The sequence below is a fragment of the Vombatus ursinus genome, unplaced genomic scaffold, assembly GCF_900497805.2.
Source record: "Vombatus ursinus unplaced genomic scaffold, bare-nosed wombat genome assembly UNPS02014781.1, whole genome shotgun sequence".
Taxonomy (NCBI): domain Eukaryota; kingdom Metazoa; phylum Chordata; class Mammalia; order Diprotodontia; family Vombatidae; genus Vombatus; species Vombatus ursinus.
Window position 1 is genome coordinate 31,705,979 of NW_020954559.1, and position 72,089 is coordinate 31,778,067.

General features: G+C 36.4%; 2 protein-coding genes across 5 annotated transcripts; one reads left to right on the top strand and one right to left on the bottom strand.

Moving 5' to 3' along the window:
• Nucleotides 1–5,135: 5,135 nt before the first annotated feature.
• LOC114046119 (DNA ligase 4) lies at nucleotides 5,136–20,734 on the bottom strand. Of its 4 annotated transcripts, none has more exons than XM_027866374.1 (4): nucleotides 20,557–20,734; nucleotides 18,466–18,501; nucleotides 15,952–16,063; nucleotides 5,136–8,980 (listed from the first exon to the last, which is right to left on the bottom strand). In XM_027866374.1, exon 4 carries the CDS (start codon nucleotides 8,950–8,952, stop codon nucleotides 6,217–6,219), a length of 2,736 nt encoding a protein of 911 aa, XP_027722175.1. In that variant the 5' UTR covers nucleotides 8,953–8,980; nucleotides 15,952–16,063; nucleotides 18,466–18,501; nucleotides 20,557–20,734; the 3' UTR covers nucleotides 5,136–6,216. The 4 variants fall into 4 exon arrangements, with proteins under 4 accessions (XP_027722175.1, XP_027722176.1, XP_027722177.1 ...); XM_027866375.1 differs by having other exon boundaries at nucleotides 20,646–20,675; XM_027866376.1 differs by lacking the exons at nucleotides 18,466–18,501; nucleotides 20,557–20,734 and adding an exon at nucleotides 17,569–17,652.
• Nucleotides 20,735–20,975: 241 nt separating this feature from the next.
• Nucleotides 20,976–43,087, top strand: LOC114046341 (protein ABHD13). Its single transcript, XM_027866647.1, has 2 exons — nucleotides 20,976–21,114; nucleotides 40,951–43,087. The coding sequence occupies exon 2, from the start codon at nucleotides 40,986–40,988 to the stop codon at nucleotides 41,997–41,999; it is 1,014 nt and encodes a 337-aa protein (XP_027722448.1). The 5' UTR covers nucleotides 20,976–21,114; nucleotides 40,951–40,985; the 3' UTR covers nucleotides 42,000–43,087.
• The last annotated feature ends 29,002 nt before the right edge of the window (nucleotides 43,088–72,089 follow it).

The window sequence follows — 72,089 nt, forward strand, 5'->3', positions numbered from 1 at the left end:
AGGTCATATAATTGAGCCTACCTTAATTTGTAATTTTTCTTTTTAAAGTCACATGAATCAGGCTGAAAAGTCATTCTGAAATCTACATTTGTGTACATCTTTACAAGGTCCTTAAAGGTGGCATACGATGAAATTCAGTTGACTTGACATGACTTGGATTTCAAGTCAAAAGAAAATGCCAAGTTAGGTACTTTCCAGTACCTTATATTTTTCTAGATTTTTGCAAATCATATTATTATTTTGGTTTAATCTGATGCACTTCCATTTAGCCACTGATTTACTGGCCAAAGAGAAAATGAACCTGCATAGACAGAAGAAATAAAATTCCATTTGGCCAATTAATTTTATTTCTTTCTAATGCCTTGAATCTATGTATGAACATTCATCCTATTTCCATCCTTGGAATAGGTACTTTTCAAAACTCAAGGAAAACTTAAAAACAAATGCTTTAGTATTTTGATGAAACAATTCATATATTGTTATATCTCAGTTATTGAGAAATGATTCATGTGGCCGATGCCTTTTTTATATAAATTCTCTAGTTTATCAAAATGCATATCCATATTTCTCAAATAAATGATTTGACTACTGAGCTAGTATCCCCAGAACAAAAGCATTCCAGGATAATTCATAATCAATAGTTATGTTGTCTTAATAGCCTCAAAAAACTTTGTAAATGCTAATTAACCCATATGCCAGTCATATATGCAAGCAGGTAATGAGCTCCTATCTTTTATAGAGGAAACTGACAAGCATTAAGGCTGATAGTTTATGCCTAGGCCAAATTGGTTGTTTAGGAGTAAGGCAAGACTCTTTCCTATTGTATACCAGATGGTACCTGGCAAAAGGAGAAAGAAATATTCTCAAATATCCTACCACTGGTCTTTTGGTGGAGGTTTCTTTTTCCAGTACATTGCTTTCTTTCTCATCTTATCTAATATTATGTCTCTGTACTACCTTTATGCTTTCCAAATAACATGCAGGTAGCTAGTCCATCAGTCTTAGCAAAGGAAGCAAGTGTTCATTCTCCATTGTGCTACCCCTTAGTCACTAAAACAGTAATGTGTATGGCATCATCTTGCTCCTCTATGGATATGGAAAGGAGGAGGGTTTTAAAGACCTAAGGACAGGTGTGTAGGGAAGTGTGTCTTATTTTGTGCAATAGACAACATTCTAGGAAATCTAGTCTTTTAATTCAAATTATATTTTAAATGAATTCTAGGAAAGAGCTCACTAAAATCTATAAAGTGAAAAATCTTAAATTTGTGAATAACAACACAATTTATGTTTTTTTGTTAGCTCAGATTTTCATACAGTAGGTCATTTTAAATAGCAGAATGGTAGGAGCAATACCCTAATTCCCCATGCAATTTGACTAAGGTATTGAGGTATTGAGATGAGACTCAATTCTTGGTTGTCTCAGGGGACTGGAGGTTCAGACTCTTGACATCACTTCTTGGTCACCTGAGTTACATAGGAGCCACAAGGAGTTTCAATGACACTTTGATGCTTACTTGGTGCATTACTATGCACAGCTCATGCAAGGAAGCTTTAGCTCAGATGAATCAACCTGAGGTATCCTCAAAATCTATCCTTGTTGAATATCCTTCTCCTACTATGGCTAGGTAAACCTTTTCACTAACTCTTGAATGATCTACAAGTGTCTGATTTTTGTTTTAGTACTGAACTTAAAAAAAAAAACAAACTATCAGAAGACTGACCTGAGTCCAGCTCAGCACAAATAACAATCCTTGATGCATATGACATTGTAACTCCAAGTCTTTGCCCCAGACTATTCCCAATTCCTGAGATGCAGTTCCGCCTGATCTCTGCCTCTCAGAGTCCTTAGTTTCTTTTAAATCTCAGTTCATGTTATCTCCTACGTGAAATCTACTTAGGAAATTAAAATTATGCTGGATCATTTAATAATTGATTCTTTTCTATAAATGACCGTATTCCCCATTTTGTCAAGCTCCTTTTGTCATTTAAGGTCAAATAGCATGGCTTTGGTCTAATAGCCAAGACTACAAGAGGCAGACAAGTCCCATATAGCAATTAACATTCCTTAATTCTCAGAGAGGAGTGATCAGCCACACCCAAATGCCAACCCACTTTCCACAGCTGTAGCCAGTTGTAATATTCCCCAACTACCCATGTCTCTTCCTTTCCTGCTTGTCAATAAAGATGGTCTTCCCTTTCTCATTGTGGCCACTATTGATAAACTTATCTTGCTCCAAGAACTATCTTAGTTTCCCTTTATTGCATTTTACTTGCCACACTATCCTCATTCCCCTCTCCCCACTCCACAATTTTCTGTGTATTTACTTTGTATGTAATCATATACTCTATATAATTTGTTTTTACTTATTTGAGTGCACATTGTTTATGTTACCATATATTCATGACACCCCCACTCCTCCCAAATAGAAGGGACTAGGAAAAATGCATAGAGTGCTGAACTTGGGAATCAGGAAAGACCTGAGTTTGAATCTTGACTCTGACACTTAGTAGCCATGGGACCCTTTGCAAGCCACTTAACCTCAGTTTCCTCATCTATAAAATGGGGTTAATAATAGCCCCTACTTCATGGAGTTGTTGTGAGGGTCAAATGAGATAATACATGTAAAAGTGCTTTGCAAACCTTAAAGCTCCATATAAATGTTAGCTACTAGCTACTGCCATGTAAGCTGAACTGGGTCTGTTTTGTTTTTGTCTCTGAATGCCTAGCTCCTAGCTTAATAAATGCTTGAATGAATGGCCCTTCCAATTGTTTGAAGACAGTAATTACGTTTTTCCTCAATCTTCTCTAGAATAAACATACTCAGATGTTTGAGTTGATCCTTATATGACATGATTTAATTTCATTACTGTTCTGGTTACCCTCCTCTGGACACAGGTCAGATCATTAAATCCCTTCATACTACAATGTGGCATTTATAATTAAACACTTATTCAAGTATATTCTGACCAATAATCTGTACTCTGGACTTGTATCACCTCTCTTGTTCTGTTTATTTTAATAATACAACTCAAGAGTATATTTGATTTCTTTTTATATTTGAATTTTTGACTGCACATGATATATGAGTTTGCAGTTTACTAAAACCTGCAGGATTTTTTTTGTCTAGACATATCTTTCCCATACAGCCCTTATATAATTTTTAACAAATATAAGGACCTTATAGTTTCCTTATTAAGTTTCATCTTAATAGTTTTCTTCCCTTGCTCCCTTATCATCCTAGCTTGTAAAAATCTTTTCAGATCCCAGTTCTGACACCCAATGCATTATCCCTGCTGGCTTCCTATTATTACCTATAAATTTGAAAAACCTTCCATCTATAGCTTCATTCAAATCACTGATTAAAAATAATGAAGCAAACCTCCAATTTAAGGAGGAGAATCAAGCCAAAGATATCTTCATCCTTCTCCCTGCAACAGTGCTGACCCATCTCCAGGACTTTCCCTACCATGCCTTCTTGCTGGGTACCTTTTCCCCATTTTCTCATTTTCGGCTTCCTTTTATATACTGTCTTACCTCCATTAGAATGTAAGCTCCTTTAGGGCAAGAATTTTCTTTCTTTTTACTTTTAGAAAAAGTCCAGTTTAGCTAAGCTTATGTTAAAAAAATACCCTCATTATGGAAAATTTTTAATTTCCTTTTATTATTTAGGAGACAAGACCACCCCTTCTACAAATTTTGGTTAACTAAAAGTAACCTCACCTGACCAAAACCTGCCTCATAGGATGTGAAAATTTACTTAAAGTCTAAAAGTTCCTTAGATAAGAATCGAGAGGAAGAATCTCAATTATCCCCAATTCTTTGGCCATACGTAAATCTTCCTCTTCAATCAGCCTATTTGTGAACCCTCTAAATGTAGTTTAATTTGTAACAGGACTTAACTGACCTACAAAGTCTGTTTGACTTGATTTATGTATGAAATTATGACTAACAATTTGTTCAAGTTTTGTGACATTGTGACATTGAAAAAAGCATTGGGATTATGGATCTACCTTCTTTAACTTTTGTGGCCTAAGAGGAATGTAAGATTTCGCTATGTAAAAGAACTATTTTTCTGCCACTCTGACATAATTTTGTCTATAAGAGGTCTTGTTAGACTCCTAACAGGGGCTCAGATTTTCTCTGAGGCCTGATCTATATCTGAGCTTATAAAACTTGCATATTTATCTCTAATTTCTGCATTGACAGCAGCTACCTACCACATATTTCTCCTATAACACCCCCACAGTGCTACCCATATTTCTCTATTTGCATTTCCATTACCACCTTCCTAGTTCATATCCTATTACTCTTCCTTGGATGACTGATTATAAGAATCCTGGTTGGTCTGGTTGCTTCCAGTCTCTTCTCTCCTCCAATCCATCGTACACACTGTGCTGATTTAATCTGCCCAAATATAAATAGTGCACTTCTTCCCTCAAAACCACTTCATGGTTCCCTAAAGTCTCCTGAATAAAATTCAAATTATTTATCATGGAATTAAAGATGCTTCAGAATTTAGTTTGAAACTACCATTCTATACTTCTTACACTATTTCCCTTCAGTTATTTTATGTTCCAGTCTAGTTATACTACTCAACATGACTTGAGTTGAATCCCTCACTCCCTTACCGACTTCTGTGAGAAGCCTTTGATCACTGCGCCCTATGCCAGAAATACATTTCCCTCCACCTTCATCTGTTGAAATCCTGCCCATCCTCCCAGGTCAAATTCAGGTGACCTCTCACATATGGTGCCTTCCATTTCCCTACTCAAAACTGATCTCTTCTCCAAGTCTTACCTATGCATTTATAGTTTAATTTATATTCATTTGTATTCATTATATTCATCTTTCCCATTAGATTGTAAGCTCCTTGATGACAATGTTAATGTTTTTATTTATCCTTTCATTTTCCTCAGCATCTAGCATAGTGCTGTGCCCCATAGCAGGCATGCCATAAATGTTTGTTGAACTGAATTATTTTGAACACAAGGGACATGGAATTAGTAAGGCTTACTTTAGCTAATATTTTGCTTAAGACAACAGTACATGTGGTTGCCTAAAATATAGTGATTACTCTGAATTAATGCATCATTTAAAATCAAAGTATCAACAAAGTTTTTCTGCAAACGTGCACATATTTTATTTAAATAAATACAACAAAAACACACAGTTTATTCTCATCATTTCTAAAATACTTATGAGACACCTATCATTACCAACTGTACTGATTTTTAAACTGCATTTCTGTCTTGTGATGGGAAAGCGGGCTTTGCAAAACAATATTCAAAATATTAAAAACAGTATTCATTCTCCAAAGACTGAAAATATAATTTAATATAAATAATTCTCCCTTCATGTATTTTAAATATGAATGTTTTTAAAACAGAATGACACATACAATAGCTTATTTCTCTATAAAGTATAAGTTACAAGAGTTTTTCATTTGATTAATTCTAGAAGAGCCAATCTGTGTGTACAATTTTGGATCCAAGATGCAGATAAAACTATCTTCTTAAAAACATATGAAACATAACTTTTGTTTAAAATTAAAGATGCCTAATTTTATTATATAGATCCCAACTTTAATTATCCAAAATAATAAGTCTAGTTCAACTTATCCTACTCTACCTGAAGACCTTATTGCCAATTTATTAATGTACCTTACCATCAACTTAAAATTAACACTTGTAGTATATATTACTCTCTTATTGTAAGGAAGAGTCTATGACCATGAACTTAGAATTAGGAAGATCTGTAGAATTAGATTCCTTCATGTGTGAGATACAGGCTAGTTCCAAAGCAGTGTATTTAAAAGCACCAATAAAAAAAGATATGTCCTTTACTTAGCAGCTATTATTAAAATGGGTCATTTTAATTATTTCAAATGTTTGAAAATGTATTTTACTGCCACTTCATTGAAATTTCTAATTCTCTTGAGCTATGTTCTGTAATCACCTTTGCTTCACAAACAGTAATTATTTTCTCTTGACCATAAAAATCATCAAGTGTTAATTTGCTGAAAAGATATTTAGTCCTTCAGCTTTTAATTATCCAATTTCCTTTCAATTTCTGAAAATTAAAATTGCTTTGCTACACCTAATAATGCTTTGTAAGCACAGGTTTTGAACTCATAAACATTAAAGATGCGCTAGCTACCCACTTCAGTGAGTCCTCTTGGGCAAAACGAAGGGCTTTGCTTATCAGGAAAGCTAGTTTCATATCAAGTAATGCTTTTCTTCCTGCAACTCACCCTTTTTCAAAGAATCAGTTACCCAAAGTTCTTGTAGAATTTTATACTTTTTCTTAAGAGTTCTACGAAAAGCTTTAAATTCCTCAACACGACTGTGATCCTCCCCAATGATTACATGGGACACTCCTTCTTCTAAACATGAAATGACTTTTGCTCCATGAAACCGCAACTCCAGGGCTTTAATGGATAGCCTGCTTCCCTGGATTTGGGTAGTGAGGTCATTAATAACAGCATATACATCCACATATATGACACACTGTCGGAACATACTGAGAGGGCAGCTGTCCCAGGAATAACGATATTCTAAATCTGCAATTACTGAAGACATTCCTTTAGGACTATTTTCCTTCACATTTTTAATTCTTGAGAATACTTCCTTCAGTTGTACCAAATCAGTATCAGCAAAGTAACTGTCACCATAGCAATCATACTCACGGGCAAAATGTTGTTTTGTGGATGGACACATGTGAATCATAAAGCGAGGCTGCCATGGAATGCATTCTTTGGCCTTAAAACACTCTAAGAGCCACTCTGCCTTTACAACATCATGCTTATTTGAAGAGATGATATTTTTCACTCTCACATTCTCAGTACCTGCAACTACACAATATGTGTCTGGGCCAGGGTTCTGTACAATATAACCACCCAATTCTGCTATGCGATTCTCGAGATCCGGTTTTGAATGGCTGTCTGTCCCAGTCATAACACAAAATTCTACATCTTCAAATACATTAGAAATTTTGTTTATGTTAGAAAGATCAGGAGCTTTTAAGTGCTCAATGATTCCAATAGCTTTCTTAACCTTCAAAGCTTTTCGTTTTTTTTCCTGTGGTTCTTCATCATCACCACCTATATAAAGGTGCTTAGAAGCAAGCTTTCCAGATGCTTTCCCTCTAAGGTTTTCTAATTCATCCAGAGTCATACACTCATACCACTCTTTATCTTCTCTTATCTTTTCAATTCGAGGGAATCGTAGAGTACAATCAGTTTTATACATATCACTGCTGACAATTTCTGCTGCTTTAATCTGAACAATGACAGAATTACAAGGCTCAATGTAAACTTCTGGTTTCTCTGTACCACATAAGATGCTATTTGGTGGTGCTCTTTTATGAAATGGTTTCCAGTGTTTGGATAATTTCAAACCAAGATCATACAATTCTTTCATAGTGTATCCAGAACCAACACGACAAAGAGTATGAAACACAGATGGCTTTTCACCAGGAGGGGGTGTTTCTGCTACTGCACACAAAAAATGAGACATCATTCCTCCTCGAGAACCTTTACCCCAATAACCACCAATAATTAAAATGTCCAGTTCGTCCATTAACTCATTTATATACTCTGGCTTAATTTTTAACCATCCTTCACCACGTTTATCTGGCTTGTAAATGGAAAGTGGATTTTTAACCATGATTCCCTCCTCACGTTTATCTATTGCTTCATTTAAGGCATCAATGACTTCTTTTTTAGTGTTAGCTTCTGTTTTCTGTACCACTTCTAGTCTACCTTTTATTGGTGTAAAAACACTATCAATAATTTCATACCTTTTCCTCAGAGTTTCATGCCCCAGTTTTTTATTATTGACCATCAACACGTCAAAAACACAGTAACATGTCTGTAGTTCAGAATCCTCTACCATTCTCTTAATATCAAACTTATTTCCTTTCTGCATGAATGTTTGTGTGTTGGGATTATACGCCATCATCTCACCATCAAGAATACAGTTTTGTATGTTGGTTTTGAAAGCATTATGAATAAATGGTGTTAAAGAACCTTTAAGTGAGGAGTCACCAAACTGTTCAGTGTAATCGTAACCATTTCGAGAAAAGAACTGATACACATCTCCATCTTTATGCATTTGCATACGCTCACCATCTAGTTTTGTCTCTATGTAGAAACTCTGGTGTTTCATGTCCTTTTCGACCCGCTGAATATCTGCCACAGCAGCCAGCATTGGTTTAAAAGCAGAAAATAATGTGATTGAAATATCACTGAGTCCAACTGAAGGATCATGAAGTTCCCTGCAGACTTTTTCTAGATCAGTCGTAACACCATGCAACTCGACAGCATCTCTGTGAAAAAGAGAAAATATAGTTTGTTGGCTAAAACCCAGTTTTAAGTCCTTTATAATCATTCGGATAAGCCACTTCTGTTCAAGAGCTGAACTCTGAGTTATGAGTTGAAGAAGGTTCTTCTTCACCAGATCCTTTCTTCTGGCTGAATTGTTGCTAGCAATCAGGTCTAAAACATCGTTGACTTGCTGTATGGTTAAGCTCCCTTGCTTTGGACACCGGGGCTTCAACACAAAGTATGCAATCATTGAAAAGTCTCCAGCATCTCCACGAGTTCCAGTTGGTGTTCTGTAGTTTAAAAGTTTCTGAGCATCTCTTCCTTCTTTTGGTAAATTAAGCAACTCAATATAAAGCTTAGCAAACATAGTTTCTTTAATTCCATAGGCCATCCTCTCTCGTTCCAGTTGTGGAAGAATAAGTCTCATGGCTGGATAAAAAGAGTCTGTGACTCCTTTTTCATTTTTATGAAGAGCATCATGAAACTTCCGCCATGAATCTAAAAATTCCTTGAGGTATTTGATTTTTTCTGGACGGGATTTACTTTTTTGTATTCGTTCTAAAGTTGAACACAAATCTGCAAAAGGCACCTGTGATGCTACTGTTCGTGAAGCTTGTGAAGTGGCCATTACAAAGTTAACAAATTCCTCGATTTACCTATGGGAACAAAAAATAAACAACTTTAAGAGCATAAAAGCAGGATCCATGTTCATTATAGGCTCAACATACGTGAGTATATCAGATCACTATGAGCTTTCTTATTATCCATAACAGTAAAGCCACTCAAGTCAAATTTGCCTACACCATCAACTGTTTTACTCCATTCTAACATCATAAACAAATGTATACGTAGAGAGCCAGACTTAAACCTTGCCAGCAGGACTGGTAGTGTTACGATATTAGGAGATACCCTGTCTTCCAGAATTACTGTTACCCCATTGTCAGGGCTACAGCTCACTGTGTAGCCATTGGTATAAGTACTGAGATCTCCCTATACTGCCTCAGGTCTCCTCACTAGGGCAGGGCTCCAGCACACGTGTCCTTGCTTACAAACCATTTTCCTCTTTTTGAAATTAACCTTCTGTTTGATTCTTGACTCACCTGTCTCTAGTCTGCTTTGTTTGGCTCCAGCCACCCAGAGGTTAGAGGCTGGTTCCATCTGGTTGACAGTTACAATGTCACTGGTCTTTTACACTATAGTTGATTTTATATATTTTACTTATCTATATGTGTATCTATATGCATATATATATTATTTTTTGTTAAGTTACTTTTCTTCGTAAGATACACAGAATCCATGGCATTCCTTCAAATTGATTTGTGCCTTTAATGTCAGTCATTAGATTCTTCTATGTTCCTATTCCATAAGAAACCTATGACTCTATGTCCAAGATATTTTTCAGGATCTTAAAGACTGATTCCAAGTCTATCAATCAACAAGCATGAAGTGCTTCCTATGTGCCAGACACTTGGGGTACAAAGATAGAAATTAAACTGTCTCTTTTTTCAAGAAGTTTATGTTCTGCAGGGGGAGTCAATACATACACATGAGTATATACAAGATATATACAAAAGAAACACAAGTTGAATTTGTGGAAGGTTGAGAAAAACTAGCAGCTGGGAGAGCTGGAGAAGCTTCAAAGAGGACTCAACATTTGAACTGAGCTTTGAAGGCAATTAGAGATTATAAAAGATAGTGGTAAAGAGTATGCCAGGCATGAAGGACAGGCTGTATAAAAGAAAGATGAAAGGAAATGGAATGTCATGTGTGGAGACTGCAAGAAGGGCAGTTTGGCTGTCTTGCTGAGTATGTGAAGGGGAGTAATGTCTAACAAGGATGGAAAGAGAGCATGAAGTCAAGTTGTGAAGGTCTTTAAAAATCAAACAGAGGAGTCTGTATTTGATTCTAGAGATTATAAAGAATTTATAGTATGGGAGTATAGAATTTAAGTATGGAAGTAACACAGTTAGGTCTGCACTTCAGGAATATCATTTGAAAGCTTTATGGAGAATAGATATAGGGAACAGACTGAAGGCAAGAAGAGCAAATAGAAGGCTACTGCAACAGTACAGTTAAGACATGAAGGCATAAACTAGCATAGCGGCTTTCTTGAATAGAGAGAAAAGATGGATGCAAGAGAAATTAGGGTAAAATTGACAAGACTTGACAACTGATGAGATTGGATATGTGGGGTAAGGAAGAGTGAAGAGTCAAGGATAACAATAAAGTGAACTTGGATGACTGGAAGGAAATTGAGAAGAGGAGTAGGTTTTATTGAGATGTCTTGTGAAGGAAACTGAGGAAGATCTTCCCCAGCTCCCTCGTGAAACCACCTCATGACCTGACATAAAGAATGTAAACTGGAGCTATGCACAGCCAAGGGTACCATGGAAACAGAACATTAGGTGACCAGCAAACTATGTTACCTGGGAAAGCAATTCTTATCTCAAGGAACATTTTTCTTGAGAGAAGTGTGTAACTGTCTAAGGACCTGATTCCCTCCTTGGAGACTTACACAACAAAGAGGTACTTGGGGCTCTGATCAAGCTCCCACCTTTGTTAGAATGTGTGCATATCCAGGACCTGAGCTCAGCAAGGATATATACACAAAACAAAATACTAAGATTGATTTTCCCTGGTTTACATAGATATAAAAGGGGCATCTGAAAGGGGATTTTTTGGAGTACTTTGATGTCAGATAGGGACTCGGAATCTCTGTTGTTGTTCAAGGGCGGACCAAGTTCATGGCCTTGTTGTTGGTTTGGAGCAGAACACTGCTCCTTTGGCCTCCTGATCGGACTTCTTGATCATCTCCAGTTTCTCAGGTCTTGCAGGAATTTGAGCTCGCCTGGTCAGTGAGTGTTTATCCTTTCTTTTCTTATTCCTCCTTTTCTTGATTTTGATTATTATTTATTGCATTGAATGTTATTCTTATCTTTACATGCTTGTGCTGCCTTAATCATTATCAATCATTGTAAAATAAATGTGATTGTTAAGTTTATACTTAGTGCGTATCCTTATATCTTGAGATCCGAACCTAAAGTGAAAGATCTGTGTAGTCTGTAATCTTTTCGGTTACATGCCTATAGACCACTCAATTTGAAATGTTTAGTAAGCAGGCTGTTGATGACATGAGATGTAAGAGAGAGGTCAGGGATGAAAATATGGATTTGGGAGTCATCTTCATAGAATTGAACCCACAGGATCTGATGAATAGGAAGTCAACTTCTTATCTGAATAAGCATTATACTCTTCTGCTTGAGGTCTTACTTGCTTTATACACATAACAGAATAATTGGAGGGCAGATCACCCCAAAGCATCTAACATTTAGGGTGGTATCCCTTGGTATCTAACTACTTGCTGTACTCCTTTTCCTCTGTCTTGACATTTTAACAGCTGTCATCACAGGTCATTTCTCTTTTCTTGATGAGAACCCAATGAAATAACAAAACTGTCTGAGTTTTTGTATAGCTACAAACAGGGAGGCTATCTCCCTTGTAGTTCTGAGATTCTAAAATGTTAAACATTTTTTTCTAAGCAACATTTATAATACCCACCCAAAGCAATTGTTCTTAAGAGCTCTATGCCAATGATTCAGCATAGCATGAAGGTGACCCTGAGTTCTCAAAGGCTATGCCAACAGAGTACAAGTTATGACAGTATCTACTAAACTGCTAGAGATGTTTGCAGTATGATCCCTATAAGAGACAACGTCTACTTTAGGTTAAGCCTAGCTAAGTGCAGAGAGCCTCATCACCACTGGACAGGCCATTTGGTGATAGATTCTTTGGCCATGGAAACCCAAAAAACAAAAAAACAAAGAGCAAAATGGCCTTCAGTTCTGTGTAGCCACCCCTTCTGCTACTACAAAAATGTGGTAGAGCAGTATAAAGGTGACATGGTCCTAAGCACTGCAAAGGTTACTGTTAACAAAACAACTTACATCTCTATGTTTTAAGGTTTGCAAAACTTTTATATTGATTATTTTATTTGAGACTTAAAAACCCTGTGAGGGAAGATACTACAGTTATTATTATCCTCATTCTGTAGATGAGAAAACTGAGATTCTATATTTCATAGAAGTCAAGTGACTTGCCCATAGTCACAAATTCAGTAAGAATCAAGGGCAATATGTGAACCCAGTTATTCGATAATCAAATCCCACATGCTTTTTATTACAGTTTTTAGACTAAAACATTTATTGTTGGTATGCTGAATATCAGATTCTTTTCAAATGTCTAGATTTGACATGCTACTGCATAGGCTGAACTATATCAATATTGACAGTCTCAGTTGTAGCTAGATGTCCCATGGGCATTTCTGATGATGAACTTCATTTCCTGGCAATCTCCTCAATAGCTGCCATCAGCATTATTCCCTCCTCCTCCTAATTCCAGAACTACAATCAAATAAATCAACATCGCCATTGCTCCTAGAAGGGTATATCAATCTATTCCACTATGGTTCTAGTTAACATCCCTGTAACTTTCCAAACCAAAATACCCCTACCTGGTTACCACTTTCCTAAATACATTGTTTCATTCTATTAGAATGTTAACTCCTTAATGGCAGGAATTATCTTGTTTTTTGTATTTGTATCCTTAGTCCTTAACTCAGTGCTGAGTACATTAACAAATACTTTTCCATCCATCCATCCATCCATCCATCCACCCATCCATCCATCCACTGTAATTGAACATGTCCAAAACAGAACTCATTATCTTTTCATCCTCTCTTCTATAACTTCTCTATTTAGGTTGAGAATACCACCATCCTTTCAATCACCTGAGTTTACAATCTTGAAATTACCTTTAACTTTTCCTTCTCCCTTGCTCTTCATATCCAGTCAAATGCCATGTCTTATTGGTTCAACCTCTATAATACGTTTCACATTAATACCATTCTCTCTAACTCCCACAGCCACTACCAGAATTCAAGCACTCAAAATCTCTTGCCTGGATTCTTATGAGACCTAATTGGTCTCCCTAACTCAAGTCTCTCCACTCTCCAATCCCACCTCCATACAGCTACCAAAGGAACATTCCTAAATTACAAGTATAACTATGTCATTTTTCTGTTAAAGAAACTCCTCATTTCTCTACAATAAAAAAAACAACCAACACTGTTTGGCTTTAACCTACATTTCTAGGCTAATTGTATATTACTCTCCATCACACACTATGTTCTATGAAATTGGCCTACATGCTAATCTCTATACATGATATCCCATCTCTATGCCTTTGCATAGGCAATCTTCCATGCCTAAAATATACTCTCACCCCTTATCTCCACCCTGTAGAATCCCTGGTATGCTTCAGAATTCAGTTCAAATGCCATCTCCTACAGGAAACAGCCTAAACTCAGTCATAGTTATGGTTGCTAGACTGTTCTCCATAAGAAATTATTTTGAATCTCTTTTGTATTTACTTTTCTATGTTTAAATTATTCATCCTGATAAAATATAACATTATTCTCAGTGTTCATTACAGGGCCTGGCAGGGATCATACACTTAAAAGGGAGTTCAGAGATCATCAGAGAGAGTTCAACCCTCTCATTTTACATATGAGAAAACTGAGGCACTGTGACTTGATCAAGGTCATACTGGTAGTAAGTAGCAGAGAAGATGTGAACCCAGATCTAATGACTCTTAAATCCTGAGCTCTTTCCAATGAGCTACTTACTGTCTCACTTGGAAAATAGAATAAGAGTGTTTTGGAACAATTCAAAGTTACCAATGCACAAAATTTCTGAATACACATTTATCAGAGACACTAAACCTGAAGAAACGTTAAACACTAAACAACAAGAAACATTACTTTGAAATTTCACATTCCAGTGCTCATGAAAAGTATCTGCAAAAGGACAAACAAAAAAACCAGTTGCAGCTTATATGCCAACATCTATTCAGAGAAGGAGGAAGAGAAATTCTATGAAAAACTAGATAATACCATCCAAATAAAATTAACCTTTGCCTTAATACTCAATGACTCTAAAAAAAAAATCTATTGGAAAATATAACTCAGGCTAAAGAGATAAAGTGATCAAATACACTTTACACAGAATCCTTACACCTATAACAATATTTTATTCAACAGAGAGCTGGGAAGCAACGGACACGTTGAAGATCAAGTAACATCACCAACAACAACAACAAAAAAAAAGGAAATAGATTATCTCTTAACAGACAGGAAACACCTGGTAAACAATGATAGAGTCATTTGTGAATCAACTTGTCTTTATAAAGTCAGACCATTAACTTTTTAGAGTAAAGATGAAAATTAATATCATTTAAGAAGAATAAAAATGAGAAGACATGATATATAATTAAAGTAGCTTCAACCTAAACTATTTAAACAAGACATTGATCCCAACTGCCAAGGGAAAAGACAAAATAACAAACATCAACACAGATTATTACCATCTCTTAAGGAATTTTACCCAATGTAAATAAACTCTTGTAAAAAGAGACTAAAAGAATGCAGAAACTTTTGCCAACAAACACTTGATATCTGTCCTAAGAAGAACAGGATGACAATTAAGGATAATGGCAATTTAGAATAGTTTTAGAATATAAATTTGTTTGTATGATCTTAGGGAAAGAAAGATTTTTAAGAAGCATTGTTCCAGAAAACATCAAGGAGCCATGAAGGGAAAAAATATGTTTATAAAAAGCCTGATGAGGAATTCAATTAAGCCATTATCCCAAAGACATTTAAATATGAAATTTGAAGGCCAAGTGACAGACATAAAAGTAAAAAGATGTGTCCAGATTACTACAATAAACTACTCTTTCAATCAATGTCAAATAGGCCACCACACTTGGCCTCTAACTTCACAACCCCCAATTTGCTGTAAAAATGGCACTAAAGATGGGAAGAACAGTTAGACAAAAGTAAGAAGACACAGAAGTCGTTCATGCTAAAGTCAATGAAAATTTGATTACACTAAGGAATTAATCACCAAGATATCTAAAAGAGGGAACAATGTCAAATACGTGGCAAAAATCAAATATTATTAGCACCCAAAAATGGCCCCTGAGAAGTAGTTATTGACTAATAACATCTGTGCCTAGTTTCTGATCACTTCAAAAATCTTTATTTTAATTACTGAGGACATACTTGACGGTCAGAGTAGCAAACATTAGACTTTTTCAAACAATATGCTGTAAAAGACTTTATTTTAGTTTTGTAGCCACACACTTAAATCAAAGTGCAGAAAATATAAAATTTCATTGAGCTTGTGGTTTGTTGGTTATAAAAAGACATCTCATTTGGTAGAACAAAATGTTGCCTTAAAAACTCTTGTCCAACAAGGTGTTTCCATCTGCTTTTCCATTGCACCGTTGAGGTTTTTCCATTTAATTTGCAACTGAAACTTCCTATATGTGTGGTCTTTTTCATTAGATTGTGAACTAGCTGAGAGAAGAGACTGTCTCTACTTTCTTATTTATGTCCCCTGTGCTTAGCACAGTGCTTGGCACATAGAGATCACTTTATAAATGCTTTTTCATTCATTCATTCACTCCTGTTAAAATCATACAGAATATTTTGAAAGATGCAACAGAGATAACTTTGCTATCCCACTTATTATCAAGTAGAGCATAAAAGACGCAGACATATGCTCACCAAAGGTATTTGCCAGTGTCACTGAAGATGTCTACTGCAAAGTCCAAACAGAAGGATTCCCTGTGGATGGTGATGTCCTTCAGATGTAAATATGGAAACACTGTGGAGCAACCTAAAATCAGATCCAAAATAGTTCAAAAAGAGTTTGGCTTAACTCTGAACTAAGTTAAAATCAAGTGAATGAGGAATGCCTAGAGAATATAATTTAATACTTATTTGGATGAACATAAATCAGCAAAGACATGTTGATAAAGAACTGCACACCCAAATTGGTCTAAAATGTATCATCAAAGAGATACAGTACAGAAAAAAAGTTGGGCTGCTCAAGTATCAAGAACAATAGATAATATAGAAAGTTCTTGTCTTTCACTGGTACCCTTTTGTCAAGAGATCTGGGGGGAAACCACCAGCTAACTGGGTGAACCCCTTGTGAAGGATTTAGGGTAGGGACATGGACAAGGATCATACTGGAAGAGAAGGCATTGATTTCTACTACCTGATGAAAAATCAGGCAGCTGTCATCTTATTATAGAAGTAAAAGCCAACTGAGATGGGGGGAGGGGTGCGTCAGGGACTGGAAGGGAGAATGATTTGACATTCAACGATAAAGAAAGAATTCCAAGGAAAATAAAATTATAAGTAAAGGTCAGACTGTGGCTAACTTGCCCCAAATGTGAAAGAAGTGTTGAAAAGAAGCTACTTTACATTTCATGAATGAGGAATCGGGGTGGGGTGGGGAAGGGCAGAAAAGGGGAAAGTATTGATTCAGTCTGTTTTGGGGGGGGGGATAGAGAAAAGTTACTAAGTTAAAGTTTTTAGTTCATAGGATCAAAGACCTAGAGATGAAAGGGCCTTCAGAGGCCATCAAGTCCAACCTCCTGATTTAAAAAATGAAGAAACTGTTAAGTCCAAAAGGTTAAGCCAAATTTATACAAGTAGTAAATGTCAGGAGTTGGATTTGAACCCAGGGCTCTGGCTCCTCACAAGGTCCTTCCTAAAATAACAATAATTCTTATTCCATTGTGCTTTAACGTTTATAAACATTTTTCTCACAAGATGTCAATGAGGTAGGTGGTACAAGAAGCCTTATTTCCATATTCCAGAGGAGAAAATTGAGGCAGTTTGGTATAAAGAGGAAAAGGACCTGAGGTCAAATTCTGCCTTTAATGCTTACTACCTATGTGACCTAAGTCAAGTTACTCAACCGTCCCGGGCCTCAGTTTCTTTATCTGTAAACTAAAGGAAGGGGCTGTTGTATTAGACGGCCTCAGCTCCAGATCTATAATCCCACGATTCCATTACAGTTCAATGACTTTTGCCTAACTTGGGGACACACCCTAGTAAACGTCAGGGCTGGGACATGTACGCAGTTCCTCTAACTTCAAGTCCAGAGCCCATAACCAGGTCCAGGTCTGCTTCTCTTCCCCCAGAGGAGGCTTCAGCAGGTTCGGGATTCTGTACCTGGGCTGGGGGATGCTGGGAGGCGGTTAGGAGGTTGCTGATGGGGAAAGGAATGCAGAGGGAAAGGTCAGCTATGCGATGCTAGAGCCGAGGGGGAGAAAGAAGAGAAGAGAAAGGAGCCCAAACTCACCGCCCTGCTCCCCAGCCCCGCCTCACTTCACTCCCAGGGTCCGCAGGCCCCTCGGCTGGGTCCCGGCTCCGCTTGAGAGAGCTCGGCTCGCTGCGGCTCGCTGCTGCAGGTTCGGCAGAAACCTGAAACCTGCACAGGCGCAGTCGGGAGAGAGCGCCGGCTGGACACCCCCCCCCGGGAGCTACTGCGCATGCCTCGGGCATTCCACCCGGCGCACTGGGTTCGCTCTGTGAGGTTTAGAATGGTTAAGCTTGTTAGAAAAGGGAAGGACCCTTTCCTTTGGTCAGAAGAGGAAACTGAGGTTCAGAGAGATTAAATGATATGCCCAAGGTCCCAGGTCTGGTAAATTAGGCAGAACACGGACTTGAACCAGGCAGGGAAGGCTGGGGAGGCAGGACTCTACTTTGGTGCTTTTTAGTGGTCACCGAAATGGGAAAGCTCTCCCTTCCTCTTGGCCCTCTACCCTACTCACACCCCTGAACACACCACTGCCTTGCAACAGGGGTTATTTACAAAGAGACTGACCAACTAGAAGGGAGAATTCTTGGCAGACAAAAATAGAAAATAATAGTAGCTAATAATGTTTTTTGAAGGTTTTTGAAGGGCTTCACATGTTATTTGATGTTCACAACAACCTGTTAGGTAGGTGCTATTATAATCCCCTCCCTTATACAGGAATAAACTGAGGCACACAGGTTAAGTGACTTGCCCTGGGTCACAAGTTTGAATTCTGAGGCTGAATTCAAACTCAGGTCCACCTGACTCATCTGCTGTGCTACCTAGTGCCCTCTTAATAACACAAGCGACTTGTCACAAATGTCCCAACCCACTGTAACCAAAGGAAATCAGGCTGACATGATCGATAAGATACAGGCTGGGAGAAGAAAAAAGAATTGGGTTTGAACCCCCTTTGTGGTACTTACCAAAGTTTTGACATCTTTGAGCTTCAGTTTCCACATCTATAAATCAGAATAAATAAATAGTCATTAGGCACTAAATATGTGCCCAGCACTAAGATAATATCTATAGTACTCATCTCACAGGGTTGTATTGAGGCCTAAATGAAATAGTATAATGATAAGTTGTTTGCTTTTGCAGAATATAAATAAAATGTCATCTATTGTTTCAATTTAGAAACTTGTTTCTATCTTTACATCCTATCTAGTAACAACTTTTAATCAAATGGAAGAGAATATCAGTGTCTCTTAGTAATAGAGGCCTACTCTATGTGTCCTGGATTGCTTCTCTCAATTGTGTCCCACACTGTTTTATCCGTTGTATCCACAGGGAAAAATAAATCTATATTACTCTGAGTTTGGACCTGTTCAGCCATGTTGATAATAGTATTCAGAAAACATCCATTTTGGGCTATTTTCTAGAGTGTGAGCCTGTCCAATAATAAAAATCCTGGTGGCTTCAAAAAAAAAACAAATCAGCAACAGTAAAACAAAATAAAGAATCAGAGAATTCAACTCAATACATATTTATTAAGTTCTTACTAAGGGCAAAGTACTGTCCTAGGCACTGGGAACTTAAATACAAAATGAAAATTAGTCACTTTCCTTAAAAGGGCTTACATTATACTCAGTACATCAATATATATATCCATCTGTATATGTGTATATGTACATAAATATATACTTGAATATATAAACACACATAATATACATAGCAATATTTAAATGGGTACATTTACATATGTCTATATATATTTACACACATAAAATATACACATTTAAATGAATATATGTATTTATTAAATGTATATGTATTTATTAAATGAATATATATGTATTTAAATGGATAAAAAGAGTGCCACAGTTGACATCAATAAAATATGAAGGTAGTGGGAGATCAGAGAAAGCTTCCTGTATGAGATAACACCTGATAATTTAAAATGGAAAAGAAGGGTGTCCAGGGCAGCAAAAGAAAAAGTTCTGAACAATAAGTTGAGATTTAGATTGTAGTCTAAATTTTATCGGTAATACCCACTGTACAAGTCAATCACCCCTTGTGAGGCTCAGCTTCCTCAGCTTTTGTAAAACAAGGGGGTTAGGTTGTCTTTAAGATTCTTCCCACTGCTAAAATTGTATATCTTAAAATTTTTAATTTAGTTTTAAAACATGACATACTTCAGACTGTATGTAAAATTCTTCTGTATTGTACCTGGGGAAAAGAGCTTTCCTCCTTAATTGGACTGGAAAAGATTCATAAAACTGTACAGCTGGAAGAAACCTTTGGCATAATTTACACAATAACCTTATCGTTACTGCTGAGGAACACGATGCCCAGAAAGGTTAAATGTCTTGTCCAAAGCCGTAATTAGTGACAGAATTGGGACAAGAACGAAGGCTGGAGGGGCTGAGAGGTATAGTCAGAGGAACACGGCATCCAGAATCTAATTTCTTCTGTGGTACTTGATAGCAGTTTGTTTGGGTAAGTCACAACGACAAGCTTGTTAGGTTTCCTTTTAAGAAAAATGCTTTAGAAACCATAAAGGGCTATATAAATACGAGACGTTATCTCCTGGCTCCCAATCTAAGGCTATTTCAATTAATTTTCCTCTGCCAAACTAAATTCTCTCCTGGCTCCCAATCTGGAGCTATTTCAATTAATTTTTGTTCTCTTCCAAAGCCATTTAAAAACCTTTACCGCACCCCTCCCCCCAACATTCAGCTATTTCTCTCAATTCTCCGAATTAATGAAAACCTGTTTTGACACATTCTATGGGTAGTTCTTACTCTCACCAACAATTAAAAACAAAATAAAACAACTTTTATTGGGTAGCCAATAGGAGTGCACGATTTAGGCACTGGGGAGACGAAGGAAGAAAATAAAGAACCCTGCAGATGATGATGACGATGACGTCAGAGAAACCTGCTGGGCTGTGGACTCATGTTAGGACATGCACAGTTGCGGAGAGGAAACCTTCCAGAGGCCCCAGAGCCTAAACCCAGTAGGGTGCTCATTGTGCGCGAGCTCACGTGTCCGCGTATGACGTCACTGACGAACACCTGCGCAGTCGAAATCTAGGGTTTATAAACTCCCAGGCTTCTACGCTCTTTCATCCTTTCGCGTGTACCCCTACGTTTCGGATACCTACAAGCTTTCTTTCCTCTGAGGCCACCGTTCAAATCCCGGAACCAGGGACGGAGGCCCGCCCATACCCCCTCCCACTCTAACCCCGCCTCCCCGGACGCTGGCGCCAGTGCGCATGTCTAGGTGCGCTGGCAGGTACTGGATTTGGGGAAGCTACTGCGGGCGGCTGCGGCCGCTGTGGTTCCTGACGCGGCTGGGGGCGGAAGAGAGGGGAAGGCGGAGGAGTTGGGAGCGTGAGGCCGCGGGGCGACATTTGGAGGTGACACACGCAGCGTGGGCCGGAAGTGGAAGTGGCTGGAGCGACGCTGTAGGAGCTCCGGGGGAGGTGGCGGCGGTGGCGGCAGCGGACCGGGGCGAGGAGGCGGAGGCGGAGGAGGAGGATGAAGAACGACGGAAGAAGCGGCGGTCGGGGTTGTTGCACGCTTCCCGGTTTAGTGTTTCTTGCTACTTGCGCAGCCGAGGAACGCATCTGAGTAAGTGAGGTTCCGGGGGCGGGCAGGGGGCTGGGGCCGGCTCCGCTCACTGCAAGGCGGACCCCAGGCGTCCACGGCCCCGGGAGGGAAATGTCCTGCAACAGGTGCCAGGACCCGGAGCGGCGGGGGGCCGGAACGGGAGCCCCGAAGGAAGTGTGGTCCGTGCCTTTAGGCTCGCTGGACGGAAACCTCGTCCCTGGCTTATTTTCCTTTTCTTCCTGGATCGGACCCGGCCGAGAGGCGACCTTAAAGTGCACTAAGCGCCCGCCTCCGCTCCCAGGGCCGGGAGGAGAAGGGCTCAGTTTCTGGAGCGCGTTCGGTTCGAAGCCGTGGGTGGCTGCAATGAGAAGCTTGGTTACCGGTGATGGGTGCCTTCCGGGGCATGAGAGTCTGTCTGTCACCCCAGGAGCTACTTATCCTGCACCTAGTAGCTGAAAAGCCGTTTTTGGAAAATAAGGGCGCTTGTTATCGTGACTCGCATTGATGGTGGTGCTCCTCTTCTCTTGGAACTTGTAACCGAGCAGCCCCTAAAAACTACGTATGATTTGCTGAATTGCCGGCGCACTCCTGTGCCAAAAACTTAAATGCTCCTTGAGTTCAATTGTTCCAACTAGATTGACGTGTCCATAACGTGGAAGTCCAACTGCCTTTTCCCACTCCATTAAAGACAGTGAGGCAGGGGAAAGAAAAAAGAGAGAGAGAAATAGCTACACAGTTGTTTGGAGTGGTATGGTTGATGTTTCCTTAAAAATCTAAGTGAACGAGGTGAAGATAGTAATTTTGAGTGATGTAAAAATAAAATGTATCAAACATTTTAAAAGAAAAACATAACGATTTTCATAAGTAAAAATAATTTTGAGAAAGTCCTGAGGTAACTTTTTAAATTATCCCAATAAACCATACTACAGCTTGGTATATATATCATATAACTTGATATTTGTTTCATATCTCATTCAAGGAGATTTTATTACTGAAGTAGCAGTAAGGACCTTATTTGTCATTCAGTTGCTGTGTGTGAAAAACTGAGCTGGAAGCTGCGGACACAAACAAAAGTTTAAAAAACAAAACAAAAACCTGTCCCTACTCTCTATAAGCTCGTATTCTAGAGCTCATTTTCTAGTAGAGGAGACAACATGCAAACAACTATACATGTCCCAGATATTTAAGTTGTAAATGGAGGGAAGCACTGAGGGAAGACACTAGCAGTAGCAGGAAAGGCTTAAACAAGGTAGGGTTTGAGCAGACTTGGATCTGAGGGAAAAGAAACCAAGCAAGGTAGTTTCATATGCTTCTGGAGGATCATGTTCTGCTGGAGGTAGCCTAAAAGGGAAAGAGCATTGATTCTCAAATTCAGAGAGCTGGTTCAAGTTTCACCTCGACTTTATACTTCTGTAACTTCAGGCAAGTCACTTTCGCCCCCCCAAAATAAAACAAAAACAAAAAAAAAAGCAAACTCAGTTTCCTTACCTGTAAAAATGAATGGGTTAGAGGAATGACCCTTGACCTCCACTTGGCACTAATAATTTTAAGCTTTCATGAATTGGTTTAATTACGAACTAACAATGGAGATTAGGAGTTCTTAACCTTATTTTGGGTGTCATGGACCTCTTTGTCAGTCTGGTAAAGCCTTTGGACCCCTTTTCCAAATAATATTTTTAAATGCATAAAATGAGGTTCAAAGAATTGTGAAGGAAACCAATTATACTTAAAGTACATTCTGTGCCCAGTACAAACTATAAGCAGTCCGTGTGGACTGTTTTGTTCTGTTTGTGCATATGTATTGTTTTTTTTTTTTCTCTTGGATCTTCTTTTATCTCCCTAATAGTTCCTTCTCTTTTTTTTTTTCCTTCTTGCCCTTTTTAATGTTTGTATTTCCTTTAGGATCTGTCCAGAGATATTCCCCCTTCCTCCCCTTTATTTTTTCTGTCTTTATTTTCTTCTTGGTCAAATTCATTCACTTAGATGGATTCAGTTACCTTTACACAAATGACTCTAAAATCTCCATCCCCTATCTCACACCAAAATAACAGATCTGCATTTCCAACTGTTCACTAGATATTTAATAACTAGCATTTATCTAGTATTTGAAGATTTGCAAAGTGCTTTATATATGTTATCTCATTTGTTTTTCATAACAACCCTGGAAGGTAGGTGCTATTGTTGTCCCCATTTTAAAGGTGAGGAATCTGAGACTGACAGAGGTTAAGTTGCCTATGGTCACACAGCTAAGTAAGTGTATGAGGCTGGATTCCTCACAGATTGCCTACCAGGACCTGAGATTCAAATTGTCAGAAACTTTGTTTCCCTTTCTGATTTCCTTACATTTCTGTCAGTGGCACTACTTGGTCAGTCAGAGACCTAGCATTTAGCATAGTACTAGTAGGTTTCTACTATGTTTCAGGCATTATGCTGAGCACTAGGGAAACAAAGACAGACAAAAAATAGCCTTTGCTCCTAAGGAACACACATTCTTATGGGGAAGACAGCATGGAAACAACTATGGACAAACAAGATATATGCATGATATATTGCAAAGGCTTCTTGCAGAAGTTGGGATTTTTAGCTAAGACTTGAAAGAACCCAAGGGAAGCTAGGAGGCAGAGATGAGGAGGGAGGGAGTTCCAGGCATGGAAGACAGCCAATGAAAATGCCAGAGCTGAGAGACGGAATGTCGTGTGCAAAGAACCCAAGGAGACAAATGTCACTGGATTGAAGCGTATATGGAGGGGAGTAAGGTGTAAGAAGATTGAAAAGGTAGAAAGGGGCCAGGTTATGAAGGCCTTTGAGTGCCCAACAAGAGGATTTTATCTTTGATCCTAGAGGTAATAACCATTGGAGGTTATTTGAAATAGAGAAATGACATGGTCACATTTATGCTTTAGGAAGATTAATTTGACAGTTTAGTGGAGGATGGCTTGTAGTGGGAGAGATTCATGGCAGGGAAATCAACTAGCAAATTAGTGAAATAGTGCAGGTCTGAGATGATAAGGACCTGCACTGTGGTGGCCATTATATCAGAGAAATGTTAGAAAGGTAGAAACAATAGGGATTAACTCATTGGAAATGGGAAATAAATGAGAATGAGAAGTTAAGGATGACACCTAGGTTGTGAGCCTGTGTGACTGGGAGGGCAATGGTACCCTTGACAGTAATAAGGAAGGTAGGAAGAAAGGAGGGCTTGGGGGGAAAAGTTGAGTTTAAAATACCTAAAAGGGAGCTAGCTGAAGATGTAAGACTAGAGGTCAGGAGAGAAATTAGGGCAGGACAAGTAGATCAGAGGGTCATTTGAGATAATAATTGAAACCATGGGAGCTTGTGAGATCACCAAGTGAAAAACTGTAGAGGAAGAAAAGAAATAGCTCAGGACAGAGCCTTGGGACTTAGTGGGGGTGATGTGGATGGAGGTCCAGCAAGAGAGAAAGTCATGGAGCTGTCGTACAGGTAAGGGGAGAACCAGGAGAGAGCAGTATAGTGAAAACCTAAAGAGTATAGAATACCAAGAGGAGGATGATTGTGTGTCAGAGATTGCCAAGGTTGAGGAGGCAGTCTGAGAAAAGTCCATTAGATTTAACACAGAAGGTATTATTGATAACCGCATACAGCAATTTCAGTTAAATGATGATGTAAGAAGTTAGACTGCAGAAAGTTTAAGAAGAGAGTGAGAGCTTCCATTGTATACAGTGTTCAACTACATTTGAAATAGTGTTGTCATAAAAAAATTCAGCAAACACTTAAAAAACGTCTGTTACAATCTAGGCTCTGTGCTAGGTACCAAGGGTACAGAGACAAAAATGTGAAAACATTCTTGCCCTTAAAGAGCATATGTTCTTCTGTGGGGATATATATACACAGATAAGTACAGACAAAGAAATTTCAGCAGTGAGAGAGTACCAGCAATTGGGGAAGATTATGAAAGACTAAACTTTGCTTTAAGTAAGCTAGGGAATTCTGTGGAGTGAAAATGAGTTTACAGACACAAGGAGATACAGCCTATCTGAGGGGAACTGACATAGGTAGAAGGTGGAGTTACTCCACCTAGTAGGCTATTTTAGCCGGGATCATAGAGTGCATAGAGTTTGTGAGGAGGAGTAATGTGAAATAAGTCAGGTCAAGTTGGGGGGATCTAGATTGGGGAGGACTTTAAAAAGTGTGAACCTGAAGAGTTGGTATTTTTTCCTTAGAGGCAAGAAAGAACTACTAAAGATTTAAGTTCTAGCTTATGTGTCAACTCCTCCATGAATATTTCCCTGCCCTCCTCCCCCATTGGTTGATAGTGATCCATTCTCTTTTGAATCTCTTAGCACTTGCTTTGCATCTTCCTGAGGCAATTTATGATATATCATTTCATAACATGGTAGCTGCTGAATGTTAGATCATGACCTTCATGAAGGCAGGAAAGTATGCTTGGCTTTGGGGGCTGGGATGGGAGATGAGGCAGAAGATGGTTAAAAGAAAAATCAAGAACACTTTGCCCTTAAGGAGCTTACATTTTAACTTGAAGTTATCTAATCTTCTAATTAGGATTGTTTTTCAGACAGATTAGGATTTTTTTCCCATGACATTATCTTTAGGTTTACGGCTAATTATATTCAAGCATACAGCTAAGACCATTAAAATGGTATAAACTAAATTAAGTATAATCCTTGTGTAGATAATTAGTGATGGTTTATTCACATGTTAGGTTCTACACCTTTAATTTTCACAAGAGAATGTGCCTTATATTTAGGCCGGTCATTTCTGAGAGTTTCTGAATTGATTTAATTATGCTATATATAATGTGATAGTTACATATACATGTATTTGTGCATATATGACTATCGTATATATGCATATATACAAATATGTACAATGTGTGTGTGAATATATAGATATTTGGTAATAAAACATTTATATAGCACCTACTATATGCTACTAATAATAGCTAACAGTTATATGGCACTTACTATGTCACAGGCACTGTGTTAAGAACTTTACAAATATTATCTCATTTGATCTTCACAACAACCCTGTGAGGCAGGTACTGAAATTATCCCCATTTGTGACTTGCCCAAGGTCACATACTTATTACGTATCTGAGGCTGGATTTGAACTCAGGTCTTCCAGATTTCAGACCTAGCACTCTATCCATTGTGCCACCAGCTGCCTCTGTATGTTTATTTGTTGTGGGGTTTTTTTTTTTGACCTAAAGATTTTATTACAATGAGGAAAGAGGTGGTATATATACATTTACACTTACATTGTGCATATGTGTGTATACCTAATAGTGTTATATGCATATTTATACTAATTCACCATTCAGCAGAATTTATAAAGGTAGCTAAGAGTTTATGAGGGGCAGCTAGGTGGCACAGTGGATAAAAAGTGCAAGGCCTCAAATCTGACCTCAGATACTTACTGGCTGTTTGACTCTGGGCAGTCACTTAACCCTATTTACTTCAGTTTTCTCATCTGTAAAATGGGCTAGAGAAAGAAATGATAAACCACTCTAGTATCTTTGCCAAGAAAACCCCAAATGGGATCACGAAGAATCTGACACGACTGAAAATGACAGAACAGCAACAAAAAAGTTTGTGACATACATACAAAAAAAGCATTTGTTTGAACACAGTGTTTTTCTCCTTACCTCTTGTCTGGACCTACCTAGGATATCTTTGGATCATAGATCTAGAGTTAGAATGGATGTGTAGGCCAGTCCTGTCATTTTGTAGGTGACAAAACTGAGACCTAGTGAGGTGAAGAGATTTGTACGAGGTGACACAGCTGGGATTTGAACAGAGATCCTCTGACTCCCAATCCAGGGCACTTTCCTCTATAGCAGGCCACCTCTCTAAGGCAGCCCCAGGCTATTGGGCTGTACAGTGTCTGCCCCCAGATACAGTCTTTCTTTTCTCTTTCTCTGTCTCTTCAGATCTTACGGTGATCAGTCAGTAAATAATTATTAAGAACCTACCATGTGTCAGATACCATGTGCTGGGGACGCAGTGAAAAAGAAGAGAGGACCTTAGAAGCAACTCTGTCACTTTACATGTGAGAAACTGAGGCCCCCATAAGTTAAGTTATTTGTTCAGAGAGTCACACACCTAGTAGGTATCAGAGGCAAAATTTGAACCCAGGTGTTACTGACTCTAAAGTCCACTCTCTCTATTGTGCCGTGTTGTCCTGAAGGAGCTTACATTCTGTGGAGAAATTAAAGGGTGTGAATAAAATATGTGCATATATTGATTTATGCAAAATAAATTTGTTGATGAGAAAAGGTTTGTGTGAAATCCTTTAGGAATCAAGTTGGTGCAGAGGAAAGAGCACTGAATGTGGAAGTAGTGCTTTAAGGACGTACCTGAGTTTCAGTCCTCACTCTATCTGACTCTTGTTGGACTTCTGGCAAGTCTCTTAACCTCCCTTGATCTCAGTGCCCTCATTTGTAAAATAAAAGGATTAAATTAGATGATCTCTGAGGTCCCTTCCAGCCCTAGATCACTTCGATGATCCAGAAGGTGATTGTTGAGCTAAGTCTCAAAGGAAACTAAGGGTTCTAAGAGGAGGAGGTGAGGGGGGTGTTGCATGTTCCAGGAATGGGAGACAGTTCAGTGCATGGAAAGGGAATGGTGAGTGGAGTGTCATATATGACAGTGACTAATAAGGCCTTACTGACTGGACTATAGTTTTTGAAGGGGAGTCATGCAATAAGGCTGAAAAGGTAGGTTGAGGCCAGGTTGTGAATGTATTTCAGTGAAGGCAGAGGAGGTTATTTGCTTCCAGAGAGTGACTGAGTGGGAAAATAACGTGATCAGACCTTTGCTCTAAGAAAATCACTTGGACAGGTGTATGAAGGCTGGATTAAAATGCTGAGAGATTTGAGATATGAGGAACAGTTAGTATGTTTCATTAGTTTATTCTAGTGATGTTGAGAGCCTGAGGGTGGAGAGAAGGGGACAGTTGTGAGATCAGTGTCTGAAAGTTGAAACAAAATTTGGCAACTGATTGTGTATATAAGCCGATGGTAAGGGGGCAAGGATGACTGAGGTGCATGCACTTGGGTGATTGGAAAGGAGAGTGGTGCCATCAACAGTAATAAGAAATCTTGAAAAAGAGGTGTATTTTGAAGTAAAGATGATGTGTTCTGAAAGATGTTCTCTTTTCCCTTACCCAATTCTCTTCTCCATCTCCAGTTAAAACAACAACACACAGTTGAATGCAGTGCTGAGGAGATTTTGATTTAACACTTAACCCTATCTTTTATCCTCAGTCTTGCCTAGTTTTTTTCTTCCCCCTAAACCCCTTCAATATCCAGAAACTCTTTGATTCAGACTCTGAGTTTCCAACCTCTCCGTCCCGTAACTAAATATTCTTTTTCTCAAGAGAGGCAACATGATACTCTAGAGCAGTGATGTCAAACTCAAATAGAAATAGTGGCCCCTAATCTATACATAAGATCCTTTGGGCCACATATTAGTTTCAAAATGTGATATTACCTATGTTTTATTGTAACATTATTTATTTGGGAGCTACATGCACAGGACTCTGTGTTTGACACCTCTGTTGTAGTGCATAGAGACTTAACCTCAGAGCCACAAAACCAAGGTTCAGGCCTCACTTCTGACACATACTGGCTATGTGACCCTAGGCAAGTCATTTAACCTCTCTAGGAATCTCTTTAAGACTAAGTTGCCTTAAATGGATCAACCTGTATTGGTGAAGGAGTTTCCTTGTCCCAGATTTCCCTTATTGTTGCTCAGTAGTCTGATTGTATCCAACTCTGCGTGACCCTGTGGACCATACTTAACTGTTTATAGAATTTTTTTGGCAAAGATACTGAAGTGGTTTGCCATTTCCTTCTCCAGCTTATTTTACAGGTAAGGAAACTGAGCCAAACAGGGCTAAGTAACTTGCTCAGAGTCACACAGCTTGTAAATGTCTGAGGCCAGATTTGAACTTAGGTCTTCCTGATTGTAGGCCCAGCACTCTATCCACTGAGCCACTCAGGTGCCTAAAAATATCATCAATAGCCTTACACAGTAATAATAGTTTGTATACTATTAGCACTTTGCATTGTTGTTCAGTGGTGTCTGAATCTTTGTGACCCCCTGGACCATACAGTTCAGGGGGTTTTCTTGGCAAAGGTACTGGAGTGGTTTGCCATTTCCTTCTCCAGTGGATTAAGGCAAATAGAGTTGAAGTGCCCAGGGTCACACAGCTAGTAAGTTTCTGAGGTCACATTTGAACTCAGGTCCTCCTGACTGTAGGCCCAACTCTCTCTCCTATCCACTGAACCACCTAGATCAGTGAAATCAGATCTAGTACTGATCTCTTTTCTCAAGCACCAGTATATTCTAATATCCATTTAGAAATTCTATTTTTATTACATTTTATTCTTTTTGGTTGTTACTATTTTAATAATACTCTTTTCATTAGAAGCTTAAAGTATTTCATCTACATCACTGGTTAAATAGACTTTTCTAGCTGTATCTAGGAACTTAGCTGTGTTTAATAACATTGTGTCTGGGGGAGACTTGGTTCTGCATTTTATACAACTGATTAAAGCAAACTCTTTACACAACCTATTTATATTTAGTAAGCCATGGAATGATTAAGTAATGTGTAGGACACTTAAGAAAGCACCTTAACTACAACATTACAGCTTTTCGTTCTTATCATTGTTGCTCTAGTTTTGGCCATAAAAATGTGTTTATTATTCAGCAAGTAGTTATTAAGCACACATCTTAAAGGCTCCATTCTAGTTATGGGGTGGGGGAGGGAGTAAAAAAAGACAAAAATTAAAAATAGACCCTGACTTCAAGGAACTTACAAGATTCTACTAGCTTATTTAAATAAGATTTTTCAGATTAGATTATAGTTGACTTCTTTCATGATAACATGTACTGTCCTCTTTGGGTTTAGGATCTGATAGTCAAGTACAAGTGCTTAGACAACTGTTAAATAAATATAAACTAAGATTATTCCCAAATTTTTGTTCATAGCAAGTTGCCATTTAATTTATTGATAGCCAGTGACGGTTCGTTCACCCCATGTGATTATTTAATACATAATTTTTTTCTTGATTGTCTTACGTGAAATTAATAGAAAAATAGACAACGCATGCTATCCCCACTTTTTTGATAACTCATATCTGTGTCTCCATTTCAGATGCCCAGATGGCATGCTTTCTCAAATTTTCAATTCTTGGCTGAAAAAAAAAATATGGATGTTGGGAGCATGTTGAATCTCAACCTTAATTTAAATGAAATGTGATAGGAGAGAGAAGCATCTGGAACTGTGATTGAATAGTAATGCTCCCTCACCACCCACACTGTAGTTTTGGATACCTATACTTAAGGTATTTAAGGTTATAAACATAATGTTGAATTTATTTTCCAAGGGGAAATATGACATATAGTTGCTAAGTATAATATAAACTAAACAAAATGTCACTGAAGTGTGGAATCAAAAAATACATTACTACCTGTTATTGTGGTGTATATTCATTCTGTTTATTAAGAGGTCTGCTGTTATTGATCAGTAACCTTCACCTGAGTTTCCTAAATGTTGTGTTGCGATTGTTTGTTCATTATTGAAGATATTTATTTTTCATATGAATTAATAGTTTTTTAAGCAGTCCATTGGACTTTTATTAGCCATTCCTAAAATTATCAACACACTTGTATTGAGGCATTTGATACGAGTGAATATTAGTAACAAAAAATATATCAGTTCTTTCAATCATGTTTTCTTTTAATTTTTTTTTCATCTTCAGTACCTAATTTCATTTGTATTTCCATTAATTTATAGTAGCATAGACCACATTACTCATTAGTTGTAAAGATATACATTGTTAATAATTGGTTCTGCTATTGTAGATACAATTAAGATTGACATTTTAACTAGCTTGATGTAAATTTTTATAAGTTAAGTTTGAGGTTACATAGGTATAAAATGTTTTAAACTTTTCCTTTCACTCAGTATATGTTGGCGTTACAGAGGTGGATAGCACTTAGACCACTAGGTGGCGTCAGAAGGCCTAGTTGGGTGACTTCAGGTAGGTTATTTCTCTAAGTTCCTGGCTCCAAGCCTTTGCAAAAGTCTCAGTCATTCCTTACCTATACCTCTTTTACACTGTTAGTCACCTTCAGAGCTCATCTCAGATACCACCTTCTATATGAGACCTTTCCTGATTTCTCCCTCCTCCCCACAATTATTTTGTATATACTTATGTGGGTATATATTGTCCACCTTAGTAGAATGTAAGCTCCTTGAGGACAGAGATGGTTTCATTTGGTTCTCTGCATCCCTAGTACCTCACAGTAGGTACTTACTAAGTGCTTGATTTTCCTTATCTGTAAAATGGACATTATTGTTTTTGCTCTATTTCAAAAGGTTGTTATAATGATCAACTGGCATAATGCATGCATATGTATCTGTATGCAAACATATAAATATGTGTATGTTTATATTAAATAGGTCAAATCAGTACAGTAAAAAGACTACTGGATATAGAATCAGAGGACCTGGGTTAAAATCCTGGCTTTGCCACTTACTCCCTGTGAGACCCTGGGAAAATCATTAAATCACTCTGGGCTTCAGTTTCTTCATCTCTAAAATGAGGGAGTTGGACTAGATGACCACTCAGTTCTCTTCAGCTCTAAATCTATGATCTCATGCTTTGTAACTTCATAAAATATTATATAAATGTACAGCAGGTAAAGGAGTTGGACTAGATTGTCTTTAAGATTCTTAATTATGGTTTTTTTTTTAAATTAAGCAATTTTATTATTGTTTGAAGAAATAAAGGAACAGAACACAGTTTGTCTGGCAGATCATGCCCTGACATTTTATTATATGAACTGGTCATCGCCAAATACTGTGCATTTGATACACAGAAGTAGGTGTATCTTAATAGTGGGTACTGTGAAGAGATATAGTGAAGTGTGGAGATTTGACCCCTGACTTGAGTTGATTTTACATTTTTTTTTTTTGTGATTTAAAAAAAAAATTTACACTTAAATTCTCTCTCTCTCTCTCTGTCTGTCTGTCTCTCTCTCTCTGTCTCTGTGTTTGTCTGTCTCTCTCTCTCTCTCTGTCTTGGAACTGCCCTCTCTAACCTGTGAGTGGCCAGAACTAAACAAACAGAGCAGGTAAGAGACAGGACAGTCAGGACACAAAACAGAAGTTTAACTAATTTCAGAGTGAGGAAAATGACATATGTGTATGGACTCCCTCCTCCCTGCCCTCCTAAGGAGTGCTTAACATGCTGGACTACAGTTGGATTTTTATAGACATCCTGGGCTGGACCATGACATAATCATTTTAGGTCTTGAGCTGCTGTTTCCACAGGTCCTGCGCAAACAGAGTTGTCCCAGGACTGGGGGGTCATGACTACTCTGTAGGGTACAGAACCAGAGTTCTGTGATGGGAACAGGGGTACAGTACTTGTCAGTGACAGGGAATGGGGATTGTGAATATATGATGGATGGCCCTGGGAAATAGGGGGAGATAAATCCCTCAGTGAATGCCTGGTACTGGTCCAGACAATACACTTTGCCAGTGGGTGACAGCATCCTTAGCTGGAAGGGATATTGTTATGCCAAGCTCAAGATACAGCCTGCTTGCTGGGCCTTAGTTCTGGGGAAAAGGGTATCTCCAAAATATTTTGACATATCCCCCTTTTTGGCCAAAGGGAGGGGGTCTGAAAGAACTCCTACACTTACGGCCAATAAAGGAATGGCAGGTATATGCCACGGAATATTGCTCAGGGGGTTTAGTTCTTTGAGGGGACCTATCAGGGAAGTGAGTCCCAGGTAATTCATTGAGAAGAGAGGGATCCAAGAATGTCAAAGTGACAAAATGCCATGCTTGAACCAGGGCCTTGGTGGTTGGGCACATTAACAAAAGGAGAGATTTTTTAAAAAAAAATAGAACAGTAGAGTTAGCCCTTGTTCAGAATCTTGGGACAGTTGTTTCATCTGGATGTTGGCTGCTTCTGGATCCATTCACTCAGGAGCAGGTACTTGCTTACTTCAGATCTAGATTTAAACAGTGCAGTAAAGTTTTTCTCACAATTCTCATAATTACATAATTATATTAAGTCAGGTACAAATCAACTTAGAGGGCTCACAATGGACTAGTTCTGAGAAGGGAGATTTACATGTCACCAAGGTAACAAAGAAAACTTAAACATTAATATCAAGTCCCATCTAACAGAGGCACAAGCTAACAGATCACTCTCTTAGTCTGCGGCGGCAGATCCAAAACAAAGCTGGCAGAAACAGTTGCTTAGGGGGACAGACCGTGCAGAAAGAATAGTCCCAGATGTTTCATGTAGTAATTGGTCCCTAGATATCTTTTCTTGGACAGAGGGAAAAACTACCTTAATTTTGTTGGGAAAAAAAAAATTCCCTTAACTCTGTTTGAATCCAGACATGAGTTGTATCTGACAGCCAATCATGTAGTCACTTGCCTAAAGGCAAGGTTTAGGATTAACCAGGTGGGGATTTCTTTTTTTAAAAAGGAAATAGAATTAGGAAGATCCTGCCTAAGCCTTGTCCTAGGTTGTCTCCACAATTTTTCCCAGGCACAAACATCTACCTTACCAGCCATTAGACTGCTGTACATGCCATTTTCTCTTATTGGCATTATGAGAATTCAGATAACTATCCCCGTAATCAAAGCTTGAAACAACAATAAATTTACAGTCCCAGGAATTTTTACCTTAAATAGCAAAACTTCACTAACCTCAACTTAGAACTTGAATATCTTTCTAATGTTTCTGTAACAGTTAACATTTCATTAATCCTTTACTTCATACAGAAAATATTTAATAGTTGACTCATCTTTAATATGTTGAAGCTACATCTTTTAACCAGAGTATATACTTTCATAATAGTAAAAAAAAATTTTCAAATGAAAATCTGCTATTATAATAAATATTATTATTATTGTTAGTAATGGTAGTATTACCTGTTTTATAACTAAATATACTTCATTAAATATTTGACCGTTTTCATATATCCATTTTTTTTCACATTTTTTTAAAAACCCAATTCATATGTAATAGCATTCAAATTAGAAGGGAAGTTTTTGTCCAACAGCATTTCTGTTTTACAATGATCTCTCAAATTTTGCATTATAAAATTAGAAATACAATACAATTTAGAAATACGCTGATAACACTAACGAACTTCAGATGACATCAGTTGCATTTTCAAATTATCATTTAAAAATAATTGATCTTATTGCTTTTGGCATTTTAAAACCACTTTAAAGTTATCAAATATGGAACAATTACCTTCATTGAGAGAAATTATAATAATGTAATGCTTAGCATATGCTCGTTAGTGTGTTAAGCACTTTACAATCATTATATTATTTTGATCTCACAACAACAACCATTATTACCTTTCTCTTTACAAATCAGGAAACTGGGGCAAACAGAGATAAAATAATTTGCCACAAATTACACAGCCAATACATTTCTGCAACAGAAAAGGATGGGCTTACCAAGGGCAGAAGCTGGTTGGTTCCTCCACCTTGTTCTGCTATATAATTGGGTGCTTAAATGCTTGTTGAGTTGATTCGAACTTTGCCCACTTTATTTTGGAATACATTTTTCACATTGGCAAAGCCATTGAGTCAGAGAAAGAAGAAATACCGTTTTATATAATGAGAAAAATTAGCTTGAATCCCTGTTTCTCTGAAGAGATTCTTTTCCACGTGTTTTAAAGTATATATGTGTACACACACACACACACACACACAAACACACTCTCTCTCTCTCTCTCTCACCCTCACCCACTCTCACTCTCACTCTCACCTTTAAAGGAATTGAAGATGAAATCTACTAATTATTGGAATTATCAGAATATTTAGCTAATCATGTCCCATCTTTTGGGGGAGATGTACAGGTTAGATAGAAATTCTAGTTATGCTTGTAATTTTTTTTAGTTTTATATATTATTGTCTCATGATTAACATGAATCTCTATCAGTATTCTTAGGTGAAAAAAAAAAGCAAAAGTTTGGGAATAATCAATTGCCATATTCTCCGCAATCTTCTCTAATCAAGAAAGTGAATTCTTACTACAAACATGGAAATCTTGATGGTGAAATATGGGACTCAGGGGATGACCGTCCCTCATAGGTTCTAGGGTTAGCCTTGTGAGTCCCCAGATGCCAGAGAATTTCAAATAGAATTTTAGGAATTCTTCCCTGATTCTTGTGCTGAAGTGACATAAAATACATGTAATTGGGACTGGCTAGATGTTGGTTCATGATGAAAACATGTCCAATTTTGGGTGTGAAGACATGTCCAGTTTTGGCCATTTCTCTGAGATGAACATGGGAGGTGATGAGGATGTAGATTTACTAGAAGTAGATGGAACAGGTATGAATCGCCAGACAGTGATGATAAAAAGATGCCAGATCTGGTGTAAAGGAAAAAATGTCATCGTCAGGGTTTGGGGAAGAAAGATAATTTCATTGTAAAATTTTCATAATTGAGAGAATTCCTGCATTAGTAGCTCTAAAGGCAGATACTGTATTTCCCTCCTTTAATCCATTTTCATTCAGTCTGTTTTTAAAAGGCTTCACGAAAAATTGATGGGTACTATTATATGGGTCAGTTTTAAGTCAGCTGAGGCAGTAACCTTATCCGTGAACATTTTTCCAGACTTCCAAAGAAGTAATTGAGGTATCGGCAATGGACATAGTTGTTGCAGTTAAAAAAAAGAAAGTTTCCTGAGTCTCTTTACTGCCTCATAACACAGATACTGACATAGTGAGAAAACTTAGCGTCTTTTAAGTAGTTTAAAATCACTTCTTCCTGATTCGACAGGATAGACTAGAGAGAATTGAAAATGTTCAGATTTTAGTACAGAGAATAAACTGCTGAAGCAAGTTTAATTGGCTCACAACTTGAGCTGTACCTCTTGGAGTGTCTTCAGGATTGTTCCACTAATGTTTTATAAAAAAAAAGAAATCCACTTTACATTGTTGCATTTAAATGATCATTTGTTAGTGTTCCAAATGTTATCTTAGCTAAAACTAGAAAAGCCCTAATTTATAAATGGTTATGAAGCTTATACATTTGGTATTGTTTGACCCTTAAGGTTTTACATCTTAGTATACAGGAGGAAGAACAGCTATACATTATTGCTTGTCATCATGTACATTTAGACCAAATTTGTATTTGCCCTGTCAGTATGGAAATGAGTGACAAAAATGTACAGTACACTATTGGATTTTTTTTTTGACTCCACATAAGGTTGAATAAAAAACAAACTTCAGTTTGTTTTGAGAACTGAAAGTTTTTTTATGTCTTCATCCTTTCTAAAAAACAGTTGAAGACTTAAAAGAAAATGACCAGAATTAATAAACTGGGATCACACTGGCCCTATCCTTACCATGTGTGGCTCTCTCCCAAAGCTCTGGGCATTCTTCAGGATATTGTGCTTCTGGAACTCATTTAGAAAGTTCCCTTAGGAGTCTTTTGAATCTTACAAATACCCTTCAACTTTCTGGCTAAATAAATGTCACTCATCCCGAGAGACAGCATGGTAATAAAATGAGCACTGGACAGTTAGAAGACCAAGTTTCAAGTTATGACTCTTCTACTAGTTGTGTGGCCGTGGGTAAATTGCTTCACTTTTTCTAAACTTCCATTTTTTTATCTGTAAAATTGAAATATTACTACATTGACAGTCTATATTGGCCGAGTTTTTATGAGGAAAGGACTATTTGAATGTTTTTTATATATTGGGGTGCTTTTACTTAATCATTGTGTGATTTTACTTAATGGTGAGGGATAAGTAATTGTTTATTACCTTAATTGACTCGAGAATCAAATTTTCAGAAACTGTTTACTCTATTTTCAGTGGCAGAAATTGTTTTACATTACCAGAAGTGTTCTGCATGACCATTACACTGGGAACTAGAGCCCTCAAGTGACCTTAATTCTTAATTTAATTAATCCAGAATTCGGACACACAAGAAGCCTAGAGAATTCTGTGATTAGAATACCTTCCCTAAAGAGCTACCTATCTTAAAACAAAAGATAAAAGCTTAAGAACCACATTAGAAAGACTTTTTAGAGGCTGTCATCAGCACATATAGGTAGCAAAATAAGAGTGGGTAACCGATTCACTAGAAGACCTTAGCTAATACAGTTAAATCTTCGCTGGCATATATTAAATGGTTTTTTTAGAAGGTACATGTAATACTGATTATGAGTGTAGGTTAATTATTGAACTCCAACTTTTGCTTTCGACTTAGCTTTTGATTTATCAGAAGCTATCCTTTACTGTCATTCTTCCTCTTACGCTTCCTATTCGGAGCGATAGCATACAGAAATAAGTAAAATACAAATTAGAATATAGGTGCATAAGAGAAGCACAAATGAAGTGTTTTGAAATCAGTTGAAGAAAAAGATCTTTCAAACTGGTGGAATCAGGGAGGGCTTTCTGGAGAAAGTGGCATTTAAGTAGGAACTTGAAGAATAGGGAGGAGGTCAGGTAACAGTGAAACTTGGGATGTTTAGATCCGAATCAAAGGTAGACAATCAAAGGTGTTCCGGGTACTGTAACTGATTCAGTTTGACTAGAACCAAAATGCTGTATGTTTGTAGTATGAGACAAGATAGGTTGAATGTTGATTACACAGTCTTGAATGTTGAAAATTTAGACTTTTTTTTTTAAAGTGGAAAGGCAGGAGTAAGCCATTGAATGTTTTTTTTAGCAATTGTGTAATGTAATCAGAACTGTGCATTAGGGAAATCAATCTGGCAGTTGATAGAGGGTGCATTGGATACTAGGAGTCTGGTCAGGAGGCTATTGAAAGAGTCTGGATGAGTGATAATGAAGGCCTGAATGTTCACAACAGCAGTGGAAGTGGGGATGAGGGAACATCCTCAAAAAAAGGAGTTCAGAGGTAGAGTACTTGTTCATAAAAGGAAAGGAAGTAGTCACAGATGACTTTGAGATTAAGAGTATTAGGCAGTGAGGAGGGTGGTGAGCCTTTGTCAAAGGGAAATCATGAGGTGGAGTAGATTTCAGAGACATGATGATTTCACTTTGAGACATGTTGAATGGCCTTGAGGTATTAATGGAAGATCAAAATGGAGAAAGTGGGCAATAGTAATTATGATTATAGTGATCTGGAGAAAGGTCACAGGGAAGTTGATGTGGATTTGTGAGTTATGTATTGCCTTGCATTTTTAGCTATCTTTTTTTCTGTATATGTTTTGTCTCCTAAAGGAAATTGTAAATTTCTTCACATCAGAGACTCTGTCTTTATACTTCTTGTGTCACAGAGCACCTAGCGCAGTGTTTTGCCTGTAGTAGGGATTGTTAATAACCTCTCATTTTACTAAGTGTTGGTGGCATATGCCTGTAATCCCAGTTAGTATAAGGAGTCTGCTGTTGGCAGGTCTCTTGAGCTCAGGAGTTTTGATCTGCAGTGGGCAATGCAGATTGAGTGTCTGCATTTAAGTTTGACATTAGTATGGTGAGAGCCACAGAAAGAAAGATAAGGAGAGGAGACCAGATTGCCCTACCAGGTAGGTAATTGAGCAGGTCAAAGCTCACTCCTGTGCCAGTCAATAATAGGATCAGGCCTGTGAGTAGCCCCTGCACTTCCAGCGTGGAGAAGATGCAGAAGACCCAGTTTTTAAAAGTAATAATAATAACTTGTCATTTATTTAGAATTTCTGCACTGAAATTTTTTTAGTATAATGTTATTTTGCAATCTTGTTTAAGTGTAAGCTGGCTTTGTCACAAGTATGCAGTTTTCCTGAACTTGATTTAATATTTTCAAATATCCATTTCTTCTGTTAAATATAGTATGCATTCTTGTTTAACATATTTACTCATTGTAATAAAGTATGCTACAACTTGGTGGCAGTGTTGGTTTCTGGGATGTGGGTAAAGACTAATACATTTTTAATGTGTAACTCAATTTTGGGAAAGAAACTTTACAAAAGTAAACAATTTAAGAATGAGAACTACTTTAAATATTTGATTATCAGCACCATAGTGAAAAACATCTAAAGTATGCTTTAAAATTTTTTTAAAAGTTCTTAAGCCCTCGTATTTATCACTTTTAATATGTTATTTTCATATATACTTTTACTCTTTAGGCCTTAAATTCTATTCTTATATTTTTAGCATATGAGATTAGTATGTAAGACTAAATAGTTATTAACCATCAAAGAGATTCAGTGTTGTGTAGAGAACACAACAGTGGACTTAAAGTCAAGAAGATCTATGTTTCTGACACTTACTATATGACCCTAGACTAGTTAGTTAACTACTCTAACCTTAGTTTCCTCATCTGTAAAATAAAGGTACACTAAATGGCCTTGAAAATCTCTTTCCGGCTTAAATTTATAATCTTATGATATTAAATGAGGAAAATAAAAATACTGGTGGTAAGGTCTAAAAATGAATAATAGTACCACAAGATTGTAAGTTTTTTTGTGCTGTGAAGTAGAATTCTGTGATATGAAGGTAAGTTAAGACTTCAGTGTATTTTAAAAATACCATATTTACATTTCAACATGTTGATGAGCCTTATGGGATGGTCCTGTTCTCTTAATATCTTTCTAACTGTATTGGTTTATTTCATATTTTTAGTAGTTTTTTCCCCTCGACAATTTTATTCTATTTTTTATCTTACCTTAATTTTTGCTTGCTTTTCATTCTTTCTCAAATGATTTCTATATATGTATTTTTGGCATGCTAAATCACTGTTAGGTATAGTAGTGTGAAACCTTAAAAAAACAGTTTATGTGAAAGGTGAGTATAAATCATAAGATGATGAATTCCCTGCCTTTTAAGAAAAACCTATTATTTTATCAGTTTTTTTTTCAGTTTTAACATTTCTTAGCTCATTTGTAAGGAAAAAAATTGCTTCCAATATCAAGAAATACTGGTTTTGAAGCCCTTTTTAAAAAATTTATTGAATTGAGCTGTTAGGGCATTAAGGAAGGAAGAAAATATTTTTTCTTGATTTTTTTTTCTAATTTTTAATGGTAATTTTCTTATATAAAATAAAAATTATTCATATTATTCATATGTGTTCTTAATAGGAAAGCAGTGCTGCTTTTAACTTTGGTTTCCACTATAAAAGTAAAGTTGACTTCATAAATTGGTACATTTCACAAATGTGAGAATAAGGGGTTATAGATATATATTGTGTTTGCTAGAGTGTAGTAAGCTTGCAGAGTCTGAGAATTGATCAAGTAAAGGGGATAATTGAAAGCTACAAGAAGTAGATCATTTTAGGAACCAATTTATTATAACAGTCTCACTTTTTTAATACTGTTCTCTTGGTTTTAGTATTTGTTTCTTTTTCTGTAATGTATACTAGTTCTCTTAAGTGCTCTCTGAGATGAACTTTAAGAAAACTGTGTCCTGAATATGTTTTGGGTAACCATATTTATAAGTGTCTTAATCTGATATTCTAATGACTGCAATGGGTAATATTTCTACAAAGTTCCTCCTTTTCCTGTGGATCTTTTTTTGATTAATGCCTATGCACATACATTAACCTAAAACCTAATATTCTTGTCATATGTTGTAAAAAGGATGATTGGATGTTGTTTGTTTGTTTTATTTTATTTATTTATTTTGGCAATTGGAGTTAAGTGACTTGCCCAGGGTCACACAGCTAGTAACTATCAAAGTGTTTGGTCGGAGGCCGGATTTGAACTCAGGTCCTCCTGACTTGAGGGCTGGTGCTCTATCCACTGCACCACCTACCTGCCCTTTTTTTTTTTTTTTTTTTTTTTTTTTGTAAATGAAATACTTTGTTGAATTTTTGGTTATATATGTATATCTTTTTTTCTTTTTTTTAGGATACATATGGAATAATAGTTCAAGGAGACCTAAAATGGAAAAGTCATGGATGTGGTGGACCTTTGTTGAAAGATGGCTATTCGCCTTAGCTTCATGGTCTTGGGCCCTCTGCCGTATTTCTCTTTTACCTTTAATAGTGACTTTCCATCTGTATGGAGGCATCACCTTACTTGTGTTAATATTTGTATCGATAGCAGGTATTCTATATAAATTCCAGGATGTATTGCTTTATTTTCCAGAACAGCCATCATCATCCCGCCTTTATGTCCCTATGCCCACTGGCATTCCACATGAAAACATTTTCATCAGAACCAAAGATGGAGTGCTTCTCAACCTTATTTTGCTGAGATACACTGGAGATGATTCAACATATATCCCAACTATCATTTATTTTCATGGAAATGCAGGCAATGTTGGTCACAGGTTACCAAATGCTTTGCTTATGCTGGTTAACCTGAAAGTTAACCTTTTACTTGTAGATTATAGAGGTTATGGAAAAAGTGAAGGTGAAGCAAGTGAAGAAGGACTTTACTTAGATTCTGAAGCTGTACTGGACTATGTGATGACCAGACCAGACCTTGATAAAACAAAAATTTTTCTTTTTGGTCGTTCCTTGGGGGGAGCAGTGGCTATTCACTTAGCTTCTGAAAATTCTCATAGGATTTCAGCCATCATGGTAGAGAACACGTTTCTAAGCATACCACATATGGCCACTACTTTATTTTCTTTCTTTCCAATGCGGTATCTTCCTTTGTGGTGCTACAAAAATAAATTCCTGTCCTACAGAAAAATCTCTCAGTGCAGAATGCCTTCTCTTTTCATCTCTGGACTCTCAGACCAGTTAATTCCACCAGTAATGATGAAGCAGCTTTATGAACTTTCCCCGTCTCGGACTAAGAGATTAGCAATTTTTCCTGATGGAACTCATAATGACACATGGCAGTGCCAGGGTTATTTCACTGCACTTGAACAGTTCATCAAAGAAGTTATAAAAAGTCACTCCCCTGAAGAAATGGCAAAGACTTCATCTAATGTAACAATTATATAATATTCTTTTTCTGATTAATGCACTGTATCTTTATTTGTGCGAAGTGATAAAGAATGTTAATTTTTAAATGTGTATTATGTCTGTACTTGCCTAAAGAGTAAAATTAAACTTTGAAAGGTCTTTAATACTTCTCTGTGATGATCCAGATAGTTTTTACATTTGAAAAACTGTTATTGGAGTAGTTTCATACATTTTCATCAAACCTTTCAATATGGATATGTGTCCATATTTTATTATGCCAGTATAACGGAGACTATTCAAAAGTTCCTGGTTACAGCAGTGGTAATATTCTATAATCTATGCTATTCTTATACTTTGGGGTGGGGGGAAGGGAGGAAGATGGGAAGAAAAAGTTGAGATATCAAGTCATTTTTCAGTATTCTTCATTTTAGGAAATATTGGGACAATCATGGTTAGCAAACTATGTTCTGTAACTGCATATTTCACTTCAAGAATTAATACAAAATGCATGACAGTATTTTATTCCCCAAATTATGCAATTCAACATTTTTAATGTAAATAGCACCAGTAGTATACTAGTGTATACTATAATCTGGGTTATATCTATTTTTATGTAAACATTTTATTAGATGTTTGTCAAAAAGATGAACCATAAGGCCTATGTGCAGGGTGCCATTGACTTAGCTTCTGTGAGTGCTGAGGTCTTTTTCCCCCCCTTAGTAATAAATAGCAGCACTTATTCAACTGTAATCATAGTATTTCTGTTGGATACAACCAAAATCCTTGGCATGTAAAAATGGATATTTAGGATTTTACTGCAGCTTTGGTTGATTGTGTTTATCTAAATTTTTAAGCATTTATAGTCCTTTTGGTGGCAGAGAATTTTAGCTTATGTAAATATTAACAGTCTGTAGCTAGACATGCTAATAGCAGCCATAACAAAGATTTGAACTTTTTAAAGAACTGTCTTTGAAAGAACTTCTCATTATGTGATTGTATATGTTACATAGAAGAGTTAAATTTTAACCTTTATTTGAATTTTAAGTCCCAATATCCATGTAAACCCCAAACCAAAGCCAGGATATCAGCTCAGTGGATTTACCAAAAAAAAAAAAAAAAAAAAAAAAGAAAGAAAACATTGTGTTCTTTGGTTTCTTTCCTGCTTCATCTGGTATTAAAGAGAACAGTGTCTACATCAAATGGTAGATTTTATAGGAAGTATTTTATTTCTGTAGAAGTGGAGGGCAGAGAATTTCCTGACTTTGCCATAAAGCATATTTTCACAATAAGTATTTTTTTTATGGTTTCTAGTCTACACTATTTAGTAGGCTTAAATGGAAGTAGTATTTAGATATGTTTGCAGAAATATTTTCCCTTTGATTTTTGGAGTATTCCATAATGCTACCTTACCAAAAATGTAGCAGATGAGCCATAGATATGGTAAGTTGTTTTCAGTAATGTTTGACAGTTATATGTAAATGAGGTTTATTCATATATACCAACTTTTCAATACAATTTTTTTTAAACATGGTTCTCATTAAGTTCATATCTTTTCAATTTGCATTCCTTGACTTAATAAAAACAGCCATACCGTAAAGATTCAGTAAATGAGTAATAATTTTGACCTTATTTAAAACTTGTTCTATGAAGTTTGGACCAGAAATATTTTTCACAAATCACATTTTTGTAATACAATTCACTTCAATATTAAAGATACATAATGTATCTTTTTTTTACATAACTGAGTAATTGAGAAAAGTACTCTTCTTATAAGGAAAGTTCCCTGGTTTTAGAAAGTGTAATCTGTATGAATAAATTTTTCACCATAAAAATTTACATAGTATCTTGTCCATGTGCTCTCATTAAGTTTTATATTTTAATATCATTCAAAAGAATACATACATTTTTTTCATCAAGCTCTAACATTGTTACATAAGTTGATTCTAGGAAATTATCAACAAGTAATGATGTCCACATTTACACACCTACACTTAATCGTAAACACTGTGTAGGAATTTGTGTTGAAAACAAAACTTTTTCATTTATGATAAATGTTTCTCCTCTTCCCCCTTTTGAAAAAATTCATAAAAATTGCTAAAAGACAATTTTTTAAGGGTGCTAGTGTATTATGTCCTCTGTCTTTTGGAGGAAAAGCACTTCTGACTTCTATGATGTACTGAGCAATTTGTGTATGGAATTTGCTGTGTCTTTCTTTACTAGGTATTTGGGAAGGCATCTTCTAATCAGATGGTTGAGGGGGTGGGAAATAGTCTTTAATAGTACATCAAAGGTCTATGAAACTCATGGCAACCTGTTTTCAAACACATTTCAAGTTGTGTGGCCAAAAGTGTTCATCTGGTCATGACAAAATTAATAAATTCAATTATTCTCTTTAAGAGTATCTGTCAGAAACAATAGAAATACATATATACATTTTCTGATTTAATTATTATGCAGTAGTTGCCATAAGAATATTCCGCCATGAAATTTAAATTTAGTAAGCGATTGCTATTTGGGGGAAAATTATCTTAAAATATAGCGAAATCCTGTTTTTATGGATCATGTCAGGATAAGGACATTCCATTAAAGAATTATAAAACAAACCAAATTTGTTATTGTACCGAGACAAAATACCACAACAATGGAAGTTATGTTGCACAATAGGACATGGGAAACACACTCCTTTTAGAAAGGGAAATCTAGATAGGCTTCATCATGTTGGAGGGCAGCAATAAAATGAGTTTGATAAGCAAGAAACTTTACCAGCACATAATAGAAAGTCATGCAGTTAAAGTACTGTTGAAATACATAAAGGTCTTTGAGGCAGTAGTTGATGCTGTCACACCCTGGGCAACAAGTAGTTTTGAAATTATGTTGTATTTACTGTTTCTTTAAAAAAAAAAATCGGGGATGGAACTTGGATTAACCTTAGTTTACAGTGGATATTTTGATCACTTGATGATTATATATTTGTATTTCCAACTTCGGTTTTATGCATCTCTCTGCTATTCACTATTTCTGTTGCTGTGTTCTGGCTTGCTAGAATTGGCATACATTCAGTTCATTTGGCTATTCTATTTAATATTTACTTGTCAATACATTTGGTCAATAGCAGTAGAGGGAATAGATTTATTTTATGGTTGCAAGAATTAAGGCCATAACTAATTTTATGTAAATTTTTATCTTACAAAATCTGTTGAACAAAATTATATTTTGTAGTACTATTTTTAATTCCATTCCATTACAGTTGGAAGTGAATTTGAGATAAGATCATAAGCATGTCTCTCAGAAATCACTTTTTTTTCTAGGTCATGAATGGAGACTACTAATAAGGATTCTACGACTCCCTCGTTATTTTTGGCATCATTTATGAAATTTTGAAAAAAATGCAAATAATGCTTTCAGATTATCCAGTTAAATTGAGCTATCTTCCTTCATATCACTCAGGTAAAGTTACAAAGTGACATAGCACAAACATCTATTTATAAATCTCCCAGTTGAAAGGGTAGTCAGTGAAATGCACTTCTGTTTGTTTATATATAATATATGCACATCAGCATCTCTTGGCTAATCAAAAGTGTCATACATTCATTCATATGATGAAATTAATGCAGACTCTTATCTTACCCATGAATCAATCCATCTTGGCCAAGTGACACAAATATACCTCCATTTATATTTCATATTTTTAGAACTATGTATACTTTAAAATAGGACTATGTACAAGAGACACGTTACAAAAGTGCCATATATAAATACACATTTAACAAGGGAGAGTGGTATGTGGTGTTGAAAATGATTTAGAATGCTAGCAGAATTCCCATCAGTACAGCGTATACTGAAAATTAAATTCTTTACGTAAATTCAGGATGTGAAAAAATGATATTCTGAATTCATAATGTAAGTCATATATTTTTTCATTTTCTTGCCATTCTTATTTGAAATAGTGATGTAATGCATTTTATAAATTAAATTTAAACATTGCAGTATGTTTATGTGCTAACCATGGCAGTCTTAAACATTTACATTTTGATTTTTTACAATAAATTTATTTTAAAAAACACTTTCTATTTTTCTGTACTAACATATGCAATAAATTGATACATTAAAAGTTTGAGTAATGTCTAAAAAATCTGTAGTTGGTTGTTTTCATTTCCTGCTAATGTATTTTAAATTCCATAATGCATCATGTCTTGAGTTAATGATAAAAATAAATGTTCCAAGTTTATTGAAACAATTTAGCATTCTGTTCTGGCATTATAATGTTTTAATCTATAAGTTAGAATGTTTTCTAAGGTAAATTGCTTAATTATTTAGTTTAAGCTAATATTTAAATAAGTGTGCATTCCCTGAACATCATTAACTGATGGTAACAGGAGAAAGCCTAAAAGCATTTCCAGTATTTGCAAAAAGTGAACCTGGAATTGGAAGATTATAAATGTGATGACAAATTGACTAACAGCTCTTTCAAAATATCTTCTAAGAATTCCCTCTTGTTCACTTAATTATACCAATGAAAGGAATCATTAAACTTTTTTGGAAAAAAAATGTACAATAATTCACCAAGCCTTTGGGGTAGTATCCCCACCTTCCCTAGTACAGAAATTTGATATGGATAGCCCAAATTAGGTAGTTACTGAGAAAAGGAAGCCCTGAAAATGTTAAGAGCGTAGAGAAGTCCCCAGACAGATAACTTCTTAGCCAACCTAGAATGATTCCTGTTACTTCCCTACAGCAAGACTAATTATATTTCTAAGTCTCATTTAGTGCTACACTTGAGATAACTTGGCCTTTCATTATTAGAGGGCAATTGATCCATCCCTACTGTCTATCCTTTTTCCTAGGGGATTTGCCCTAGAATTCCTAAAGCTGCAACAAACTCTTTGTGCAGTGTTTTAGGATATTCTTAGAGGGATATAGATAAAGAATTCTCATGCTCTAATTAGAGTTTGCAATCTGGAAGGGGAATATTAATCATGCACGTTGAAAAAGTCATACAAAATGGCCTAATAGCATAAAAGGATGATAAATAGTTGAGGTTGAGTAGAGGAGAGGGCATTTTAGGTATAAAAACTGGAACCAAATACAATAAGATGAGTAAAAGCATGGAATGCCTTTGTGTGCTTTCAAATAATCCAGTTTGACTAGGAAGTAGAATAGTATGTAGTAAATCTATAAAGGTAGATTGTAAAGAACTTTAATTGGCTTGTTGAGAAAGGTCATGAGCACATATTCAAGATTTTTAAGTAGTGAATCACATGAAAATACTTGTGTACCAGGAAGATCTATAAATTGAATTGAGAAGGGGAAAAATTAGAAGTAGGGAAGTGCTAAGCTCTTGGGGATACCAAGAAAGACAGGACAGTCCCTTGTCTCAAGGAATTCACAGTAGAATGAAGGAGACGGTATGTGAACAACTATGTACAAGATAAATCTTTATGTGTATCTAAATATATATATGTGTGTGTGTGTGTATATATATATATATATCTTTATGTATATCCAAATAGATGAAAGGTCTTTATAGTATCTATAATAAATTGGACATGTCAGTATACAGAATATACTGCATCAACATTAAGTAGGATCAGGAAAGGCTTCTTATAGAAAATGGGGTTTTCTGGAACTTGAAGGAAGTCAGGGAATTGGAGGCAGAAAATGAGGAAAGAGAATTCCAAAAATGGAATATAGCCAGTGAAAAAATGTATGGAGTTGGGAGATAGAGTGTCTTGTTCTATGAACAGTAAGGAGCTCAGTGTCTTTGGATCACAAAGTATGGGAGATAATATGTGTGTGAGGTTAGGGGGTGAGGTAAGGGAGTAAGATGTAAGAATGAAAATGTAGGAAGGGGCCATGTTATGGAGGGCTTTAAAAACCAAGGATTTTATATCTTATCCTGGAGTCAATAGGGAGCCTCTGGAATTGATTGAATTGGTAAGGGGAATGGTGGTGGTGGTGACATGGTCAGACCAGCACTTTAAGGAAGATCATTAATAGCGGAGTTGAAGATGAACTGGAGTGGGGATACACTAGATACAGAGGGACTAGCAGGCTTGTACAACAGCAGGTGTAAAGTGATGAGGCCCAGCACCAGGATAGTGGCAATATCAGAGGAGAGAGGGAAATATAAGAGGTATTACACAGGTAAAATCAACAAGACTTAGCAGACTGGGCAGTATCTCACACTGGTGGTGAGAAGAGGGTGAGGAGCTGAGGACAGTACTGGCCTGAGTTATTGGAAAGATAGTGGTATTCTTTGACAGTAATAGGGAAGTTAGGAAGAGGAGAGGGTGAGAAGATGGGGAATGGGGAAAGATGAGTTTCATTTTGGATGTGCTGAATTTAAGATTTAGGCAGAATTGTGCAGTGGAGAAAACACTGATGAGATTCAGAGGACTTGGGTTCAAATTCCATCTCTGCTGACTACTACCTCTGACCTTGGACGAGTCACTAACCTTTCTGGGCCACACTTTCCTTATTTACCAAATGAGGAGGTTACAGTAGATAGCCTTTAAAATCCCTTCTACATTCCACCATCTATATTTCTGTGATCAGTAATGACTACCAGGTTATGAACATGAGTGACTAGGGAAATAGCGATGTTATCTAGGGAAGTCAGGAAGAACCCTGGAGTCATTCAGTGAGTTCATTTTGGGCACATTGAGCTTAAGTGCTGCTTGCAACTTTCAGTTAGAGATAAACAGTAGGCAACAGGAAATGCAACTCTGGACATCGGTCACCCTAGGAAATAGAGATTTGATCCATGTCAAGATACTAGTTGAAGTTCTAGGAGGAGAAAGTATCTTCAAGAGAAGTGAGAATAGCCAAGGGACAGGTCCTTGGAAAATACTTTGTTTTATTTAAGAACATGGAAAAAGATAGGGAAAGTAGAGATAGAGGCCATGAAAATGTGGTGGTGGTTTTTTTTTTTTTATGAAAGCCAAGTAGATAAAGAAAGAGTATTAAGTAGAAAGTGTGTGTGTGTGTGTGTGTGTATGTGTGTGTGTTCATTTTTGTCTTTGTATTCCCAGCACTTAGCACAATGTCTGCTACGTGGTAGGCGCTCTATAAAGGCTTATTCATTGATCAGACAATTTAGAGATCATGGGGGAGGAAAATTGATGTAAGTCAAATTAATTTGGTATGGTTATAAAAAAAACTAGTGGAGACAGAAATCATATTGGAATTTGTTGCAAAAGTAAGTACTAAGGAAATGGGAGCAAAAGAATAGGCAATAAATTTGGATGAATTTGATAGAGGAGATGAAGGATGAAAGGTATGGTAGGGGTAATGAGGTAAAGGAAATAATTTTTGTGTATTTTTTTTTTGTTTTTAACGTACAGATACCTAAATATGTTAGTAGGCAGAGGGAAGTGGAAAGGGAAAAATTAAAGATGCAAGAATTTGAAATGAGTAATCATTTGGAAAAGAAGATGAAAGGTTAGGATTAGATGTTCAGTGAAAGATTCATTCTTGCACAGGAGAGTTACCTATTCCTGAGATACAGGAAGAAAAGAGGATGTAATATAGATAGACATTTTGAGGTAAGGAATAAGCATAAGATGAGGGCAGTTCTTTGTGCTGGATTGTTTATGTTAGGTAGAGTTGCTTTGTCTATCTTCAGCTTTTGAGGCAGTGTAGTATAGTCTAAAACCAAAAGTATTTAGATTGTGATATGTTAAAATCTCCCTTACTGGAATGACTAGTGTGGAGATTCAAAATTCAAGAAAAATTTTGTACAACAAGTATTCATTTCCCTCAGTGTTTGTCATGGTACCTAAATATACCTATCACCCTACCTAAGGAAATATAGTGGAGGAAATAGAAGATAAAATCCAGCAAAAGGAGCAATTCGAAGGGGAAGGGGTTTGGGCTTTTCTTGTTATCTCCTAACCTAGATATGTGGAAGGGAAAACAAAGAAGTAAGAAGGTAAACATGTTAGTACTAACAATACTTGACATTTATATAGCATTTTAAGGTTTGTAAAGCACTTGACATACTTTATCTCATTTAATTCTAATAAAAGTCCAGTGAGTTAAATGAGAAGTCTGCACTCATAGCCACGGCTACCCCATTGTGAGATGATATAACAGAATTTAAAAGTCCTTCTTTGGACCTGTAGATCCTAGCATGTTTTGTTGTGTTCCTCTCCTTACTGTAATTCTTGACTTCCACTTCTGTAAACATCTTTAGCTCCTCTGAATTCCTTTTATTCTGCTCATTTTCATCCTATCCTTAAATGTGAATGATCTCAAGTATCAATGGCATAGTAAGTTAAAAAAAAAAAAATCTGGGTTTTGATAGCTTCCAATCATATCATAGCAATTTCCAGCTGTTCACTATCAGTTGGAAATTCAGCAGTTCTCTTTAAAAGAAAAAAATCCTTTTCATTGAATTGGATAGTTAATGGAATCCTATCCCTGTAGCCTAAAATGATTCCTATAATGATTCCCCTCCATATATACAAACCTGAAATAATTGTAAATTTCTGCAAGTGTCAATCACAAAGTCTTTGATACAGAATTTTATTATGTTCTATTTTTTGTTAAATTTTTGCTTAAAATGTTAGGTTTTCTGTTTGGGAAATCATTAACGTGTTTGCCTATCAAAAAGTCAAAAAGTTTTTTCACTGTTCTTTCTCAATTATATAATGAAAATGTTACCGTCAAACACTATAGCTCTTGCATATTATGTTAACTCCTTCATTCTATTGAATTAAATACCCAATTTCAAATAATTGCCCCTCAGTTGTAAGATCTGTGCTCTCATAATGTATACTTTTTCCATTGGTTTAGAGAACAACCCCTTGGCACCTTAGTCCATATGATCCTTGTTCATTCATTCTATAAATTCTCCCTTCAGGATCTATTCAACTTTCTAGAGGTCCTTTTGTTATTACTAGTGCTTTGGTTCAGTTATATATCTTATTACCTCTTGCTCTTATTGCAGGATTGTCCACCTCCTTTTCTGTGCATATAATATCCTTAATATGATGTGTAAATTATCAGTAATATGATGTGTTTTACTTATACTCACTAGGTATATGCCTATTGCCTGTTGGTTCTGCTATAATTGTAATTCTATACATTTTTATGTTTCACAGCTATAGAGTATCATCAGTAGAATGAGGATATTAAAAGAAAATGAATGGTTTGGCAGTAAACAACTTGAGATCACTGAAAATACTACACAATTTTCTAAATGTGATCTAGCTTACTTTTGTTTCAAGGAAAAGCTTAGAGTCATTCAAATAGCTTTACAGTTGTCCAAAGACAATCCAGTTTGCTCTATTCCAGTTAAGTTTTGTGCCTAGTTAATTTTCCATTTGTATTTAGTATCCCCAATATGTATCTACATACACACATACACACACACACACACACACATACATATATATTTATGTAATATCTTGAGAACTCAGGGTCTCATCTATGCCTAGGGTATTAAAGTAGGACTCTTAGCTAAGTTTGAATCCTTTCTGTTTCATTCACAAATAAAATACACAAGATTTTACTTTAAATTGTTATTTGAAATTTAAATGAAGACCTAGTTCAGTAGGCCCATCACAACCCACATTGCTATTACAACATACAGACAGTCATGGATGGACAAGGTTTTTTATGATTGTCCATTTAATTATTTGTATTAATAGAGATATTAGTCTTACTCTCTGATTTTCCTGTGTTGATACTTAGGTCAAAATCTTTAGAATGTTTAAAGACCTTATTTATGAGACTCTCCAGTGTTCTGGGGCTTAGTGCAACCAACACAATGTCATCTTCAAAAAGGGCTTCTAAAGAACAGAACCTTATAATCTACCTTAATTTGGACATTGTATTAAATATCTTCCATGCCAGTGGCCAACACTTTTGGGGAGAATGTATCTGTCTTATGTTTAGAGGAACATTGGACCAGATTGTTTCTGTCATATATTTCACATAATTTGGTGTATTTTGGTGCATACTCTCATTGATAAAGATCCTGTAAGTCTTCTTTGCTCTACCATATCAAATGCATTTTGTTTAAATTACATGTATATGCATATACATATACATATATCCACATGTGAGTATGTGTATATGTTTGTATGTCTTCAGTTAGCAAAAATCTGCCTTTTTCTCCCATCTCTGGTATCCACTTATCGCCAATTAAGAAGAAAAGAAAAATAAAACATTATGAACATACGTAGTTGTTATACAAATGTCCACATTATCCATGTTTAAAAGGCAATGCAGACTTCCACTTCCAGGAGCCAAGATGGCGGAGTAAGAAATAAGTCGCTCTTACCCTCCCTTACTAACCTCTGAAAGCCCAGATAATATCACTGCAGGAAAAACTCTGGAACAGCTGAACCAGAAGAAAGATGGAGTGCAGCAGTCCAGTAGCCCAGGTAGCTTGAGGGATTAATGGGAAAAGCCCCTCTTGCCCTAAGGGAAGGGGAGCAGTACAGAACAGGAGGTGTTCCAGCAAGCTAGCAGAAAGCCCTGTTTCAGCATACCAGATGGAGATCCTGAAACCTATGTGGTGGAGCAGGCAAACACCAACACCAGGAACCCCGAGTGCCTCAGTGAGGGCAGGGGAACTGTTGGAAACCAGCTTGGAAAACCATCAGGTGCCTCGGCATCCTACAGCAGTCTCCCCCCCCAGCAAAAGTCTGTGAAGCGCTCCGAGGGAACCCAGGCAGATAAATATCCTGCAACATCCATCTGAAAGGAGCTGAAGAAAGTGAAAGGAAGGAAAGGCCACGGTGAACAGGAAATCTCCAGGAGCCACACTACCCAATCCTACCCCTAGAGTTCCAGAGTTGCTGATTCCCACCCAACACCAGGTAAGCTGCCAGAAACCTATAGCCTCCAACTGCCAACATCAGAGGCCCCAGCACACAAAGCCAGTGACCAGGCCCTAGGCTCTCAATACAAGAAGCTTGGGTCAGTGCCCCTTGCTCCCCAGCAGGAGAGCTCATTCTCTTTAAAGGCCAGGAAATAAGCAAACACCATGAGCAAAAAGGAATGTACGATAGATTCTTATTATGGGAAGAGTGAAGATCAAGGCAGAAATTCTGAAGAGGACAACATTGTCAACAAACCCACATCTGGAACCTCAAAAGGGAATATGAGCTAGTCTGAAGCCCAAAAAGCCTTCTTAGAAGAGCTCAAGAAGGATTTTAAAAGTCAAATGAGACAGGTAGAAGAAGAAATGGGAAAAGAAATGAGAGGTATGCAAGAGAGAGTCAATAGCTTGGAAAAGGAAGGACAAAAATTAACTGTAGAAAACAAATCCTTAAAAAAAACAATTGGCCAACTGGAAAAAAAGTACACTGAAGAAAACTAGTCCCTAAAAAATACAATTGGCCAAATGAGGAAGGAGGTATAAAATCTAATAGAAGAAAACAATTTGTTAAAAATTAGAATTGGGCAAATGGAAGCTAATGACTCTATGAGAGAGCAAGAATCAGTCAAACAGAAACAAAGGAATGAAAAATAGATGAGAATGTAAAATACGTCATTGGTAAAACAACTGACCTGGATAATCGATCCAGGAGAGACAATTTAAAAATTATTGGTGTACCTGAAAATTATGATGAGAAAAAGAGCCTGGACAGTATCTTTCAGGAAATCATAAAGGAAAATTGCCCTAAAGTCCTAGAACCAGAATATAAAATAGCCATAGAAAGAATCCACCAATCATCTCCAGAAACAAATCCCAAATTGAAAATGCCAAGGAATATAGTAGCCAAATTCCAAAATTACCAGGTCAAAGAGAAAATACTGCAAGCAGCCAGAAAGAAACAATTTAAATATCATAGAACCACAGTCAGGATTACACAGGACCTTGCAGCTTCTTTTACCATATTCCATGTCCTTCCGTAAGGCAAAGAAGCTTGGATTACAACCAAGGATCAACTACCCGGCAAAAATAAGCGTAATCTTTCGGGGGAGGAGATGGATATTCAATGAAATAGGGGACTTCCAAACCTTCCTGATGAAAAGACCAAAGCTCAACAGAAAATTTGGTCTTCAAATACAAGACTCAAGAGAGACATAAAAAGAAAGAAATACTGTGGACCTCCAGGTGTGGAGAGAATTAGTGTCAGCAGGAGTGGCTATCTCATCTTCCCATCTGCATAGGCCTCCATATGGCCATGAATGCAAGGCTACCGCTGTTTCTTCTATGTGGGTTGTGCTTGTTCTTCCTTAATCTTAGGTGAATGAGTATTGGAGATTGAAGAGAATTGATTATAACTTTTTGAACTTTGAGTGGCCAGAAGTGTCACCAGAGGTCATCATTTGGTCACAGAGCAAGGGAGAGAGAGATTCGTCTGTGCTAGCAGACAGTTTTCCCAATATTTTCATCTTGGCAGGGAGGTGATCGATTACATGTGAAGAATGAGGTATACATTTTCAAATACAAATAATTTATGAGATTATTTTGCTTAACTGTATTTGTGACAATGGAGGGGTTTTATTTTAAAAGAGTTGGGGAAGAAGGTAGAAGGGTAGTCATAATGATATAGGGGAAAAGAAACAAAAGAAACAAACATAGAAGAGAGAAGAAGGAAGTTGAGAAGGGGACACAGACAAAACAGGGAAATGTCAGAACTACATTGTTAAATTGAGTAAATACTTGGATCTTATGACAATGAGGTCAAGACTAGGAAAGAGGGCAAAAGGAATCAGAGTTGGGCAGAAAGAGAGCACTAAAGAATAGGGAGCTTTGGAGGGAATGCCTTTGCTAGTCATACTAAGGTCTAAGGTGTGGACATGGTGGCAAGTAGCTACAGTTGGATATAGAAGGAAGTTATTAGAGCTTAAGGAATCATAAAACTAGCATATTAGAAAGTTTTAGGACATAAATCCCAAGACTTCTAGAGAGGATGTTAATCATGAGTGTTGTTGTTTAGTCGTTTCAATCATGTCTGACTTCATGACCCCATATAGGGTTTTCTTGGCAAAGTTACTGCAGTGGTTTGCCATTTCCTTCTCCAGCTCATTTTACAGTTGAGAAACTGAGGAAAATGGGGTTCAGTGACTTGCCCAGGGTAACACAGCTAGTAAGTGTCTGAGGCTGGATTTGAACTCAGGTCTTCCTGACTCTGGGCCCAGCCCGGTATTCACTGTACCACCTAGCTGCTAAATCATAAGAGTAGAGAAGGAATTCAAGCCAAGTTCAATTTAGAGCCATTGAAGAAGGTAAGAAGATGATCTGAAGATCGACAATGAGTTCATGGTGTTATAATGAAGGTACATAAATTTGAAGGAAGAAATGACATTGGGGGATAGCAGGAGAGGAAAAAAACAATTAAATTCAACAAATACTGTTTAAACATCAAAAAAAAAAGGAAAAAAGGCAATGCGTTATAACATGTGTGTGCAATGTCTCATTCTGTACTCTTAGGAAATGGGTAGCATTTCATCATTAATCCTCTGGAATCATGGTTGGTCATTATTCTGATTAGAGTTCTTAATTATTTCAAAGTTGTTTGTCTTTTAAATATTAAGTCATTATATAAATTATTTTCTTGTTCTATTCACTTCACTCTGTTATCAGTTCATACAAGTTTTCTCAGGTTTCTCTGAAACCATCCCTTTTTCATAATTTCTTAACATTACAATTGTGTCCCAACAAATTTATGCATCATAACTTGTTTTGCCATTCTCCAATTGATGAGATCCCCTCATGTTGCCATTCTTTGTCACCTCAAAAAGGCCTATAAATATTTTTATACATCAAGAGTTTGTTTTGCTTGAGATTAAACCCTCTCTTGATCTACCCCTTCTCTAATTCTTCCTTCTTTCTCTCCTTCCCCCTCCCCAATTTCCCTGTTAAATGAAATGTATTTCTCTACCCAGCCTTTTTTGTGTGAATCTCTGTATATATGAGTGTGTGTATTCTTTCCTGCTTAGGCCAGATCATATGAGAGTGAGGTTCAAATGTCAGCTTTTTCCCTACCCCTACTCTTGGCTTGTATACATGTCCACTTGCAATGCCTGAGTATGTGAGATAATTTTCCCTAACTTTCTTTTTCATTTCTCTCAATGCATTTCTCTTCCCCTTGCTTATCATTCCTTTAAAATCAAGACCTAACAGAACTACTTCCAGGCCTTCTGTCTAATTAGACTCCCCCATACACCCCTGATGATAATAGGGTTCAGAGGGAACGTATGTATCATCTACCCATATTTGAATGTAAACAATTTATTCTTGTGTAGTCCCTTCTAATTGCTCATTGTGTTTTATCTCTCTTAACTCCTGTGTTTGAACTTCAGAGTTTCTATACAGCTCTGGTTTTTTCATCAGGAAGGCTTGGAAGTCTTCTATTTTATTAAAGGTCTTTTTTTTTTCCTTTGTATAATTATACTTAGTTTTGCTGGGTACTTTTTCTTGACTGTAAACTTTGATCTTTTTTATTTTGGAATATCTTTTTACAAGATTTTCACTCCTTTATAGTGGTAGCTGCTAAATCATGTATGATATTGATTATAGCTTTTTGATATTTGAAATAGTTCTTTTTCACTGCTGGTGGTATTTTTTCTTTGACCTGGAAACTAGATTATGATTTTAATGTTCATGAGAATTTCCATTTTGAGATTTCTCTGAGAAGGTAACTGGTGGATTCTTTGTATTTCCATTTTGCCATCTGGTTCTAAGACATCTGGGCAGTTTTAAGATGTCATGAAATATGGTGTTTAGGCTTTTTTTTTATTTTTCTTTGGAATTATCATTGAGGTAGTTTAGTGATTCTTAAGTTTTCCCCCTCAATCTGTTTTCCAGATCAGTTGTTTTTGTTATGATATAACTTACATTTTCTTCTTTTTTCCCAGTCTTTTGGCTTTGTTTTAATATTTCTTGTTGTCTTGTGGAGTAATTTGCTTCTACTTGGGCCATTCTAATTTTCACGGAGTTTGTTGCTTAAGCACGGCACCTCTTGTAGTAAGCTGTTAATTCCTACTCCAATTCTTCAATAGCTCTCATTTCTTTTTTTTCTTTTTTATTTTTTTAGTACTTATTTCACTTGGGGAAAAAACAACAATTTTAACTCTTCATATCCTGCAGAATTTCTAGCTGGACTTGCCCAACCTGTGTTTTTATTTGAGGTTTGGCTTGTAGATATTTTAGAGTGATTCTTTTCTGAGTATGTGACTTGAGCATCCCTGTCACCATAATAGCTTTTTTAATGGTGGGATTCTTTTTTTGTTTACTCATTCTTCCAAACTACTTCCTGACTTTAAGACTTTCAGTGTGAATATTTACAACTTGGAAACTGATAAACATTAGAAATCAAGGCATTGTTTATTGTTTTGTTGGTTGCCTAGGTTTAAGAAAGGGATAAAGAAAACCTTAATAATGCAGATTAAACTTAAATGTGTATTGTGCCCAAATACCACTGGATACATTGCATATATTTTCAGATTTTTGCAATGTATTGAATGTTCTCAGCCTCCCCTGTCTAACCACTCTTTCTCAGTTTCCTTTGCTGAATCTTTATCCAGGTTATATCCATTAACTTTGGGTGCCTCCCAAGGTTCTGTCCTGGGCTCTCTTCTCTTCTCCTATATCATATTCCCTGTCACCTCCCATAGATATCATTATCTCTATGCATTTGGTCCTGAGATTTTTTTTTGTCCCTCCCTAACCGCTATCCTGACCCCCAGTCTCATATTTCTTAACTGCTTATTGGACAAATTGGATGTCCCATCTTAAACTCAGCATATCCACAGTTGAACTCTATCTTTTCCCCAAAACCCTCTCCTCTTCCTAAATTTTCTATTATTATTCAGGGTAACACTATTCTTCCAGTTAGCCAGACTTAAAACCTAGATATCATCCTTGACTTCTCACCCTCAGCCCCCCCCAAAAAATCCAATATTTGCCAAGTCTTATTGTTTCTACCTTCTCAATAACTTTCATGTACATCCTCTTTTCTCCCCTAATGTTACCACCCTCTGATGCAGTCCCTCATCACCTCACACCTGGACTGTCACAGTTGTCTGTTAATTTGTCTTGTCTCAAATCCTTCCCCATTCTAGTCCATCCTCCATTCAGCTGTCAAATTGATCTTTCTAAAATGCTTATCTTACCACTTTACTCCCCTATGTAATCAATTCCTTATTGCATGTGGGATGAAATCCTTTGGCTTTTAAAGCCCTTTATAACCTGAACCCTTCCTACTTTTCTTATACCTTACACCCCCCACCCCCAAATACACATAGGCTGCAGTGATATTGGCTACCTTGTTCCTTCAATCAATGAATAAACATTTATTAAGCACCTTCTATGTGCCAGGTACTTGTTCCTTGAACAAGATACTCCATCTCTTGTTTTGGGGCATTTTCACTATCTGTCCCCTGTGCCTGGAACTCACTTTCTTCATCTCTGCCTCTTGACTTCTCTGCTTTCCTTCAAGCCTGAGCTAAAGTCTCACCTATAAGAAGCCTTTCCCAATCCTCCTTAATGTTTTTCAATTTATCCTTTATATAAATTCTTTGTTTAAAGTTGTTTGTATGTTGTCTCCCACCTTTGAATGTATGCTCCTCGAAAGTGGGGACTGTCTTTTGCCTTTTTTGTGTGTGTCCTTGGTGCTAGTAAGTGCTTAATAAATGCTTGTTGACTGATTTTTTACTGATTTTTAAAAATCCCCTCTCTCTCTGTCTATGTATGTATCTCTCTCTGTTTTGAGAAACATTATTTGTTATGAGTATCATTCAGGGAGGGGAAGGCAGATCAATGCCAGGAAACATTTTTATCATGTTAAAAAAAAAAGAAATTAATAAAAATTTATGTTTATAAAGAGTCAATAGCTTATTTTCAATTTATAGCTACTCTTTCCATGCAATATAGTATCATCTTTCTCCTTTCTTTTAATGTTACATTCATTTTGATATTTGCTAACCTCCACATAGCTTAAAAGAATTTATGTCAGTTATCATTTCTTGTCTATTAAAGCACAGTCTGTTTCTGTTGGGGGTGGGGATGTTACACAGTGTCTACAATGTCTAATGTCTTCTGACTGTTCTTTAAAAAGTATAAATAATATATGTATTAATATATTATTTAAAAATAATAAATAATAAATATAAAATATTAAAAAAATAAATATAAAATATATAAAAAATAAATAAATAATAAAATAAAGTGTGTGAGACATCTGAGTAGACTACATGCCTTTGACCCCTTTTATTTCTTTGAAACTAAGCCACATTTCCATATATACATATAAATGTATATATTTTTGGTTTCCCTCTTCACATTCATGTCACCAAGTATCCCTCTCAGTACCTTAGGCAAATCTATATGTCAGGCAATTTACTGAGTGCTAGGGATACAAAGAAAAGCAAAAGATAATCCCTTCTCCCAAGGAGCTTACAATTTAATGTCCTTTCCAAAATTTTTTTTTGGTTGGCTTTCAATTAATGTAAGTTGTTTGTTTTAAATAACATCTTTGTCTCACTTTAAAAATATGAGAGTATTAATTTCATTGTTTAGTTATTTCTTGTTGAATGTAATTAATTTTCTTGTTTCTCTTATTTGAAATGTTCATATGTTGAATAAACTGCTAAATCTCTGATTTCTTTAAAAGTAATTATTCAAATTCTTCTCTCACTGAAAGATCATCTTTTTGTCATTGATGTCAGTTTTTTAGGATATTACATTTTAGGATACAAACACATCTCCTTTGTTTTTTAGAATACAGCCATATATCAAAATAAATGCATTCAGGTTATTAGAATTCAACTTTATGTAGAGCTTAATTTAATTTCCCTACTTTGGTTTATGAGGCATTTCTTCACATTTAGGGGGATCAATGCTTTGCATGCTTCAGAAGCAGTAGAGTACCAGGAAATGAGAGCCACTATGTAGTCATCTTTGAAGTCGTATAATCAGTACACCTCATGGTAAGTTTTCTTCCTGTTTATAGCAGTGATAATTTAATTTCATGTCTCCTAAAATGAAGAAAGTATTAAAGTAGGTTTTACATCTCCCTTACCTCCTCTTCTCACCTTTCCACACAAAGTCAACTTGTTGGGTGAGTATGATATATTTTTCGTTGGTTTCAGTGGTTTTTTTTTTTTTTTGGTCTTTATTGTTTGTGGTTTGTTTTTGCATTTTCCTCATAAAGCAGAGGAAAACTGTATTTTAAGAAGAATATAATATTCAAATTTGTTATTTCATTTTTGATAGATGAAGTATATTACTGAATGTGTTAAATTAATTCACCATGGTGGATGAAGGAAAGTCTCTCCCCCTTCTTACTGGTTCCCTTCGTGGATTCCACACCAGGCACAACACCTAAGAGCAGGGCAGAAAAGATGGTGAAAAGAGAGAGTGACTAGCTCAGTCTCATTGGTTTGAAAGATTCGACAGCCAATCAAAGGAGACTTCCCCAATCACATAGTAGTGGACTCAATGAGATCCATGTTAGGCAAACTGAGCAGGCTCAAAGCTGGGTTTCACATAGATAGATAAATGATGTGTGTGTAATTTAATTTGTAAAGATGAAGTGGAAATCATTCAGAACAATAGAAATGTTGACACATCTTGAAAAAATAAGGCAAAAACTCTGTTGCCTGTACTTGTGATTAACAGACAGAACATAACTACATTTATAATAACAAGACTATTTCTCATAGTTTCTCATAGGCAGCATTTAAAAAAGATCTGTTTAATTCAATCAGAAATAATAATGAACTGAATTACTCCATTGTAGAAAATACTATTAAAATTTAATTTATTTCATATACTTATAAAAAGCAAACTATATAAGAGAGATTCACATTTTCACCTAAAATGCTCTTTTTGTTCTACTTTGTACACGGAAATATATTTTGGGGGGTTTTTATTAAATTCAGAATAAAAATAATTAAAATAGGAAAAAAAACAGTTCCTTGAAATACACACACACACACACACACACACACATTCATGAACACCAACCTAAACAGCCTGTTCACTTATAACTACTTTAACACCAAGACCTAAAACAGTCACCATACAAATTAAGGAAGCATTTTCAAATGAAACTGCTATTTAAAGTCTTGCAGAAATCAAGATGACTTATGACTTATTAGCAAAGGTTGTCTTTTTTTTTTCAGCAGAAAGAAAAGTAAATGCCATTAAATGTGTAACATGAAAGAGGAAATGTTTGGTGAAGTAGAAGTAATGGGGACCCTGTGAAAATTTATGCATCTGTACTACTGTGGCTTGAGAGTATAAAAGCAAAGACAACTGAAGCAATGTAAGAGGCTCTGAAAAATTAATTTCTGAAAATGTGATGCTAAACAATTCCAAAGAAAATGTCATTTAACGAGATAAATGTAGCTCCACAAAAAATTCTTAAATAAACTTCACTTTTAAAGGGATCTGTGTAAAAGTTGGAAGGATAATTTAACAAATGATGATTTTTATTTATTTATTTATTGTTATTTACACCTCTGTTAACAGTATAAGTAAAGCTAAAGCCCAGTATGAGATTTGGCTGGGAAAAATGCAAGGGCCATTAAAAAAAAAAACTACTAATGTATATTAAGGTAAAGAAGAATCAGAAAATGGATAAGCCCACTACTTGATACGGTTGCTGTAACGTTGTTAATAGGAGTCAGACAAAAAGTAGAACTCAACTTTTATTTCATTTTTGTCTTCTGTATTTAGAGTGAAAAAAGTACAACAAATAAAATTAAGAGGAAATTGAATCCCAAGATAAGTGAGAAGATAGGGGGAAAAAAGTACCTGGCTTCTTTAAGTGAGTTCAGATGTTCAGATGTTCTGGACTGAATTGATTAAATTCCATGGTATTGAAAGAACTTTTGACAGCTGTGATTGCTGAAGTGTTAATGTTCTCAGTAATCTATCAAACTCTTGGAGAATTAGACAGGTTTGAGAAGACTGCAGATAAAGAATCTTTTTTTTTTTAATTTTGAAAAGAGGTAGGAAGATTCCAGGAACTTTAGAGTGGTGAGCTCAAATTCAGTCCTAAAGATTTTAGAATAGAATAGTGAATGAATGTCTGGGAATAGTTGGAAGATGAAATGAAGGTCTCTGGGAGCCATTGTGCTCCTCTAAGAATATCATACCAAACTAACTTCATTTCCTTTCTTGATAAGGTTATGAAAGTAGCTAAATGCCATGGATAGAGCTTATCTATTTTATCTTTAAAGGAGTCTGGAACAATAAATGCCAGTAGCAAGAGAAAAGAGGGCAAGGCCAAGGCCAAGGAAGAAACCTCATGTCAGCAGCTACAAGCTATTAGTGAGGAAACCTCAGGAAGTAGGGATCTCTGCTTTGGAAAGTCCTTCGATGACAGAGGATGCCAGGAAGTAATTTTCAGATTCAGATGTGGAACAACCAAATTTTGGGAGTCTGATTGTTAGATATTTTGTGGAAAGGCAGGACATCTGAAAAATAAACAGAAGAGATAGAAAAGTACTTTTGGTACTAATATTGAAAGGGCAGGCTTGAGAGAGGAATAGTTGTGCCAGTTCTTAGAGGGGAAAGAGCAGTAGCTCATAAGTAATTGTAAACAGCCTTCTAGGTAGTTATAATAGAGTCATAAATGATTAGATCTGGAGGAACCCTAGAGATAAGGTCTAAGGAAAGTAGTTCTAAGGGAATTAAATAATTTGCTGAAGGTCATACAATTAGTTAGCAACAAAGCTAGAACTCAATGCCAAGTATCCTGATTCCTAATGTTTTACTTCACTATGCTACTTACTTAGGAAGTAATTCATTATGACAGTGGATTTAGGGGAACAGACACTTTTCCAGGATTTCTCTGGATCTTTTGGACTTGCTTCGTTGTTTCATAAAGATGGCCTGGCCAAGCCAATTATTCTCATTGATTTTGGCAATATCTGGATTTCATGGTATGACATCCTTGTGGACAACATGAACAACCCAAGCAAGATGAATTGAATTGTTATCTGAGCAACTACACCTAAAGAATTAATATAACATAATATAATGTAATATAATATAACAGATATAATATTGGATCATTTTAAACTTGAAAAGAACTCTCTAATGTCATGCCTCAGGGCTTTGCTCTTAACTCTACTTAACCAAGAACATAATGGATTAAACATACAGATAACAGTTCAAGTGAGAAAGTTAGGAGTTTTAGTTGAAAGCAAATTTAGTTAATATTGTTATATGGTTGACAATATTGTAATATTGTCAGTTTGTGATGAGATTGCCTCCAACCTCCACCCCCCCCCCAGTAAATAAAGCTAATGCAACCTTAGACTTCATGAATGGTATCCAGAGAAAAGGAGATAATAAACCCACTATACTGTATTAGTATGTACTAGGGCTAGCGTAGTATATGTACTAGGATGTATACAGTGTATTTAGACTACATTGGGAGGATATTACCTTGCCATGATAAGGCAATATGGATATAACGATATCATTTAATAAATTTATTAAATGTAATATGTACAAAATACTATGATGGTTGCTAAGGGAGATAAAAAGTTTATATAAAACATGGTCACTTCCTTCATGAAGCTTAAGTTTTGTAGAAGAATAAAATATAGACTACTATAATGTATAATATTGCATGATAAGTGCACTAAAAATCATAAAACAAAAATTCTATATGAAGTTCAAGGGGAAAGGTCATTACTGAAAGAGGCTTTAGAGATGGCATCCTGTAGGAGAATTTGTTTGAGTTTTACTTTAAAGTAAGGGTTTTTAAACTAGGCTCCATGAACTTGTTAATATATGTATATTTTGATAACTATATTTCAGTTATTCTGAGAAAGGGGCTTTATCAAATTGACACAGAAAAAGATTAAGAATTCCTGCTGTAAAGGATGTAATAATTCAATAGTTGAGAGGAAGAAGGAGGACATTCTAACATTAGAACCAGCATGTGAAAAAGCACAGAGTTGAGAAAGTCCAGAATTTTCTTAGTAGGCTAGTTTGTCTGGGTCATAGAATACAAGGAAGGGAAAAATGGGATAGGGTTATAAAGTTTGGGTGGTGTCAGATTGTGGAGGACTTTGGATGCCAGTCAAAGGAAGCACAACTTTATTTGGTAGATAACAGAAAGTCACTGAATATTTTTTAAAACAGGTAAACCTACCCATGTCTCTTCCTATGATTCCTTCAGCACACTGAAAAATGAGCTAGGTAATGGGGTTGGGGAGGTAGTGGAAATAGAAACATCTATTAGGAAACTGTTACAATAGCTCTGGCAAGTGGTAATGATAATAGAGAGGAAGGGACTGATACTAAAAACACTATGGTAATGAAGTCAATGTGACCTGATAATTTATTGAGCATGAGAAATCAAGGGGCAAGGAGAATCAAATATGAAACAAGGCTTCAAACATGGGAGCCTGTGTGAATGATGGCATCACATACAGAAATAGCAAAGGCAAAAGAGAAATATATTTAAGGGGAAAGATCATAAATTTTGGATATACTGAATTAGAGGTTTAAAGGGGACATCCAGGCACAGATACATACTGTAGGCCTTTGAGTATATGATTGTGAGTTGAGAAGAAAGGGCAGGGTTAGAGATTTAGGAATCTTCTGCATTAGGCATATCTGCACTCGTGGGAATAATGAGATTGCCACGGGAGAGAATAGAAGGACAGAAGAGGAGAAGGTAAATGATAGAAAATCCATGTTGAAGAGCTGGAAAGGGGCTAGAAGAAGAAGAATTGGGCAAATGCAGTGTATCTGGAACCAATGGAGTGGAGAGTAGGAAAGAGTGGTAAAAAATGCCAAAAACTGCAGAAAATTTTAGAGTATGGGAATGAAAAAGGCCATTTATTTTGGTAGTTAGGAAATCATTAATGAATATTCAGAGACATTATATTAGAGTGATAAAGGGAGAAATTGTATTGCAAGGGATGAAGAAAAGTGGATGGTAAAAAGTGGATGAATTGAATATGGCTAAATTTTCCTAGAAACTTAGCAGTGAAAGGGAAGAGGGACATGAGACAGGAATAGGTTAAAATGGTCAAGGGAAAGCTTTTTTTATATGATAGATTTCACATGTCTATATAGACAGATGAGAGGGAGCTAATTTCAAAGAACTGATTGAATATATGTGGGGCAAGAGAGAGAGAGTTATTGCTGGAGTAAAGGAGCAGTGTAGATCAATGGAGGAAGGGACATAGCATCTGGAGTGAGAGGACCTGGGTTTGAATACAACTCTACCACTTAGTACGTATGTGATCTTGGGCAAGTCACTTAAATTCTCAGGATTTCACTTTCCTCATCTATAAGATGAGATGTTGGACTAGATAACTAAATGATCTCTAATGACAGTTCTAAATCCATGATGCCATAGGTAAGATCCTTTAGCAAGAAGAAGGCAATATAATAAAGAGTCCAGGTTCTAGGATTTAACATTAGTGAAGATGATAGAAACCTTCTGAGACCAGAGAAAAAGAGAGTGGATGATACTGCTGCCAAGTTTTGAGGAATGGAGAAAATTTATATTAGTTGGATTTAATATTCTATGGGAAGTATTAGGCTAAGTCATCTGATATAGATTTGGAGGTTGTGTGTGCTTTAGAATAAATGTGCTAAATCTATACTAAAAAAGCAAATTATATATAATATTCATGTGCACTTTTGTGTTCATAAAAACCTTACCAGATATTTCTGAAACCATCCTGCTCATCATTTCTTATAGCACAATAGTATTACATCACAATCATATACATATTTGTGTCCTAAAAGGAATTTGTTAAAACTCCTTCTTTGTCAATTTTTTTTCAGATAATTTATATGGCATTAGAATGAATTGTTTTTTTTAAATGTTTGGTAGAATTCATTTGTGAATCCATTTAATCATGGGAATTTTTTTCTTAGGGAGCTCATTGATGTCTTGTTCAATTTCTTTTTCTAAGATAGGGTTATTTAAGTATTTCATTTTTTCTTTTGTTAATATTGGAAGTTCATATTTTTATAAATATTCATCCATTTTACTTAGACTGTAAGTTTTACTGGCATATAATTTGGCAAAATATCTCCTAATAATTGCTTTAATTTCATCTGCATTGGTGGTGAATTAACTTTTTTTCTTTTATAGTGGTAATTTGGTTTTCCTTTTTAAATCAAATTAACCCATGGCTTATCTATTTTATTGGATTTTTTATAAAATCAATTGCTGATTTATTTATTAGTTCAATAGTTTTATTGCTTTCGATTTTACTAATCTCTTTTGATTTTCAGGGTTTTGAATTTGGTGTTTATTTGGAGATTTTAAATTTGTTAGTTTTTTTTTTAAGTTGAATATCCAATTCATTTATCTGTTCTTTCATCTATTGACATACATGTTTAAAGATATAAATTTTCCTCTTAAGTACTGCTTTTGCTGCATCCCATAAATTTTGGGTATGCTGTCTCATTGTTATTCTCTTTAGTGAAATTATTTATTTTTTCTGTGATTTGTTCTTTGATGCCTCATTCTTTAAGATTAGATAATTTCATTTCCAAATAGCTTTTAATCTATGCTTCCACAGCCCTTGCATTATGGTCTGAAAAAAAGGTTCATTTAATATTTCTGCTTTTCTTCATTTGGTTGTGAGGTTTATATGTCCTAACACATGTTCTATTTTTGTGAAAGTACCAGGTATAGCTGAGAAAAAAGTATACTCCTTTCTATTCCAATTAAAATTTTTCCAAAGTCTATCATGTCTAACTTTTCTAAAATTCTATTAATCTCCTTAATTTCTTTCTTTTTCATTTTTTCATTAGATTTATCTAGTTCTGAAAAGAGAAAGTTGGTTTTCCCCACTAGTATAGTTTTACTGTCTATTTCCTCCTGTAATCCATTTAACTTTTCCTTTACGAATTTGGGTGCTATGCCATTTGGTGCATATATGTTTAGTATTGATAATACTTTATTTTTTTTATCATTGTGCAGTTTTCCTGTTTATTTCTTTTCATTAGATCTATTTTTGCTTTTGCTTTGTCTGAGTACAATCCCTACCCCTGCATTTTTTTTTTTAAATTTAGCTGAAGCATAAGAGTTCTGCCCCTGCCTTTTTCTTTTTCTTACTCTGTGTGTCTCTCTGTTTTAAGTGTGTTTCTTGTAAACAACATATTGTAGGATTCTGGTTTTTGTAATCTATTCTAATATCCACTTCCATTTTATGAGTGAGTTCATCCCATTCACATTCACAGTTATGGTTACTATGCTTATTTTCCTCTATCCTATTCCCCACCCCCCACTGCTTACCCTTTTCTGTCTCTCTGTCTCTGTCTCTGTCTGTCTGTCTCTCTCCCCCTCCCTCCTTCCCTCTCATCAAAAATCTCTTTTGCCTCTGATCACTGCCTCCCTTAATCCATTCTTTCTTCTATCAGCAATTCCAACCCCGTCTCCATCCCCTTTCTCTCCTACTTTCCTGTAGGGCAAGATAGATTTCTATACCTGACTGAGTGTGCATGTTATTCCTTCCTTGAGCCAATTCTGATAAGAGTAAGGTTCATGCTTTGCTCGCCATACTCCCATCTTCTCCTCCACTATAAAGGTTCCTCCTTTTGTTCCTCTTTTACGTAAGATAACTTATCTCATTCTACTTCTCCTTTTCTCCTTGTCCCAGTGCACCCATCTTTCTCAACCTTTTATTTCATTTTTTTAAACCATCCCATCTTAATCAACTTATACACTTCCCCTCTCTTCTAACTTATAACTGTACTTAATAATAACAAAGTTTTTAGGAGTTAAAAGTATTATATTCCAATAAAGGATTGTAAACAGTTTAACCTTGTTTAATGCCTTCTGATTTCTCTTTTATATTTCTTTTTTTATGTTTCTCTTGAGTCTTTTATTTGAAAGTCAAATGTTCTATTCGGCTCTGATCTTTTCATCAGGAATGCTTGAAAGTCCTCTATTTCATTAAATATACATTTACCCTCAAAGGATTATGATCGATTTTGTAAGGGTAAGTTATTTTTTATTGTAATCCTAGCTCATTTGCCTTCTGGAATATTGTATTCCAACTCCTTCCTTCCTTTAATGTAGAAGCTGCTAAATCCTGTGTTAGTTTGACTATAGCTCCACTGTATTTAAATTGTTTCATTCTGGTTACTTTCAATATTTTCTTTTTGACCTGGGAGCTCTTGAATTTGACTATACTATTTCTGGGAGTTTTCATTTTGGGATCTCTTTCAAGAGGTGATCAGTGGATTCTTTCAATTTCTGTTTACTCTCTGGTTCAGGGCAGTTTTTCATGATAATTTCTTGCAATATAATGTGTGGGTTCTTTCTTTGATTGTGTCTTTCAGGTAGTCCAATAATTCTTAAATTATCTCTTCTTGATCTATTTTCCAGATCTGTTACTTTTCTGATAGGATATTTTGCATTTTCTTCTATTTTTTTTCTCCTTTGGCTTTGTTATATTGTTTCTTGATGTCTCATAAAGTCATTTGCTTCCAGATACCCAATTATAAATTTTAAGGAATTATTTTCTTCAGTGAGGTTTTGTACCTCCTTTTCCATTTGGTCAATTCTGCTTTTTAAGGAGTTCTTTTTTTGTGAATTTTTGTACCACTCTTCCCATTTGGCCATTTTTGCTCTTAAGGAGTTCTGTCCAGTGGACTTTAATGCCTTTTTCACTATTTGGCCAATGCTGTTTTTTAAGGTGTTTTTTTTTTTCAATATTTTTTGCTTCTCTTTTACCAAGCTCTGGATTTTCTTTTCATAATTTTCTTGCATCACTCTCATTTCTTTTCTGAATGTTTCCTCTACTTCTCTTACTGATTTTTAAAATCCTGTTTGAGTTCTTCCAAGATTTCTTGTTGGGTTTGTGCCCAATTTTCTTTCTTTGAAGCTTTGTATGTAACTATTTTGACTTCATTGTCTTCTGAATTTGTGTCTTAATCTTCCATGTCACCATAGTAACTTTCTGTGGTCAACTTCTTTAGTTTTATGTTCATTTTCCAGACTATTTTTTGAGTCTTAACTTTATGTTAAAGTTGAGCTCTGCTTCTGAAGTTGAGGGGGTAGTGTTCTAGGCTTCAGGTTTTTCACACTTCTATTTTCAGTGCCAGTTCTTGGAGTCTATAAGTTTTCAGCTCTTCAAAGTGGTATGATCTTCTGGTCTATACTCTGGCCTATAAGAGACTATAAACACTTTTCTTTGCCCTGAAACTGTTACCAGGATTCCTGTTACTCTGTGGCTGCAAGTGCTCTCCTTCCTTATGGTCCTGGAAATGTAACTGGAGATCCTGCTCTTTTACAGCCAGAAGTGTTAATACTCTTCTCTGAGTTGGAGCTCAGACCAGAGTCCCTACTCCCTTGTGAGTGACCACAAGTACTCTTCTCTGCGGAACTGTGATCATGGTTTCTGTTTGCATTCAAGGGGCGGAGCCAAGATGGCACAATTAAGTCAGGAACTCACCTGAATTCACTCAAATTCCCCTCCAAATAACTTCAAAATAATGCCTCAAATCAAATTCTGGCATGGCAGAACCAACAATTGTTTCAAGGTGAAATAATTTTCTAGCCCAAGACAACTTAGGAGGTCAACAGGAAAAGTCTGTCTCACCAGCACAGTGGCCAGGCCTTGAGCACAGTGAAGTGAATGTAAAAAATAATTTTTAACATTTGTTTTTTAAAAATTTGAGTTCCAAATTCTCTCCCTTCCTCCTTTCCCACCCACCCTCATTAAGCAGACAAACAATTCAATATAGGTTTTACATATGTAATAATGTAAAACACTTCCATAATAATCATGTAGTGAAAGATTAACTATATTTCCCTCCATCCTATCCCCCCCCTTTATTCCATTCTATCCTTTGACCTTGTCCCTCCTCAAAAGTGTTTGCTTCTGATTACCCCCTCCCCCAATCTGGTCTCCTTTCTATCATCCCCCCTCTCTTATCCCCTTCTCCCCTCTTTTCCTGTAGGTAAGATAGATTTCCATATCTAATTGAGTGTGTATTTTTATTCCCTTCTTAAGCCAAATCCAATGAGAAGTGGTGCTTGGGCAGAGACCTATTGTTGTCCAATCTATGAGCTCCAGAATGAACTGGGTTTAAGGCTAGCCAATAAATCCCAAGTTAAGTAGGCAGCTTTTGTCCGTTAAACTTAATGGTTATTTTTTGGGCCCTCCTGGCTCAGAGTGAATGTAAGTAGAAACTTTCTTTTTTGGTGAGCAATCTTGAGGGTCTTCCCCACCCAGTTTGATTTTTTTTTTTTATTAAAGTGGCCATCCCTTGACTCCCTTCTTAAAGAGGCCTATTCACTGAATGAGCATTGCCTCACTCAAAGTGAGAACTTGAGAAGACCTTACCTTAAAAAGGCCAAGGTCTCCCACTGCATCTGGGGCCATCTCTAGTTGTCCTGACCTATATCTCACCACTGGACCCAGATGGCTCTGGAGGAGAAAGTGAGGCTGGTGACCTTACACAGCCCTTCTTCACTCAAATCAAAGTCAATTGCAAGTCATGTCATCATCTCCCTGATGTCATAGTCCTCTTCGAGAACAAAGGAAAAATACAACCACCTGCATAACACTACTCTGTCCTGGTTTAACTTCTTTCTGTCTAACTGCTCTTTCTCATTCTTCTTTGCTATATCACCATCCATATCACATCTTCCAGTTGAAGGTGATCCCCAAAGTTCTATCCTAGGATCTCTTCTCATCTCCCCTCTACTCTGTTTCTCTGTGTCTTTTTTCTGTCTCTCTGTCTCTGTCTCACTATCTCTGTCCCTGTCTTTCTGTCTTGGTCTCTCTATCCCTTTGCCTCTGTCTCTGTTTTTCTGTGTGTGTCTCTCTGTCTCAGTCTCTGTCTCTCTGTCTCTCTGTCTCTGTGTGTGTGTGTGTGTGTTTCTCTCTCTGTGTGTCTCTCTCTAACTGCATAAACTCCCCTGATTTTGACAATCATCTCTATGCAGATGACTCCCAGATCTACCTGTCCATCCCTGGGCTTTCTCCTGAGCTCCGGTCTTGCATCACCACTTGCCTATTGGACATTTCAAGTGTTCCAATGATATCTTAAACTCAATATTTCTAAAACTGAACTCATTATTTTTTCCCTAAACCTTCTGTTCTTCCAAAATTTGTTATTTCTGTCAAAGGCACAAACCATCCTTCGAGACTTCCACGTCCGTAACTTCAACTTTGTCCTCAATTCTTCACTATTCCATACCGTACATGTTAAAAAAAAGTTGATGAATTTTACTATTTATGCCTTCACAGTATCTCTCACATTCGACCCTTTCTCTCTATTCGCACAACTACCATCTTAGATCAAGTCTTCTTCACCTCTCATCTAGGTTATTAATAATTGATTTTCCTGCTCAAATCTGTCCGCAGTGCAGTTGATTCTATACATTGCTGCCAAAGTAATTCTCCTTAAACACAGATCTACTGTGTGATTCTCTTGATCAACCAACCAACTCCAGGCTTCTTATTGTTTCTAAGACAAAATATAAACTTCTCAAGTTAGCTTTTAAAGCACTATACAACCTGGACACAGTCTATGTTTCCAGACTCATAGGATATTTTTCCTCTTACACTCTGATCCAGACAACACACAAACTTGCATCCTGTATGTTATTCATACATGAAACTTCATTTCCTTTCTCAGCGCCTTTTCATTAGTTATCCTGATGACCAACAGCTCTTTAACTTTCTTTATATTTGTGTCGTATGCATTTTTATACATACTTGTCTCTTCCATTAGACTGCAAACTCCTTGTATAATACCGACTATTTCATTCTTTGTGCCTGTATGTACAGCACCTAGCCCAGGCCTTAGCATATAGCAGATATTTAATAAATATTTGTTGTTTGAAGGTTTTTGTTGTTGTTGTTGCTGCTGTTTTTTGGTATTGATTCCCACTCTATGATTCTTTTATCCTACAATTTGGAAAGTTTTCCTGGAGTTCAGCTTGGAAAGATGGATAGGATTTTAATAGGCAGCCAAGAGAAGAGGGAATCCCCAGCATGGAAAGGATAACTTAATGCAGAAGGACAGCATAAGGGAAGGTATAGAGGTGATACTGAGTGTAGTGTATATGGAAAGCAATGAAGAATTGATTCCAAATAGGAGATTGTCTCTTGTTCTTAAAGAGCTTCAGGATGTCTCCATTGGTAATTTATGCCGAATCCTGCAGGAAATTTTCAATAAGATAGGATATTGGATATTTTTCCCCCTCA

Bases quoted from the DNA above. Each gene is read 5' to 3' on its own strand.
- LOC114046119 (XM_027866374.1), bottom strand. From the start codon at position 8,952: ATGGCCACTTCACAAGCTTCACGAACAGTAGCATCACAGGTGCCTTTT.
- LOC114046341 (XM_027866647.1), top strand. From the start codon at position 40,986: ATGGAAAAGTCATGGATGTGGTGGACCTTTGTTGAAAGATGGCTATTC.